Source organism: Nicotiana tabacum, chromosome 4, assembly GCF_000715075.1.
Source record: "Nicotiana tabacum cultivar K326 chromosome 4, ASM71507v2, whole genome shotgun sequence".
NCBI lineage: Eukaryota > Viridiplantae > Streptophyta > Magnoliopsida > Solanales > Solanaceae > Nicotiana > Nicotiana tabacum.
This window is the reverse complement of record NC_134083.1, coordinates 26,415,994-26,488,082: the sequence shown is the minus strand read 5'-3', so window position 1 is coordinate 26,488,082 and position 72,089 is coordinate 26,415,994. Positions and strand designations below refer to the sequence as shown.

At 38.8% G+C, this 72,089-nt stretch overlaps 3 protein-coding genes and 1 long non-coding RNA gene across 4 annotated transcripts in view; 3 read left to right on the top strand and 1 right to left on the bottom strand.

Moving 5' to 3' along the window:
• The window catches only part of LOC107770170 (uncharacterized), a 10,395-nt gene extending 1,965 nt beyond the window's left edge, over window positions 1–8,430 (top strand). Inside the window, exons 2-9 of the mRNA XM_016589443.2 lie at window positions 1,682–2,011; window positions 2,090–4,605; window positions 4,725–4,867; window positions 5,059–6,963; window positions 7,122–7,170; window positions 7,257–7,501; window positions 7,589–7,696; window positions 7,801–8,430. Coding sequence (XP_016444929.2) covers window positions 1,822–2,011; window positions 2,090–4,605; window positions 4,725–4,867; window positions 5,059–6,963; window positions 7,122–7,170; window positions 7,257–7,501; window positions 7,589–7,696; window positions 7,801–8,032 — 5,388 coding nt within the window. The 5' untranslated portion in view covers window positions 1,682–1,821 and the 3' untranslated portion in view covers window positions 8,033–8,430. The remainder of the gene's footprint in view (window positions 1–1,681; window positions 2,012–2,089; window positions 4,606–4,724; window positions 4,868–5,058; window positions 6,964–7,121; window positions 7,171–7,256; window positions 7,502–7,588; window positions 7,697–7,800) is intronic.
• Window positions 8,431–50,122: 41,692 nt separating this feature from the next.
• LOC107770168 (uncharacterized) lies at window positions 50,123–52,435 on the top strand. Its single transcript, XR_001644544.2, has 2 exons — window positions 50,123–50,676; window positions 51,597–52,435. It is a non-coding gene; the product is annotated as an uncharacterized LOC107770168 (long non-coding RNA).
• Window positions 52,436–54,777: 2,342 nt separating this feature from the next.
• LOC107773063 (UDP-glycosyltransferase 83A1) lies at window positions 54,778–57,285 on the top strand. Its single transcript, XM_016592508.2, has 2 exons — window positions 54,778–55,992; window positions 56,363–57,285. Exons 1-2 carry the CDS (start codon window positions 55,503–55,505, stop codon window positions 57,235–57,237), a joined length of 1,365 nt encoding a protein of 454 aa, XP_016447994.2. The 5' UTR covers window positions 54,778–55,502; the 3' UTR covers window positions 57,238–57,285.
• Window positions 57,286–57,725: 440 nt separating this feature from the next.
• Window positions 57,726–58,902, bottom strand: LOC142179837 (expansin-A23-like). Its single transcript, XM_075250722.1, has 3 exons — window positions 58,837–58,902; window positions 58,542–58,602; window positions 57,726–58,435 (listed from the first exon to the last, which is right to left on the bottom strand). The coding sequence occupies exons 1-3, from the start codon at window positions 58,900–58,902 to the stop codon at window positions 57,783–57,785; spliced, it is 780 nt and encodes a 259-aa protein (XP_075106823.1). The 3' UTR covers window positions 57,726–57,782.
• Between the last annotated feature and the right edge of the window lie 13,187 nt (window positions 58,903–72,089).

The window sequence follows — 72,089 nt, the reverse complement described above, 5'->3', positions numbered from 1 at the left end:
GTCGTAGTGCCTTATGATAAATTTACTGGGACTACTTGGCCTTGGTAAATAAGAAAATAGCATCACAAATTACTAACTATGACTATGAGGATCAGTTTTCAACTTGACCAAAGACCTGTGCTATTTTGTAGGTGTCCTGATGTATGCCACAAGTTAGCATTAGGGACATTGTGAGATCATGTGCACACTGTGTTCCTTTCTAAGCCAGTCAAACTAAAAGCTCCTAAAACCAACATGCTAGTCCTGTTCATCGCGTGGAATTATAGATCTGAGTCCAAAGGAAAGTAAGCATTGACATGTATGTTAGATTGTTAGGTCCAATTTTTGATTTTCCACTGCGGGGAGGTTGAGAGGATGTCCGTGAATCCAATACTCTCCTAATGGCCTGCCTTTGACTGTGCCCGGGGGGGGGGGGGATTTTAATTGTGGCAGGCAAAAGCTATCTTGAAGACTCAACAAATAACTACTATTATGCCTCAAACCTAGACTAGTTTGTTTGACTATACTAATCAACATTAGCCATTCACTCCTTTGGGCTCTTTTTGTCTTTTCGGACAAATTATCGTGTCTCTAAAATTAGAGATTCTCTAACTCTCACACTTGACCATGTGATTATGTAGAATCCCTAACCAACTAAACACACTCCAATCAAACACCAGACCAGCGTAAGTGAACCAGTAACGACTAAATCTTAGTCTCAACTAATATGTATCGTATGTATGGGCACTTTGCTTCATTGTGCTCTACTTTCTCTTTATTATTCATATAGCTTTCGAGAGGTTGTAGTTTTTTCAAGACAATTTTGCTCCATATATTTTTAAGGTTACATCGTCCTTTTTAAACATTTTCAATCATCATGATAGCACCAACAGGCGGTGCATTTGAAGGTCTACGTAAGATATGGCCTAATTGTTTCAGGCGACCTTTTCCATTTTTTCCCTCTCTGTGCTACTTGCATTTTTGTCAGATGCGAGCACATTATTTGAATGTTTGGTGCCCCCCAGTTTTTAGAGATATTTCCACTTATTCCCCTTTGTATTGTTCACCTAGGAAGTAGAGCATTTTTCGAATGTAAATTTAGATGGTCTATTGAGCTTGCTGTAGTCTCATGTAGATGCTTTTTAGATATCTAATCTTGGATCTTTTCCAATTCTTACCTTCGTTTTTTGCTGTTGATGTCATGTCCCCTTGGTCCACCATATATGTTGTTTCTTTGATTTGTGCAAAAGGATAGCATTGAGCTTCAATGCCTGCAGTTATTCCTTATGATTTCTACAACAACAACAACCCAGTATAATCCCACTAGCGGGGTCTGGGGAGGGTAGTGTGTACGCAGACCTTACCCCTACCATGAGGTAGAGAGGCTGTTTCCAATAGACCCTCGGCATCCTTCCCTCCAAGAACTCCCCACCTTGCTCTTGGGGTGACTCAAACTCACAACCTATTGGTTGGAAGTGGAGGTTGCTTACCATCAGAGCAACTCCCCACCTTATTCTTTATGATTTCTATCTATGTAGTTTGTATAGATGGTGTATGGATGTAGTTCATTAATGTTGATGTTTAATTCTCACATCCATACCACCTTTTCTCAGTCTCAAATAATATCACGAAGAACCAGCCAAGTGGGACTAGCAGCATGAACATTTCAGCTTTTAAGTAAACTTTAATGATCCTTTTGCAGGAGTTTCAGGACAGACAGCTGGTATAGTTATCCAAAGTGACTATGTATATGTTCTGAAGTGTACATTGATTGTAATGCGAAAATGTTAGAATAGTCAGTTGCAACATTTTACGGTCAAAGGTTCTGGATTTAAATCATCTATGCCTGGCAATGAAGTTGGAGATAGAGTTCACAAATTTTTCGCACAAGACATTTTATCACAAGTACAGCCTCATTCACCGGTAGTGGACGTCAATTGGCCAACTTCAAGTGACAATATGTGGGCTGGAGGCCAGAGACAGACAGGTGTACTGAGTTCCAACACAAAAAATTACAATTTGCAGAACTCTGGTAATTTAACATGTTTTTTGCTCTCTATTTGCTTGCTGAGTAGCTGTTTGTGTGATCTCTTACTTTTCCTGCACGCAGATACTGGGAGAGGACTAAGCAGTTATCCATTCAATGGGCAGCATGGTTTAAATTTTACACAGTCAATTCCGAGGCCTGAGTATGCTAAAGATCAGTCACAAATCCAGCAGCCAAATTTGAATGGTTACATGTATGGTAATCAGTTTTACCAGACAAGGCAGGGTGAAACAAACTTTCCCGCTGTGGATACTAGTTCCGATCAATGTAATATAGCCTCAGGAGGCTCATCTTTTTTTGAGTCACAGCAATGGTTGGGTCCTGAGCAGCACGCAAGAGCACCTGTTAGATCAGAACCTTCTGATAGTCCTGTCAGTGTTGATCTTTTTGGTGGTCAGCAAATCTCTCATCAGCAATCAAACATGCTGCATTCTTTGCAGCGGCAGCAGTCTGGGATTAGTGACATGCAGCAATTTCAACAGCAAGTTATGTTCATGAAGATGCAAGAGCTTCAGAGACAGCAGCAACTTCATCAACTAGAAGCGAGGCAACAAAATACATTAAATCAGGTTTCCTCCTGTTCTAAGGTGGCATCTGGTGTCCATTCCCCAGCATTAGTTAATGGCACTGCAAATTCTGGTACACTAAATCATTCCTGGGGAAATGAGCTTGGCAACACAAATTGGTTGCAGCGTGGTTCTCCAGTACATCAAGGGTCCTCCAGTGGAATCATTCCAACCAATAATGGCCAAGCACAATGTGTAATGGGTTTGATTCCTCAACAGAATGATCAATCTCTATATGGGGTTCCTGTTTCTAGTTCAAGACCGTCTCTAAACCATTTTTCACAAGGGGTGACAGATAAGCAAGCTGTGCAGCCAATGCCGACCTTTAATAGTTCATTTCCAGTTAATCAATATGCTCCATTAGCAGATCAAGTCAGTGGGCAGGATGGGACTTTCATCTCTAGTCAGAGCCTCCTTGAAAATGTATATGGAGATGCTCCAAGCCAAGCTCTGTCTAATGCAGTAGATGTGGGTAACCTTCAGCAAGCCGATATTATGCAAAAAGCTTCAGCTCTCCAGGACTTATGTGGCAGACAGGATATAGCTGTTCCTTCAGAGACCTCACATGAGGAAGCTGCAGTGCGAGCTTCTTCCGCACAGAACGAGGTTGGACTAGATCCTACAGAAGAAAGAATTTTATTTGGTTCAGATGATAATATATGGGCTGCATTTGGCAAGAGTCCTATGAGTGGTGAAGGTGGTAATCCTTTTGATGGTGCTGAATTGCTAGATGGGATTCCGTCTATCCAAGGTGGTACTTGGAGTGCTCTTATGCAGTCTGCTGTTGCAGAAACTTCTAGTAGTGATACTGGACTACAGGAGCAGTGGACTGGCTTAAATTTTCACAGTACTGAAATTCCTTCTGGGAGACAGAATTTGACATATAACAGCGAGAGACATAGAACATCTTCTGCTGAAGACAATTTCCCCCAAGCCTCATCTTTGAAATCTGTTTCTGTTCATCCCTCTGATAATATTGATATGAGAAATAGCTATCACAATGTTCAGGGACACAGGTTTCCATTTGAGCCAGGCAAGAGTCTGCAATCAAATTCTTCTCAGAGACTTGTGCAGTCATCAGACGAAGGAAATAAGTGGTCTAAGTCAGGTCAATCACAGATGTTAGAAGGTCACCAGATGGTTGAGAAGACTTCAAATCCTCTTGACAGAGAAATGATCTCAAAAAACATTTCTAGTCCTTTGACGCCCGAGCTTGGTGGAGTTAGGGAACAATACAACAAATCAGCTGGTTGGAGCGTTCTTGAATCAGCAGTGCCTTCCGGAGATGCAGTAAGTGTCTCAGGAGAGAACTCATTTAAATGTTCCCAAGATTACAATCAGAAGAAATTCATTCAAGGTGAAGTTGTTCATAGGGGTGCCAGGTGGAATTCTAATCCTGGCCATAATACTACAGTTACTATGGAGCGCGCAGAATCATCTGTGGGTAGTCCCCAGGCAAACTTGGAGGTCTTTAGCCTGCATAGTTCTTCCGCTATACCAAACTCAAGTACCATGAGGAGTGGCGAGGAAACCAGTCAATTTTTCCAAAATAATCATCAAGCTAGTTCTTGGAAGAATGCTGATCCACTGGTAAAATCTAGTGTCAGCAAAGGCTTGGAGGTCTTACAGCATCATGTTTCTGAGGACAACCAGCTTTTGCACTCATCTCTGGATATTGGTGACAAAGAGTATAAACTGCATGAGATGGAGAACAGTGATAAACAGGAGAACTCAAATGACAGCCATCGTTCTAACTTATCCCCTCATTCTTCTGCTGGTGGTGTTGGGGAAAATGTCTTGTCAGATGCCAGGGATTCAAGGTTTCTGCCAGCTGGGAAGCAGCAGTTGTCTAATCATGTTGGTCGGAGAAATTCTTGGGCTAACAAGTTTCAGTACCATCCTATGGGTAACTTGGATAAGGATGCAGATCCTTCTTATGGAATGAAACACCCTACTCATTCTCAGCCTATGTTGCGGCAGACTGCCCACCATGGCCAGTCAATGTTTGTTCAGGTTCCTAATATTCTGGCAGAATTTGAAAAGGCGTTATATCTGATTTATGATAATATAATACTGTAAAGTTCTGTAAACCTTTGGTCAGTAGTGAAAGGACAATGTTTCCTGATTTACAGGCACGTTCATTTGATGTTCTGGCCGATGGCAAAGGCTTTGGGCAGGTGCGCTCTGGCGGCAGCTTTCCTGGTGGTGGATCTAATATGTCTTCACCGTTAAATAGATCTGTTGGGCTATCACCAAATACGGCTCCACAATCTAGGTTGTCAATTCACTATTCTATAGCTTACTTAGTTAATCTCTTAGGTACACAACGATAGCTTATATCTCTAAGCTCTTCATAACTTTACATGGTTCTTTGGAACCATGTTGACTGTAAAATCAGCTGTACTACTCTTTTAATCTGTTCATGCTGTATAGAGCTGTTGTTTTTGACTGGTTTTCTCATTGCAGTCCAAACATGCTACAGCTTCTTCAGAAGGTGGATCCATCGAGAGAGCATGGTCCAATTGCTCAATTCAGCAATTCTGAACAGAAAGCATCATCTGAGGTGCCTGAATCCGAAAATGCTGATTGGTCTGCTGGACACCTCAGGCGAAATCAGTCTTCTGCCTCTCAAGGTTTTGGTCTTCAGCTTGGTCCTCCATCGCAGCAGATCTCTGTCAAAACCCATCTCTTGTCATCTCAGGGTCCTACCAGAGCTGTTAGCTCTTCACATTCAAGCCATGCTGCCGTTGAGATTAGAGAAAAAAGTCAGGGGCAGATGCCCCGTCCTCATCAGGCTCAATCTTTGCCTGCCCCTTCAGACCTCATACCACAAGAGTTGAAGCATAATAGCACATCTAGAGTTCCAGGAAGTACAACTAATGAAACTACTATGCACACCATGCCTGGGAACTTCTCTTCAACATTTGAATCAGCTTCTGTTCTTACCCACTCGAGAAATCAACTTCAAAATCCCCACATGGTTAGGGCTAGTGGGCAAGACTCCACAAATCAGTCTATTAGTGTATCTTTTGATGAACATGCTCCCCGTTCAACAGAAAAAGGAGATTCTGGCAGAGGACCCTTGCCGAATGGGGCTGGCAATATACCGTATGGCCCTGCTCTTTCTGGGGGCAAGTCTCAGTTAAGTAATGCCAGTGGTCCCCAAGGAAGCGTCTCTACTAATCGAGTTTCGGCGAAGGAGTCAGTATCAGCCTCTCCATCTTTTTTAACGCCTGGGATCTCTCTGCAGGGTGCATCTTCCAAGAAGTTTGCTAATATGCGGATGAATTTCCCACCACCACAGCACCTTTTTAGTGGTCAGTATAGCAAGGAGCCTTCCCATATTCCCCAGCCAAATCAGATGAATATTATGGAGTCATCATTATCTGCTCCAGAGAGGCAAGGTGATCAAGATGCCAATAGAGGAGGGGCTTTCATGTCTGAGCTTGGTAGTAGTTCAGTGAATTCTTTGTGTTCTGTTGAGGCAGAAGAACTGCGAGAAAAGGAGAGCACTTCTGAGCCAGCAACTTCGGATAATGTGGACTTAGTGCAGAAAATGATTGATTCACAGGGTGGAGAATCTATTATCAAGAATCTCCCCGAAGGATCTCCTTCAAATTCGGCCTCTATGCAGAAAGATATTGAAGCCTTTGGCCGATCACTGAAACCAAATAGCTTTCCCAATCAAAGTTACTCCTTACTAAACCAAATGTGGAGCATGAAAAACGCGGACACCGATCCATGCAATATGGCCCTCAGAAGAATGAGGGTACCAGACAGCAGTGCAGCTGCACAGCAAGTTCCTTCTGCTGATTCTAGAATGCTAAGCTTCTCTGGGCAAGACGATTTGCAAAGAAGTGTATCATTTCAACATGGAGGAAGGATGACTCCTCCGGATGTTGCTTTCCGTCAGGATGAATATCAGACTGGCTCTCATAATAGTAATACTAATTCTGTCATGCCTGAGCAAACTCAGATCAGTCCACATATGGCACCATCTTGGTTCAATCGGTACGGAAGCTTCAAAAATGGGCAGATGTTACAGATGTATAATGCACACAGAGCTGCCGCCATGAAGACAGCTGAACAACCTTTCACTCCTGCGAAGTCTACCAGTGGTTTGCATGCATTTAATTCTATTCAGCAAGTAATCCATGCAACTGCTGATAGAAGTCAAATTGGTAATCTTGGGCCAAGTTCAATTGCCAGCTCTGCTGCAACTGAACATTTTTCTTCTCTACAAACGTTGCCTGTGAACATTGGTCAGCAGCACCCAATCTTGAAACCCAAAAAGCGGAAACGTTCTACATCTGAACTCACTCCTTGGTACAAAGAAATTTTTCTGGATCTATGGAGCGATCAGACAATCAGGTTCTCGTTTCACAGCAACTTTTAATAGATCCCTTTCCTTTTAAGCTATTTGTTTGCTGCCGGATGTTTTCTGTTATTCCATTTGTTGTTTTCATTTTGGTTGTTATGTTATTTCCAGCTTCATGTTTATTGATGCGTGTTAATTTTTTCGTTGGCAGCCTGGTGGATATTGAGTGGGCCAAAGCAGTTAATAGGGTTACCGAAAAGGTATCTTGATTTGCCTACTAAAATCCTATTATTTCTACAATTTGGTTGCATTTCAGTTCTGACAGCCTATATTCTTCTAATAATAGGTTAAAGAAATTGAGTTGGTGGATGATGGGCCACCTAGGCTTAAAGCTAGAAGAAGGCTTATATTGACCACTCAGCTTATGCAGCAACTATTTTATCCTCCGCCTGCAGCAATTCTTTCTGCAGATGCTAAATCAGAGTTTGAGAGTGTGGCTTACTTCATATCCAGATTGGCATTAGGGGATGCATGCAGCATGGTCTCTTGCTCGGATGGTGATACCAATATGCCTCATGATGGAAAAGAACCGTAAGTTCTAGTTATTACTTGAGATTGATTAATTGCATCTAGAAATTTGTTGCTTCAGTCCTAATAATTTGTTTGATGCATTATTAGATTTCCTGACAAGTGCAAGGTATCTGAGAAGAAAAATTGGCACCAGTTTACCAGAGCTATGGAAACGTTAACGGGAAGAGTGAGGAAGTTAGAAAGTGACTTTGTTAGGTAACTGGTTCATATTCGTTTATGGTTCTGTCTTTATTTGATACTAACAAAAGCAGCTTCCATCAATTTCACATGGTTCTGATTTTGCTACCACTATGGTGCAGTTTGGACAAGAGAGCGTCGGTATTAGACGTGATAGTGGAAGGACAAGATTTGGAGAAGTTCTCGGTCTTCTATCGATTTGCAAAGTTTCATGGTCGGGGGCAATTCAATGGTGCTGAGTCATCATCAACAGATGGAGCTGCACATAGCCATAAACCTTTTCTGCAAAGATATGTCACTGCGCTTCCAATGCCTAAAAATCTTCCTGATAGGGTACAATGTCTTTCATTATGATCATTAATTTAGTTAATATTTTTTCCGCGTTCTCGTCATCAATCCACTAGCTCCCTAGGAAGTTTTGTCGCTAATTATGTACTGGCACTAGCAGCAGCATGAATAGAACCACACAAATGCAATTGCAGAAAGAACAGTCTCTAAATTGCCACCTCAAATGCAATATAGGCAGTCCATTTTGCATGTTAGCCAATTAAGACATTGTCAAGAAATGTGGTTCATTCGATGTGTATCTCTCCCAAGCTAGAGAGAGAGATGTCCATATATAGTTAGTTCAGTGTTGTGAATGTAATGGTAATTATTTAAGTCAGGTTTAGTGTACGTTCGCATCTTCTAGGTAAATATATAATGCCTAGGCTTATCTTAGTAGGTAAATATGAATGTCAGCTTTTGCGAAATTGCTGTTTTGGCTGTTTGTACCTTTTTGATATTCTAACAGTCCTCTTCCCCTCCTCCCATCCGGGCCCCAAAAGAAAGAAGGATTTCTTTAGACCCCCATAAAATAGAACATCGTAAAAGCTGTTAAAATGTCAGTGGCCACGTTTTCTCTGGTCAAAGCTGCTTCAGGCAATGAATGGCAGCATGTTGAGCCAGGCTTTGATATTTACATGGTATGAGTTGGAAAGAAATTTTTGACTAGTTTGACCTAACATTTTGTTTTATGCGGTTGCTTACATAAAGTAAGGAAGTGTATAGAATGACTAAGATATCGACCATTATCCAGTCTCCAGCTCCATTTGACCTTAAAATTGCTCTCCGAGAAGGCATTTGCTCATTTTGCATCGAAGCCAAGTGAATACTGTGAAATGTTTCCAACACAATTAACTCTTTAATTAACCAGAAAGCAGGTAGCTGCATCGTTTTAGATTGAGTGTTAGCGCCGCGATAATGTACGGTAAAATGATGGTTAAGAGGAACTGTTTTGTTCTCAGCGATTCCCAAAAAGCAAGTTTGGAATAATAACTTAGCACTTAAGTCGCTGGGATTATCTCCGTTCATCTACTTGAGTTATCTTTTTATGCCGCTGCTATAAAAGATACTTTAAACTGTTCAAAACAAATTCCTTTCACTGAAGCTTTACGTAAATGAATGGTCGCCAATTTTGGAATCCAGTCTAATCTCGTTATCAGCGTGCATATCTCAGTGTAGTAAACGTACCAAGGATGATTTTCTCCCTCTCTGCTAATGAAATGTCGGCTTGTTTCGTGCTCACTTGGCTGACCATCTTCATCTTCAAATCCTCTGAAGTTTTTTGTGAAGCTGACATTGAAGGAAAAAAAGAAAAAGAAAGAAGAAAAGCTTAAATGAAGGAAGTGTAACGTGCATTTTCTCTCTTACTTTGGGTCAGTAAAAGAAAAATATGGTCAGTAAAAGCCTTAGCTCCTACGTTGTACTGAGCAATGTGGTGAAATTTGTTACTTTGTACACTCCAATATCAACATTAGATACGTAAAATGGAGTAATAGATTCAGCCCCTAAATGAGACAAAAGAAAAAATACCAGTCACAAAGACACTTCTGCAAGCCAGAATAAGTTAGCCTGTTTGGCCTAAGCTTCCAAAATTTGTTTATTTGAAACAAAAAAGTATTTTTGTATTAGTTCGTATTTGGCTAATCAATAAAAAGTACTTTTCCAATATCATAGTGCTTGCCAAGATTTCAAAAAAGTGTTTTTGGTGAAAGGTTATTTTTTTAGCTTTTGAAAAATCATTATGCTACTATTCAAAGGGGCTTATTTTTTCTTGAAAGTTTGATCAAACACTTCAACTCTACAAAATAAGCACTTTATTTATTTGAAAAGAAAATACTTTTGACTTCTCAGAAACTTGACCAAACCGATTATAAACCTGCCGGGATAATGAAAGACATCATTTGTAATTTGCAAAATTTCCATCCAATAAAATAATTACGGGTCTCTATAATATCATTATTGCCTTTCAGATTTCCTAGTTTCTTGATAGAATATCCATCTTTATACCTTGAACGTTGGAGTATGTCCTAAAGTAAACGAAGTTTCTTCATTTCTAATTGATTTCAAGTTACAGATGAATATAATCTTCCGGTTTTGCTACCTCAGAACATTTTGCAGAGAAAATCGTGATGCCATGAATTAGTGGCATTTTGCTACCTCACAAAAATGCTTTTTACAGAAAGAAAATGTTATTTTTTCAAGCAAAACCTCCTTGCAACAACCATAAATAAAACGTACTGTTACTAAGTATTTGACAAGGAGGGAGCAGAGCAACCATAGAAGTGGAGAAGGCATCAAAGTTGAAAAATATACGGATCCATTTTCTATGGGCTATGACTAAATGTGCACCGATTTTTGAAAACTTTGACAGCAAATAATGCTATGCGATTATAAAGAGAAAAATTATCCTAAATAGTCGTACAATCAATAACTTAAACTAAAAATAATCGACATATATTTAATTCTATATGCATAATTTATGTACTAGTTTATACCCCTTTTAATTATCTACTACTAAGTACTAGAAGTGCTTTTACGACAAAACCAAAATCAATAAATTGGTAGTTATCCCTAATGTAGGACTCTTTAGGTTATAAGCATTTTTAGTTTGACCAAATATTTTACTATTTTACCTCTAATATATTTGTAATCTTCAAATATCCTTTCCTAAACACAGCCACTAATCCCCTCTCCGTTCCACTTCCACCAATTGTCATTTTTTTATATAAAAGTACTTTCATATTTTTTATAAATAGCTTTATAGATATTTAAGTCATTTTAATAAAAAAAAAATTGCTTATTGATAAGTGCATTTTACTTGATTTTTAAACATATAATTTCTTTGTAAAAACACAAAAAACTATCATATTTCTTCCCTACTTTTGTCTAAATCATGCAGGAAAGGTTAAAGAAGAATTGGTCCGAGAGCGAGAAGATTACAGAGGAAAAAGCAGAAAAATGGACAAGCTAAAGCAGAGTAAAATACGGTGCTAAAGAAAGATATTGTATAAATGTGATCTACCATGACAAAGGACAACCGACTCACAACCGGCTTCAACAAACTATAATCGATCCATAACTAACCTACAACAGAAACACAACAAGGTCATAACCAACCATGACAAGTTCATATCCAGAAGTGTATTGAAAACTTTGTCATAGTTTGCTGATAGTAGGCTATAATTATGTAGTTTAGGTACTATTTGCACTCTAACTTAGCTGTACTTTATTGATATTTGAATGTTAAATGATAACAAATTGCTTTAATTAAGAATTTTATGCTTTGCAGGAGCAATTTCGGGCTATGAGGACGTTAAAAAGTGTTTTGGAGCTAATATGGAGCATTGAAGACCAATTGGAGGTTAGCGTGCTTAAAAAGAAGAAAGAAAAAACACTGCAGAAAATCCTCCAGGTGCGCGGTCTATGCGGGCCGCGCATGTCAGGCAGAAACTGGCCAAAGTGCGCGGTCGATGCGCGGCCGCGCACGTGCTTTTGAGAAAAATCATCTAAGGCAAATTTTGTAATTTGAGAGGTGACTAACCTTGACTTATATGAAGCCCAGCTCGCCCAAAAAGAGGGTATCTCTATTTTTAGAAGAACTTTGGAGGCAAGAACACAAAAAGAGCAAGACGGAGAATTCTCCTACGAGTTTTTTATCTTCTTCTTCTTAATTCCATTGTTAGTTATGACTTTTTATATTGTAATCGTGCATAGTAGTATGAGTAGCTAAACCCGTCATCTAGGGTTGATGGAACTAATTGTTGGATGAAGTCTTGATTATGTTTTGATATAACTGAGCCGTTTTTACTCTATAATTGTTCAACTATGTGTTTCTTGTGATTAATTGAAAGGTCCCTTGATTAATCATGTCTAGTTGTCTAGTGTTGCTTGAGAAAGAACACTTGATTAGATTGTTGTTGAACAACGCCACTTTCGAGTAAGTTAAGAAATTAATTACTTAAATTTAAAAGCGGGATTAGAGATAACGAAGCTTTGGTGTGATATTTATGAGTTGTACAAATTGTCAACTAGAGTAGTTCGAGAGAATGCTTCTAGTAAATTATCGTAATTGATTGAGAGATAAGTACGGTAAGCAAGAACTCATTGTCTTTATAGAGTGTTACAACGAGATTATAGCTAACGTGTCAGGAATTAATCCGACAATTGGAAAAATCAATAACCCTAGATTCTTTTACCCTTGAATTCAACTTCATTCTTGCTTATTGATAGTTTTTATTGTCATTTTTCCTTAGTTAAATAATTTCTGTTAATTATCAAATAAAATCTTGAACTTTGAAAATTGTCTGAGCTTATCATTAGCGATCCTAAAAGTTATAGCAAATAGGTTAGTTCTCTGTGGGATTCGACTCCGGACTCTTGAACCGGATTATTTTTGCAGCGACTGCTTAATCCTTTTTATAAGGCATAGTTAGGCATGATTAAATTTTGGCGCCGTTGCCGGGGAACTAACGGTGTTATTTATTACAACTTGGAAGAATTGCTAGGATTTTTAGTTTAGATCAATTTTTTGTGGTGTTAAAAATATTTCCATTGAAATTCTCACGTTTGAACTCTTCTGTGACTCAGGTGCATGCCTAGAAGCTCCTTGAGAACCGGTGAACTTTTTGAAGGACTCTCAAATCCCGAGAAAGCATTCAGGGCAATGAATCGGGCTAACAAGAAGGGCAAACAACTAAAACAAGACGAACAATTCGAAATTGAAATGGACAACGTCGAGAACGTCAACGAGAACAATAAGAATGACCGAGTTGACCCAAACATCGGAGTGGTAGCACCTCTTATGCCGGAAGCTGCTCTATATGATTGGGCGCAACCAACTACTGATAACCTGGCCACCACAATTGCAGTCCCTCCGATACAAGTGGAGACGTTTCAGATTACCAACAACATGCTGCACTTGCTGCAGAATAAAGGGCTGTTCTCTGGTTCGTACATCGAAGACCCACAACAACATCTGAAGAACTTTCTATCAATATGTGTCACTCAAAGACAGTCGAATGTGACTTCTGAAGCAATCAGATTATTACTGTTCCCATTCTCAGTGACTGGGGAGGCTCAAACTTGGCTGAATTCGCTCCCAATAAACTCCATTGCTACTTGGGAGGAACTAGTCAAGTAGTTCTTAAACAAGTTCTATCCACCCAATAAAACTGCGAGGCAAATTGATGAGATATTGCAATTGAGGCAGAAACCGACCGAAAATTTGCAGGAAACCTGGAAGAGGTTTAAGGGTATGCTAGTGAAGTATCCACACCATGGCATTCCAGATCAGATGCTAGGATAGAGATTCTATATGGGTTTGGCTGACGGTCTAAAGGCCAATGTAGATGCTTCAGCTGGGGGTGCATTCTTGAGCAAAACATTCACAGATTGCAAGGTTCTTCTTGACAAGATGACTCAAAATTTAGACTGGATGACGAGAGATACAACACTCACTCCAATAGTACATTCTGTTGCTCTTGACCCAAACAATACAAATGCAGAAAACATAGCCATTCTCATGACCCAGATGAGCTTATTGACAAAGAAAATTGATGAGATGGGTACGAAACAGGTACACATTGTTGATACGACAAATGGAGGCCTATGCACTCCCTGCATAAATCAGTCATATGTTTGCTCGTGGAGTGGAGAGAATGATAACCATGGCTTCAGAGAATACATGAATTACGTCAATAATTTTGGGGATCAGAGGCAAGGTGGATATCAATGGGGACCTCAAAATCAGCAATACAGACCAATCCAACAACAATACAATACCATTCCAGGGGGAGCACGACCACAAGGCCAAGTCGTGCCTTATCAAAAGCAGCATGGCTACAATCAGCAGCACCAACAACAATTGGCTTACCAACCGCCTCATCAACAGCAGGACAGTAATATGATAGAAATTAAGGGCATGCTGCAACAAATCATTGTGACAAATGGAAAGATGCAAGAAAAGTTAGCCGCACATGATTCGGCTATTAAAGGAATTGAAACTCAATTAGGCCAGTTATCTATAGCCTTGAACAATCACCCACAAGGAACGTTGCCTGCAGACACAAACATCAATCCAAATGAGCAGAACCCAAATCAGCTAATGGCAGTGAGTCTTAGGAATGGAAGGGATTTAGACAGAGAGCAAGAAGTTGCTCAATCTAGGAGAGACGCAGTGCCAATTACTCCAGTGACATTAGAGTCCGACGAGTCAACGGAGCTCACAGAAGTTGTAATTGAACAGGCACAAGTGGACAAAGGCAAGGAGAAGGAATTTGAACAACTCCCAGAACAGGTGGTGGAAAAGGCTCCTAATAAAGAAAAAACACCAAGCAGTGGGCAGAAGCTAACTCCTACACCATTCCCTCAAAGTTTGGCAAATCAAAAGAAAGATGATCAATACAGAAAATTCATGGAAATGCTTAGACAAGTTCAATTGAATGTTCCGCTGATGGATGCTTTGAGGGAAATGCCAGGCTATGCAAAAATGATGAAGGATCTGATGCCTCAAAAATCTGACTTCCAGGACCTATCTACTGTAACTCTAACTCAAACTTGCAGCGCGGTAGTGACAAGAACTATGTCTCAAAAATTGTCTAATCCCGGTAGTTTCACTATCCCATGCACAATTGGAAGTTATGCTTTTGCTAAAGCATTGTGTGACTTAGGAGCCAGTATTAACTTGATGCCTTTGGCAATCTACACAAAATTAGGCATTGGCAGAGCTAGACTGACCTCAATGTGGTTGCAACTGGCTGATCGCACAGTCAAAAGGCCGAGAGGAATTCTGGATGATGTGCTCGTCCAAGTGGGAAAGTTTGTATTTCCTGCCGACTTCGTTATTCTTTACTATCAAGTTGATGAAGAAATACCAATAATTTTGGGGAGGCCGTTCTTAGCCACTGGGAGAGCATTGCTCGACTGTGAGATCGGAGAGTTAAAAATGAGGTTGAATAATGAGGAAATAATATTCAATGTTCAACAATCTATAAGGAGGCCTGGCGAATTTGCAAATTGTTCACTAGCGGAGGCGGTGTATGTAATACTACAAGAGGAGGATGAGACCCTTAATGTCAGAGATCCGTTAGAAGCTTGCTTGATGAATTTGTAAGATGTGGATGGTGAAGAGTTGGCAGAGTGGGTCATGGCTCTCGAAGGTCAAGGGTTCTGGAAAAGGGAACCCCAGTTCGAGCCATTACACTTAGAAGAAAGGACAACACCACCTGCGAAGCCATCAATAGAGGAGCTACCACAGTTGGACCTGAAACCGCTTCCCGCTCACCTCAGGTACGCTTTCTTAGGGCCTAACTCTACTTTACCCGTTATTATCTTATCTGGTTTATTAGTTGTGCAGGTAGAATAACTCCTACAAGTGTTACAGGAATGTAAGACTGCTATTGGTTGGACCATGGCAGATATAAAGGGTATCAGCCCGGCCTTTTGTATGCACAAGATTCTCTTGGAAGAGGGGCACAAACCTTCTAGAAAACATCAAAGAAGGCTAAACCCAAACATGAAAGAAGTGGTGAAGAAAGAAGTGATCAAGTGGTTAGATGCGGGTATCACCTTCCCCATCTCTGACAGTAACTGGGTTAGCCCAGTTCAGTGTGTGCTAAAGAAGGGTGGAATGACGGTCGTGCAAAATGAGAATAACGAGTTGATCTCGACTTGTACAGTCATGGGTTGGCAAATTTGCATGGATTATAAAAAACTGAACACAGCCACCCGGAAAGACCATTTCCCCTTGCTATTCATTGACCAAATGTTGGATAGGTTGGCTGGGCGGTCTCACTTCTGCTTTTTGGATGGATATTCAGGGTACAATCAGATCTCAATAGCCCCTGAAGATAGAGAGAAAACATCCTTTACTTGTCTGTATGGCATCTTTGACTTTCGGAAAATGCCGTTTGGCCTATGCAATGCACCGGCTACATTTCAGAGGTGTATGTTAGCCATTTTCACTGATATGGTTGAAGATATTAAGGAAGTCTTTATGGATGATTTCTCAGTGGTGGGGGATTCATTCGAAGACTGTCTTCACAATTTAAGGAGAGTGCTAAAAAGGTATGTAGAGACAAATTTAGTGCTGAACTGGGAGAAGTACCATTTTATGGTACAAGAAGGTATAGTGTTGGGGAATCGAGTGTACAATAAAGGTATTGAGGTCGACCATGCTAAGGTTGACGTGATTGAGAAATTTCCACCGCCCACTTCGGTCAAGGCAGTGAGAAGTTTCCTTGGGTACGCCGGGTTCTACAGGCGATTTATAAAAGATTTCTTTAAAATTGCTAACCCCTTATGTAAACTCCTTGAAAAGGATCATCCCTTTGTGTTCTCTGATGATTGCAGGTTGGCATTTGAGGAGCTAAAGAAGAGACTGGTGACTGAACCAATCATCATTGCACCCAATTGGGAGCAGCCGTTCGAGCTCATATGTGACGCAAGTGACTATGCTATAGGAGCAATCCTGGGGCAGCAAAAGGACAAGCTGGTGCACCTAATTTACTATGCAAGCAGAACGCTAAGCGGTGCACAACTCAATTATACCGTGACTGAGAAAGAGATGTTGGTTGTGGTGTTTGTATTCGAGAAATTCAGGTCTTATTTTATTGGTTCAAAAGTGATTGTTTGTACTAACCATGTAGCACTTAGGTACTTGATAGCAAAGAAGGAGTCAAAGCCACGCTTGATCCGTTGGGTTCTGTTGCAATAAGAATTCGATTTGGAGATCCGCGATAGGAAAGGGACAGATAACCAAGTGGCAGACCACCTTTCAAGGTTGGAGGGAGCTGAAAAGAAAGTAGAGGTTGAAGATATAACTGAGACATTCCCGGATGAACAATTACTAGCAGTGGCAATTGAGGAGACTCCATGGTATGCTGATATTGCTAATTATTTGGCAAGCGATATTGTACCTTATGAACTCTCTTCGATTCAAAAGAAAAAGTTCTTTTGCGATTATCGGTCTTATTACTGGGATGAACCTATACTTTTTAAAATATGTGTAGATAACATGATCCAGAGGTGTATCCCCGAGAAAGATCAATCTTCTGTTTTGCAGGCTTGCCATGCTTTACTATATGGTGGGCACTTTGGAGGAATTCGGACAACGACGAAGGTGTTGGAGTTGGGTTTGTATTGGCCGAATTTATTCAAGGATGCCCATGCTTGGGTGAAAAGTTGTGATGAGTGCCAAAGGACAGGCAACATATCTCGCCATCACAAGATGCCGATGACTACAATTCAAGAGGTGGAAGTATTTGATATGTGTGGGATTGATTTTATGGGACCATTTGTCAGCTCGTATGGTAACAAGTACATATTGGTAGCAGTTGACTATGTCTCTAAATGGGTTGAAGCTATGGCCCTTCCAACAAATGATGCCAAAGGAGTGACATGCTTTCTAAAGAAAAATATTTTCACACGTTTTGGCACTCCGAGAGCTATAATCAGTGATGGTGGAACCCATTTTTGCAATAGAGCGTTCGCAAGACTGTTAGAAATGTATAGAGTTCGCTATAAGGTTGCCACACCTTACCATCCACAAACGAGTGGGCAAGTGGAAGTGTCCAACAAGGAAATCAAAAGTATCCTGACCAAAACGGTGAATGCGACAAGGACTGATTGGGCAAAGAAGTTAGATGATGCATTATGGGCATACCACACAACATTTAAAACTCCAATTGGTATGTCTCCATACAAGTTGGTGTTTGGAAAAGCATGCCATCTTCCGGTGGAGCTTGAGCATAAAGCCTTATGGGCACTGCGGTAGTTGAACTTGGATATGGAAACCGCATGCACAAGTAGAGTCACAAAGCTACATGAACTTGAGGAATTCCGGTTCCATGCATTCGAGAATGCAAGATTGTACAAAGAAAGGATGAAGATGATGCATGATAAGCACATTCTAGATTGGAACTTCAAACCCGGAGATCTAGTGTTGTTATACAACTCAAAATTAAGATTGTTTCCGGGTAAGCTGAAATCTAGATAGTTAGGACCATTTAGAGTTGGGAAAAGTATTCTCAAGTGGAGCAGTAGAAACTGAGTCCGAAGATGGAACGAATAGGTTTAAAGTGAATGGGCAAAGGTTGAAACACTACCTTGGAATGGTTGAAGAAAAAGGGGATAAAGTTGTGATGTCTTTAGAAGAGCCCCAATATGTGATCGAAGTGCAATCATGAAAGCCTGCGTCGTGCCGCGACGTTAAATCAGGCGCTTCCTGGGAGGCAACCCATGATTTTGTTGTAGTTCGTCGTGCCGCGACGTTAAATCAGGCGCTTCTTGGGAGGCAACCCAATATTTTTTTCTTTGTTCTTATTTTTCGTATTTAATTTTGAACAGTGAAAGTATTGACAGGTCTATTAGTGTGCAGGGATAAAATTGTGCGCGACGGAAGGACTCGGGGTGAAGAAATCCATCCGGAGATAGGTAAAAAGTGGCTAAAAGGGAGAAATTTCGAAGGACAAATGTGCGTGGCCGTGCACTGACCGCGCACATGCCACGCACTTTTGGACCCCTACTGTTGCACATGCGCGGCTGCGCACTGACCGCGTATTTTTTGACCTCTACTGCCCCACGTGCGCGGCCGCGCACTGGGCGACGTTTTTAGGTTATTTCATTAGTTAATTTTTTTTATTTTTTTCCCTTTCTTTTCTTTTCATTTATTTTATTTCTCCCTTACTAATAACCGACCCCCCTTATTCCTCCCCTAAAATCTGAATAAAAACAAAACAAACCCTCCTCTCTCACAACAAACATATGCTCAAACCCTCCCTTCTCCCCAATTTCGAAAGCAAAAACCTACCCCCCTTTCCTCTCTTCCCTACTCAATCACTCACCAATCTCTATTCCTCACAAGCTTCTTCGGGTAAGTGCCATGGCTTCTATTTTCCTTTTCCTTTAGTTTCTATTTTTTTAGTTTTTCCAATTTTTTTCTTTTCTTTTTCTCTTTTAATTGTATGGTAGTAGAAGTCATTGTTGTTCTTTTCTTTGCTTTGTATTACTAAGTATACTTGTCGGTATGTGAGGGTAGTGGAATTTTATCTTGTTGGGTTGGATTAGACATTGTTATAATTGTGGTGGAATTGAGGTATAATTGGGTGTTTGGGGAATTTGGGATGAATTTGCACATCAAGTGTTTGTTTAAATGCCACAGTGAGTTCGTGAATGTAATTTGTGACCAATTGTGTGGGTGAAATCTGAGTAACCGCTATTGGTTCACACATCCTGCCTTGTACTGATAGTGGTATTTGTTTTGTTGGTACTATAACACCCTCAAAGAAAAGACGAACCACATGCGCCTCTTCTAGTGGTCATGTAGGCTCGTCTCGGGCACGGGCCTCAACCAATGCGCCTCAGTTTGATAGCACAAGATTTATATCAAGCTCAGCCTAGGAACATTTTAGTCAGAAGGCTCCTAAGAAGCCCATACCGGAACTGGGTGTTGATAGGGTGTCAAGACCCAAACCGATGGACCGTGGCAAAAGTGGTATCAGAGCAGTTCTGTCCTAGGGAGTCTACAAGCCGTGTCTAGTAGAGTCTTGTTTATGGGTGTATTGTGCACCACACTTATAAGCAGGAGGCTACATGGCATTTAGGACTGTCACTATTTCTTTTTACTCTAGATCGTGTGGTAGAGCTCAGTTGTAAGAACTCAATTTTCTAAACTCTATCTTATTCGTAATACAACGATGCGCACATCCAGAAAGATGGTTGGTAAGAGATATAACTGTGGAAGAGTTGAGTCAGAGGAACTCAATTTTTGCATCATGCTTATGATGGATAAATATGTGGTATTCAGCAGATCATGTGTATACTAAGACGTGTAAGCCTCTTGATAAGGAATCTTAAGGCAAGAATATTTATCCATCCCTATGGTGAAAGGCAATGAGAGATTCATAAGAAAGATACGTTACGTTGGTACTCGGTTGAGTAAGGTACCGGGTGCCCATCGCGGGCCATCGGTTTGGGTCATGACATAGGGGGTCCCTCCAGATTTATTTCCCCAATATGTATCAGGAGTTGGTTCGATGCAGGCTGGATAATTTTTTTTTGAAGAACCCGAGGAGGCCAACTTGATGGTTGTACGAGAGTTCTACGCGAACTGCTCTGAACATGAGGACCATATTTGCACTGTGCGACAAAAGAATGTTGATGCATCGATAGACGCCATTAGGAGGGCGTATCAGCTGCCAGTATTTGGTGGGAAGGAGAACTATTATGATACGTATAGGTGAGAACCAACCTCCTGGAACCTATTTTTCAGAACAATCTGTGTGCCAAACAAAGACATAGTGTGGGTTACGCCGGGGCGGAAGTTTCACTTGGCCTCACTCACCTTTGAAGGGGAGTGCTGGCCTTATATCATCAATAGCCGCCTGCTGCCTTCTCCCAACACCACTGAGGTGAACGGTCCTAGAGCTGCATTGATCTGGTGCTTCATGAATGGCCACGATTTTGATGTGGCTAAGGTTATTCACGACAAGATGTTCATCTGTTGTCCAATGTAGAGGTATGGGTTCTTCTTCCCTTCACTAGTCACTAGATTATGCCGGGAATCACGGGTGCCAGAGAATTCACGACGAGATGTTCATCTGTTGTCCAATGCAAAGGTATGGGTTCTTCTTCCCTTCACTAGTCACTAGATTATGCCGGGAATCACGGGTGCCGGAGAACAAGAACGTGGATGGAAGAGTGAAAAAAGAACCAAAGTTCCGGGCAGATAAAGTGACCATTGGGAAGGATCCTGTGGTATATGGCAAAGCTAATAGTGATGAGTCTGATGCGCCAGAGGAGGGAGATGAAGGGCAGGCTGAGGTTGTGGCTGTTCACCCCCACACGAACATCTGTGGTCAGATGGGATACGCGGATGACAGCCCTAGAACATGAAATGGCAGTGTTACGCACTTCTGTCATGGATTTGGGGACTCGAGTTGATGCACTGGCCACCCAAAATGCAAAATCTGAGAAGAAGATCATGGCTTGGCTGCGTGCGCTGGGGAGGGCGTGCCATCTCGACCCCGGCACTATCTCCGATCAGGATTGATGTACCAGGGAAGTTTCCTTTACCTCGCATTTTTTTATTTGTGTGGCATGGGAACATGCCACCATTTTAAGTGTGGGGTAGGGGATATTTTGTATGTATGTTGTATGTATAGATTTATGTAGAGTAGTGTAGTTTCGTTAGTTAACTGAATATAAAAAAAAACAAATCTTCAAAAGTTTCGATTTGTCCCGACGATGGATATCATTCGACGAGTTTCTCGATGGATTTAAGTCTAAAGAAAAAAAATATTTTCTTTGTAGGTAGTGTAGTAATTCCCCCTTGGTTTTTCTTTGTACCGCAATTCTTTTCCAAGGGTTTTGTTTGAACCGGGTGTATTTAATTTTATTTTTTTTAGGAGTAGGAGCCATTGTGCTATGAATTGAATTGAAGCAATATCTCTTGACCTTGTTATGCCTTGAGAATAGTGAATACTTTGGTTGTGACGCTTAGGCTCAGTTTTTGACTCTTGTATAAGTACCTTAAATTGTATAATCTTAACTTTGCTTAACTGCTTTGACTAGAGTGTCTTGATGAGTCCAATCCTGAGTGAGTTATCTGCCATGTGTGTGTGTTGGGTGTTATTCTGTGCATTGCATTTGATGCCTAGAACTTGCCCCGTGTGTTTGCAAAGCAAAATAGTAGTTTTGTTCAGTCTTGGAAGTGATATAGGTGTTTTCTTGTTGAGCCAGATATATATATTTTACCCACCTAATTGCTTTGTATCCTAGTTAACCCATTTGAGCCTGTAATCCTATTTCTTTGGCAACCACATTACAAACCTTACCCATTTGTTTGAATTAACTATCTATTTGAACCTTCTAACCTCTCATGAGCACTTGAATTATTATAAACTGTGTAAAAGTTAAAGTGTGGGGTGGTTGGTTTGGCTTTTGAGTGGAACTAATGAAATAAAGAGAAAGGTGCACTGTTTTGAAAAAGTAAGAGCCACTTGAATTGAAAAAGAAATAAAAGGAAAAAATAGTGGTATTGCTGTTAAAAAAAATATATTCCTTGATAAGTGGTGACTCTTGATGTAATTGTGCTTAAAGAAGTATGGAGTTAATATATATTGATGTGAAGGTGGAGTTATGGTTTCACATAAGTATGAACTTGAATGTTAAAGTATATGTATTAAATTGCTTAGGGAGGTGTAGTCACTCTTATATCCAAATATATCATACCCGACCCGCAACCTACATTACAACTAAATAAAGTCCTACTTGATCCTAGAATGAATGAGCTCGATTAGTAGAGTAGTACACTACGGGCAAGCCTATGGAGAATCTTTTGTGGCACAAGAATATCGTTTCTGAGGGTGAGTGAATTCTGTCTATTTTGAAGTCCCTCATTATGCGTGAATTTTATTGATTGTGGAATGAGTCCCTTTTGTTGTGAGCAGACACTTGATTCATGAAGGAAAGGTAATTCTTGACCTCTGCGTTAGAGTAAGTGAGTAAGTTAGGAATATTGCGTGGTCAACTCTTGAGGTGAAGATGTTACACTATTGTGCTCAATCTATGTGAAATATTCTTGGTGTGATGAGTTAGGGAAGTCGCTTAGTGAAGTTAGGCACCTGTAGAGTGTGGTTTGATTGCTCGGGGACGAGCAATAGTTTAAGTGTGAGGTATTGATAGTAGGCTATAATTATGTAGTTTAACTACTATTTGCACTCTAACTTAGCTGCACTTTATTGATATTTGAATGTTAAATGATAACAAATTGCTCTAATTAAGAACTTTATGCTTTGCATGAGTAATTCTGGGCTATGATGACGTTAAAGAGTGTTTTGGAGCTAATATGGAGCATTGAAGGCCAATTGGAGGTTAGCGCGCTTAAAAAGAAGAAAGAAAAAATGATGCAGAAAATCCTCCAGGTGCGCGGTCTATGCGCGGCCGCGCACTAGGCCGCACATGTCAGGCAGAATATCACGACCCAAAATCCAACTAGTAGTGATGGCACCTAACCCAACCCGCTAGGTAAGCCAACTTTCAATTATCCAATTCCAATAATAATTATTAAAGCAAGTTAAGTGAATAAAGATCTTAATCTTATACATCCCCCAAGAACTGGTAGTACAAATCATGAGCTTCTAAGAATAGAGTATACAAAGCGGAAATGAAATAGATACATAGTCTGTTTGAATAATACATAAACAGAGCATTTATAAATCTAAGGCTACCCTGAACAAGAGGTAGCTACAATAGGAATGCAGGTACATCTTCAAATCCCGCAACCATCGAGCACAACAACAACAACAGTATACATCTGCATGAAATGTGCAAAAGTGTAGTATCAGTATAACCGACCCCATGTACTGAGTAAGTAACAAACTTAGTCATATGTTGAAAGTAGTGACGAGCTTCTACCAAGGTCGGATCCAAAATCACTAGTCCACAACAGTCCATAACAACATAAAGTAAATAATACCAGAAGAAACACAAAGATAAAATGCTCAGCCAAATCATGGTTTCAAAATTAATAGTTCTTCCTTTCAAATTCATCAGTGAAAATCCAAATCGTTTGCCGAAGTTGCCAAAAATATGAATAATTTGAGAACATTAATTTTTTCCAAAATTCTTTCAATAATAAATAAAATACTCATTTTCTTTCCTAGATAACTAGTGTAAAACAAATGCATCACTATGATCATCTGTCAGCATGTGTGAGATATCATGAATCACATGCTAATAGCACCATTTCTGACCACAGTGACTACTCCAAAACCAACCAAATACTAGTATTAAACCCATATCGAACCAAACCTCATCCCAAAACCTTCGTACACTGTTGATAATAAAAGAAACATGCGAAATTTCATGACCACTTACCAGATCAACAAGTCACGGAGCTCTCTCGCCCCAACCAGAACCATAATCACTTTTTGAGCCGACTCTCAATATTATACTCCCGAATATACCGAAATCAAACCTGATACTACCCATTCTAGGTCCAATGACCTTATATTACTAAACACAACTGTTCCATAGACATGCCGCACCAATATAACTCAGAGCCACATCCCGTGCCATCTGTGCACCAATACGCAACAATTCAAATGTACCCAATCATGGAAAAAGACTCAAATGAGAACTGCCCCGCCAGATTAACAAGTACCGCCACAACAAAACGCTGAAAATTCATCATACACCATAGAACTATCACCCGATTCTAACACAAGGTTCATACCTTAACATAACTCCGCTGCAATGCGTGACCCAATCCAAACGCTGGTCCATAATATGTACCTCGAGCCACCCCACTCAAAATCAATAACCACAGAGAGGCAAATGACGAAACAAATACCACACTAAACCTGAAAGAACATAACCATTACGCAATCGATCATGCAATACCCAAATACTCATCATACTCAAATTCTGCTATAAAGCTCAAATAGAACCGCACCATATGTGCATATAACCAATGAATCACAACTCCTCGTAGCATAAATAAGTAACTCACGGATTATTTCAGAACACGAATAAGTTCAACATCAGCCGAATGACACATCCCTCAACAATAGCAGTATGGAGCCAACTATTCCGGCTCGGTGTAGAATACATATCTTAATTAGGCCGACCAATGGACCCCCAAATCAACTCTGGTCACCCACAAATAGACAAATAACCCTCCAAAAATTCATCGCGACTGATTCATAATGCATCCTATCATCTGACTAGCTTCGTCCACGACTTCACAGTCCACAACCATGAACGATCTGCTCCTGAAACTCCCAAATTTCAAATTTATAGGACACGTGAATCATCATAATTGATCCCAATTCTAGCCTTCGAATGACTAACACATCTTTCATGCACGATCATTCCACAAGAAATACTCCTATAATTCTTCTGTGCCACATAGCAATAATTTAAATATCAGCAGTCTATCAACCATGTGAGTACCGCAATACTAATTATACATCCGTAAGTCAAAATACAATGCACCTTCTAAAATACCACCACTGTAACACTCACTCTGAGAATACCTTATGCGAATTTAAAATTGTTCTTCTTACCTTATACTAAAATGTAAAATTCACAGTCATACAGAACTTCTACAAGTCCAGGCACCACCAAACGCAAATCTCATATTTGACCATACACAAGTCCGGAGAAATTCTCAATTGCTGTATATAAACCTCGAACCTATTAGAACTTTCTTAAGAGTCACCCCCTTTGTTCAAATCCAAATTACACCGCCCAAATGGGCCAACAGACACGTGCCCCAATAGCGCAACAACACTCAAAGAATTAACTATACTTTTTAATACCACCGATCAATTTCATACTCCGTGGGCCCTACATCATTCACAAATAATAACTCACTCATCCCACAATTTTCATATACTCATAAGTGAAATATAACCCGTATCCAGGAATTTCCTTATTCGAGCCATCATCGATCTCAACTTTTGCAAGTCATAACTAACCCACCAGTATGCCTCAGCCCAAAACTAAACCTTTACATATAATCATGAAATTGAATTATCAATAGCAGGTTCCCCCACTTGGCTCAAAACCATAGATTAAAACATTCCATAACTCACAATACCAATACTCTATTACTGTCATAATGCCACAGTCAGTTCAACGAAACATCTTCTCAAACTCATGCAACGCCAACCATAAAAATACCCCAAATCATCCGCTAAGCTCGCAATCATTCTCTGGACACTCAAGTTAACTTTATCAGCCAGATTCAAATTCAAATCTCCACACATATGCCCCACTGGCAGAAAAGAAACCCTCCACTCACATTACAAGGAACACACCTACGTAGATTATTCTCCAGGAGATAACCTACCTCCCTAGCCTCCAATTGACATCTTGTTATATCTTTTCGCAACCACAATTTCTACGCAATCACTAAATCTTTCTGAGTCCAAACTCATTAACCAGACATAAGAGTTTAATTTGTCCCAAAATTTAAACACGTGAAAGATTTTTCAAAACATTCACATTCGAGACTGTACGTCACATCAAAATGAAAATCAAGCACCCAATAGCCTTTCCTTTACATTTCAAAGAAACACTTCTGGTCACATTCAAATCGTCTTAACACATCCCGTAGTTACATCGTACTCATCACAAGGCCATTCCCCCACTCATCGAGCCACAAATTCCACTCGTAGGGACATTACCGGACATACGAGTCCAAATCTACAAGTTCTCAAAACAGAAACTACCGAGCCTAAGCTGCGGTCTTACCCCGGGCTCAAGTCCACCAGACTGGCCCATCACCAAAATACAAAATACTCATCTCGAACTTCGTTCATGGAATCACAAGCCGGCGATGCACAACTGATATCGAGCGCTCATGTGCGCATACGAATACGTGGAAGGAATTCAAAGAGTTTATGTCTCAAGCTGAATCAATCTCGCACGATAAGGAAAGAAAGATGGGAAGTATATATCCTAAATGCCCTGTAGCCTCTCGAAGATAAGTATGGACATCATCATACCGATCCGCAAGACTCTACTAGACACTTGCTCATGACTTGTAGAACCTATGAACCTAGAGCTCTGATACCACTTTGTCACGACCCAAAATTCAACTAGTCGTGATGGCACCTAACCCAACCCGCTAGGTAAGCTAACTTTCAATTATCCAATTCCAATAATAATTATTAAAGCAAGTTAAGTGAATAAGGATCTTAATCTTATACATCCCTCAAGAACTGGTAGTACAAATCATGAGCTTCTAAGAATAGAGTATACAAAGCGGAAATGAAATAAATACATAGTCTGTTTGAATAATACATAAACAGAGCTTTTATAAATCTAAGGCTACCCTGAATAAGAGGCAGCTACAATAGGAACGCAGGTACATCTTCAAATCCCGCAACCATCGAGCACAGCAACAACAACAGTCAACATCTGCACAAAATGTGCAGAAGTGTAGTATTAGTACAACCGACCCCATGTACTGAGTAAGTAACAAACCTAGTCGTAGGTTGAAAGTAGTGACGAGCTTCTACCAAGGTCGGGTCCAAAACCACTAGTCCACAACAGTCCATAACAACATAAAGCAAATAATACTAGAAGAAACACAGAGATAAAATGCTCAGCCAAATCATGATTTCAAAAATAATAGTTCTTCCTTTCAAATTCATCAGTGAAAATCCAAATCGTTTGCCGAAGTTGCCAAAAATATGAATAATTTGAGAACATTAATTTTTTCCAAAATCCTTTCAATAATAAATAAAATATCTCATTTTATTTCCCAGATAACCAGTGTAAAACAAATTCATCACTATGCCCATCTGTCAGCATGTGTGAGATATCATGAATAATGTGATACCGTACAGCATGAGGAAAACACATCTCTACGCATATATGTCATGTGTGCATGTCAATGTAATGTTTCTCAGAGATCGCACTCATGTACTCACACTTTCTCAGAGTATTCAATCTCATTGTCTCGCATTCTCTCGCACTGTGCTCAACACACTCAATCACTCGGTGCTATACAATACCTGCTGCGGCGTGCAGCCTGATCCCTATTTATAGTCGACTGCGCTCACTGGGGGTGTACAGACTCATGAGGGGCTCCTACATCCCAAGCACTATAAGCACGGACAACTCACGTGCTGCACGAACAACTCACATGCCATGATATAAATATTTGGATCCGCACGACCAACTCACGTGTTGCACGACCAACTCACGTGCTATAATAATATCTGGATCCGCACGGCCAACTCACGTGCTATAATAATATCTGGATCCGCACGGCCAACTCACGTGCTATAATAATATCTGGATCCGCACAGCTAACTCACGTGCAATAGTATAATATATATAAAGCCAACATGGCCTACTGCGGCGTGCAGCCCGATCCCAAAAATATTGTCACAACCAGGCCCTCGGCCTCCCTCAGTCATCAATCTCTCCAGTCTCTCTTTCATGGGCACACAATGTCATAAGAATAGCCCAAAATGATAATATGATGTATCAATAAATAACAACAGAGACTGAGATATGATATGTAATGAAATGTATATGATTGAGTATGAATTTTCAATTTAAAATGAATATTTCACAATAATATGACCTCTGTAGGTCCTAATAATACTGGCACATAGCCTCAACATGATTTTTGATATGCTTTTCAGCTCAATTTCTTTAACTCATAAAATTGCATGGAAAATGCCAAGATCACTTAACTACAAAATTCCACAGAAACAATTATGTCACAATTTTTATAGTGCACGCCCACACGCCCGTCACCTAGCATGTGCATCACCTCCCAACAATTCAGGAAATACATATATTCAGGGTTCATACCCTCAACTCCAAGATTAGAAGAGTTACTTACCTCGAACATGCCAAATCCAATGTTGAGCAAGCTAAGCAATGCTCCAGAAATTCCATTTGAGCGTATCAACTTCCAAACGGCTCGAATCTAGTGACAATAATTTGACTCAGTCCATACAATTTATAAGAATTAATTCCATATAAAAATGCTAATATTTTCCATAAAATCCGAAGTAACGCCCCAAAAATCAGCCGTGGGGGCCACATTTCGGAATCCGAAAATAATTACAAAATTCGAACCCCCATTCAACCACGAGTCCAACCATACCAAAATTACTCAAATCCGACCACAACTCGGCCTTCAAATCCTCAATTTAAACTAAGAGGGTTTTCAAACTTTTCCAACTTAATTCACCAATTAAATTGTAAAAACAACCCTAGATTCGGGTAATTTAACCAATATTGAGTTAAGAACACTTACTCCGTTGTTTCCTCAAAAAATCGCCCAAAAATCGCCTCAATCCGAGCTCCAAATCGTTAAAAATGGAAAATGGTCCCATTTTCTGAACTTAAACTTTCTGTCCAGGCCTCTCTTCTTCGCGAACGCGACAGGTCCCTCGCATTCGCGAAGCACAACTCGACTGCCCACAAATTTAACTCTTCACGAATGCGACTGTGGCTTCGCGAACACGAAGCTTTGCAAATCTTACCCTTCGTGAATGCGACCATGGCTTCGCGAACGCGAAGCTTTACCATCTCAGACCTTCGCGAACGCGAAAGCCACCTCGCGAACGCGTAGAACAAGAACCTGGGGTCTCCAATCACCTCACTCCTCTTCGCGAATGCGACACCTCTTACGCGTTCGCGATGCACACACAGACCATACCTTCGCGTTCGCGTCCTCCCCTTCGCGAATGCGAAGAACAAAACCTCACACTCAGAAAACACTCTTCGCGAACGCGAGGGGCCACTTGCGAACGCGAAAGAGAAAATCAGAAAAATGCAGTAACAGATATCAGCAATCTCACCAAGGCCAAAAATGATCCGTTAACCCCCTGGAACTCACCCGAGCCCCTCGGGACCTCAACCAAATATAACGACAAGTCCTAAAACATCATACGGACTTAGTCGAACCCTCAAATCACCTCAAACAATGCTAAAACCATGAATTACACCCCAATTCAAGCCTAATGTACTTTGAAATTTCTAGTTTCTACAAACGGCTCCGTAACCTATCAATTCACGTCCGATTGACCTCAAATTTTGCACACAAGTCATAAATGACATAATGGAGGTATTTCAATTTTCAGAATCGGATTCCGACCCCAATATCAAAAAGTCAACCCCCCGGTCATACTTCCCAAAAATTCAACTTTTGGCATTTCAAGGCTAATTCCACTACGGAGCTCCAAATAATTTTCCGGACACGCTCCTAAGTCAAAAATCACCATACAGAGCTATTGAAATCATCAGAATTAAATTCTGAGATCGTTTATACATAAGTTGACATCCGATCACTATTTTAACTTAAGCTTTAAACCTTGGAACTAAGTGTTCCAATTCATTCCAAAACCTCATCGGACCCGAACCAATTACCCCGACAAGTCACACAACAACTGTAAAGTATAATTTGAGCAAAAAATGGGGAATCGGGGTTGTAATATTCAAAACGATTGGCCGGGTCGTTACATTAAAACTGGCCAAAGTGCGCGCTCGATGCGCGGCCACGCACGTGCTTCCGAGAAAGAGGCATCAATCGTGAAATCAAGGGGGGCGAGAAAGAAAACTTAGAAGTGTACTATCGAAATCAAGTTTTAAGGAGAAAGCTATTTCTTTCCTCTTTCTTCTTTAGTTTCTCTTCTTTTTCATCTTTTAGCCATTATATTGGCTTTGTCTCTAGTTCCGAATAAATTGTAGTGTCGAAAATTACTCTAGTTCTTGTTTTTAATTAAGTAGGGGAAATATTCTTCTTGAATATTTCTTTCTATTTACTTATTTAATGGGCAGGAATATTTCCATTGTCTGTATTAGCTCCAATATGGAGTAACTTTTTTTGTGTTGGGAGAATGACAGATCTTAATATTTCTATATAATAATAGATATTATTCTATAATTTCACATGCTTGAGCTAAATTCTATTTTATGTTTATTTGCTTTATTGATAAATGTTCATATTTATGTAGTGATATCTATTATATTATGTTATAATTAATTCTATATTTATTTGTAATCGAGTGTCACGACCCAATTTTTTCTCCGTTGGGTATCGTGATGGCACCTAGTTTTAGGGACTAGGTAAGCCTAACAATAATTAAAACAATAACATTATTTAAATAGAATCTCTTAAAATTTCCAAAACCGGTAGTACAAGTCATAAGCTCTACAGAGTGTTTGCTAGAAAACTCTAAATACAACAGTCCAGAAATAAGAATAAACAGTGCAAAACAAAAACTGGAAGGTGACTCCGAAGCCTGCGAACGCAGCAGCAGGTTTACCTTGAGTCTCCACAGCAACAGTCCACACAGCTAGCTAACGAAAAAGTACCTGGATCTGCACAAAAATATGCAGAAGAGTAGCATGAGCACACCACAGTGGTGCCCAGTAAGTATCAAGACTAACCTCGGTGGAGTAGTGACGAGGAACAGTCAAGACACCCACTGGTCAAACAAACTGAACAGATATAAGTACATGAATAACAGAAGTATGATGTCTACATAAAGACTATGCAATATGGCTCACAATACAGTAATGGCATTAAAGCAAGAAACAACAAGTATCAGCGGAATATCATGAAAATGACGCAGACAAAGTGAATGGAACACAACCTAAATCCGGAATCACGAATACAACAAGGACAAGTAATAACTCAGTAATTACAACCGCTTTTACATCAGGTTTTAGTCAACAACTCCACGAGGTACCGAACCTCGGACAATTCACAACTCACGAGTCTCAATACCTGAACCCTAACACTTGGCATCCTGTGCCCTCATAACACCTCATAACCACACTGACGACTCACGTGCCAATAGAGCCATTCTCACATAGAAGATAAGTAAATAAGGGTAAGCATCTATGCTCAACAATATCAAGAACACCTCTTATCTGATAAGAGTCCTTAACTACGTGTATGCTTGTGTAAGTGTCCTAACATAGTCCATACCAGCAAATAAGCATAAGGAAGAAAAAGAACGGACAACACATAGAATATTTTCTCACAGCTTTCACAAGATAAAGCTCACACAGGTACGCATACCACTACCCAAATATCAACAACAAGAATTCCCCCACGCCATAAATCATCATAAATCAATCCCTGACACAGCCCACCTTGTCTCGCCACGTGTGCAATAGTAATATAAATACCCGCCTTGTCTTGCCACACGTGCATAATAATGTTCCCACCTTGTCTCGCCACATACGCAACCCACACATATATATATCCCACCTTGTCACGCTGCATGTGCAAATATCAATAATAACAATAGCACGGCAGAAACCTCGTGCAACCCCATAACAACAATCGCACGGCAGAAACCTCGTGCATCACAATAATAACAACGCACGACAGAAACCTCGTGCATCACCACAACAAATACAACAACAATAATGGCAATAACACAAAGTACGACAAGTAAATCAACTCAAGAACTTTTAAATCACAGGAAAATGTGGGACCAAATCACAAGGAATAACCACAGTATGAAATGCTAGGCGTAAAGCGAACAACTCAACAAAGGGAAAGCTAAGGTGTAGCAACGAATACCACAATATACACTTCAACAACAGGGAAGCTAACACGAATCCAATAATGCCAAATAAAACAAGTCGACTAAGATATAGGATATCTACTTCTTTTAAGGTTGAGGAAATTACGAAGGATATTCAACAATTCAATTAAGGATAACAGCGGAAATATAATCATAACCTCAATTAAGACTGAATAATTATAGGATGAAATAATATAAATTCCAAATAAAGATAAGCAATTATGAAAAGATAGCATGGCTATAAAAGAGATAACAGTTTCAATTAAGGCACATATGGATCAAGTAACGATAATAGTGGATCATGAAGTAATTTATTCTAATTAAGCAGGCAGATGTGAATCTAGTAATTAAGGTATATAATCATCACAAGAACAACTGCATATTCAATGAATACAAGGACCTAAGAACCCTAAAAGGCCAACTTTCCACAAATAAGTCCGTGCACGCACTCGTCACCTCGTGCACACGGGCTACAATTAACATAGAAGACTCAAATCCTAAGGGGGAAATCCCCCACACAAGGTTAGGCAAGATACATACCTCGAACCAAGCTCAAACAGTCCGTAAGAATGCCCTTTCCTCAATTATCGGACTCTGAATGGTCCAAATATAACCAAACACAATTGCATATCATGAATACAACAATAATAGACTTATCTAATCAATGAAATTAATATTTTAATAAAAATTCCGAAATTCACCCTAAAAAGTCGACCGGGCCCACGTCTCAGAGTCGGGTAATAATCACAAAATATGAACACCCATTCACTCACGAGTCCAACCATATAAGAATTACTCAAATCTGACCACAAATCCCCTGTCAAAATGCGAAATCTTTATTGAAGAAGTTCTTTCAATTTTTCCCAATTTCAACCCCAAAAATCCGAAACTAAATGGAGAAAACAACTATAGATTAATGGAATACAACCAAAAATGAGTTAGGAATCATTACCCCAAAGCTTCCTCTGAAAATCCCTCAAAAAATCGCCAAATTCCGAGCTGTCAAGTCCAAAAACGAAGAATGAAACCAAACCCTCGGATTTCTCTTTTCTGCCCAGGCGTGACCGCACCTGCGACATAATTAGCCGCATCTGCGCGACCGCATGTGCGCACGTCCAAACCGCACCTGCGCTTCCTCTCGCTTTTGCCGCCAAAATCCGCTTCTGCGGAGCCGCTGATACGCACAAATTCTCCGCACCTACGGAGACTGTCAAGTCCAGCTCTTCTCGCACCTGCGCCTCAACCTTCGCATCTGCGGGCATCACAGATGCTGAATTTTCCTCGCACCTGCGACCCCTGGCACTCCTCCATTTTTCCGCATCTGCGCTTGCCTCTCCGCACGTGCGCTTTCGCACCTGCGGTCTCTTCACCGCAGGTGCGAAAATACCAAAAGCCTAAATACTTAGCAGTAACACAAATCAAATGTTTAGTCCGTTAAGCACCCGAAACTCACCCGAGGCCCCCGGGACCTCAATCAAACATACCAACCAATCCTAAAACACCATACGAACTTAGTCGAGCCCTCAAATCACATCAACTAACATTGAAACTACGCATCGCACCATGAATCGAACTTATAAATATTTAAATCTTTCAACCTCTAAAACTCGTGCCGAAACCTATCAGATCAACCCGGAATTGCGTCAAATTTCGCAAGCAAGTCCCAAATAGCATAATGGAGCTGTTCCAACTCTCGGAATCGCATTCCGACCCCGATATCAAAAAGTCCACTTCCCGTCCAAATTTCCAAAAATTTGACTTTCACCATTTCAAGCCTAAATTAGCTACAGACCTTGGATTTATAGTCCGGACACGCTCCTAAGTCCAAAATCACCCAACAGATCTTATGGAACCGACGGAACTCCATTCCGGAGTCGTCTTCATATAGTTCCGACTACCGTCAAAATCCTAAGACTTAAGCTTCCGTTTTAGGGACTAAGTGTCCCAAATCACTCCGAAATAACCGGTAACCGAATTCAACCACGCATGCAAGTCAATACACATAATATGAAGCTGCTCAGGACCTTATGCCGCCGAACGAGACTTAAATTCTTAAAATGACCGGCCGGGTCGTTACATCAAGAGAGGCAAATACTGTAGTAATCTATTATAACGAGTAGGATAACCGAAAGGGACTTACTAAAAAGAGCATGTTTCAGTTCAAGCCTTTATTTCTGGTTCTTTAGTATTACTATTTTGATGATTTTGTATAACCGAAAGGAGTGCAACTAATTGTTCAACTTAAGTAATAATATATAAGTGTAATCGTGAGAGGCAGTTATATATTTATGAGAAATAAAAATTAAAGAATAAATATATTTACTATATAATAGAAATATTAAGTGAAGTCACGATCCCAACATTTTTTTATATTTGTGAAACAAAAAATATATATTTCTCCATTGCTTTATTTACGCATTTTTAGTTAGTTAATTCACAACTCAACTCTTTCTGATTATCTTAAATAGTAATTAAAACAAGAAACATATGTAGAATTGATTAACCAATCTCTGTGGTTTCGACATCTTTCTATATTATTATTTGATAGAGTACGAGTCAGCATTATATATATGCTAGACACTCGTCAAATTTTTGGCGCCGTTGCCGGGGAATGGCAAAATCTGCTACAGATTAATTATTTTACTACTAATTTGAGATTTTTTTTGTCTAATTATTTTGACTCTTGTGCAAAAATTTCAGGAAATGTATGACACGTTCCTCCTCAAGAGAACTAGTTGAATACAATCCTGAAATTGAAAAATCCTTGTGGTTGATGTGAAAAGAACAGGTTTCACGATCTCAAAGTTCTTCACAAGAAGAAATAGAGAACGAAGAACTTAAGAACAACAACCAACTCCTGCCACATCAAGTAGAAGAATAATTTGATGAAGTGGCACCAAGACGTGATAGAATACTAAGAGATTATGCAAGGCCAAATCATTTTGAAGGAGAATCAAGTGTAAGAAAACCACCAATTGCAGCAAATAACATTGAAATTCGCACATGCTTGATTCAAACTATTCAGCAGTCGTGTCAATTTAGTGGTGATGCGAGTGAAGATCCTCATACCTATCTAATTAATTTTCTTGAATTAGTTAAAACTTGCAGGTATAATGGAGTCACAACAGATGCTAGAGGTGTCAATGGATCTTTAAAAATTGACTAAACCGAACCGTACCGAACCGATTGTGAGGTTTAATTTAATAAAACTGTAGGTTTTTATATAAACTTTTAACCATACCGAATAATATGATAGGTTTTTAATTTTATAAAAATAACCAAAAAAATATCGAACCGTACCGAATAAATTTATATATGAAAAATATATTTTATATACTAAGTTTTAAACTAACAAAAAGGTTTTTTTTTCTTGGGTCTTGGGATTATGGAAATAGTTACAAGTGACTAATAATTAATATGCAAGGTCCCAACTTCCAAACCTATTCATATTGAACCTAAATTAGTTCTAACATCTTGAGTAGCAAGCCATTAGGTATTCCAACGATCTTCAGTAGCAAGCCCAGTGCATTAGATACCTTTCCGCTTATATAATTTAGGTTTCTTTTGTTGGATACTAATCTTTTATTAAGCTCTATTCTTGAGTCCCAACTCAATTTATATATCCACTCGTATGATTTATAATTCTCATGTCCTTGCTTAATTTGTTTTACAGTACCATAGAATAGTGGGATGAATCTCTATTCTAGTTATCTTTCATGTTCCTTTGATCATCACTTTTAAAATAATAAAAATATCTAGCTAGAGAGTTTTACCAAAGTCCTATGCAAGTACACATTATCGTATTCTAACTTTAACTAGCGACTCTTGCATGACATTTTTAAAAAATACCGAAAAATTAACCGAACCGTACCGATACCGAAGAGAAATCGAAATGATTGGGACGGTTTCGAATAGTCTAATTTTGGTTATATAAAATAAAATAACCAAAAATTTGGTATGGTACAAATTTTATAAAATAACCGGCCGAACCGAACCATTGACACCCCTAACAGACGCTATCAGGTTGTGGATTTTTCCTTTTTCTCTAAAAGGTGAAGCCAAAATATGGTTGTGAAGTCTGCCGAGAGGTTCTATTACTACATTGGACCAAATGACTCGGAAATTTCTTAATAAATATTTTGCTCCCGCAAAATTATTTAAAATGAAGAAAGAAATCAATAATTTCGTGGAGACATATTCTGAATCTGTATACCAAGCATGGAAACGATTAAAAGCAATGCTACGAAAATGCCCACACCATGGTATCCAAGATCCTGATATTTTATATGTTTTTTATCATGGTCTTAAACTCTCTGCTAGAAATGTTATTGATGCAACATCAGGAGAGTCTATAATGAGCAAAACCGCTGCAAAAGCCATGCAATTGCTCAATGAAATTTCAGAAAATGTTGTTCAATGGCCCTCTAACAGAATGATTGCTAAGAAAGCAGCATGAGTCAATCAAGTTGAAGCTTGGAATTCATTAACGCAATAAATTACAACTCTGACACAAAAAGTTGAGGCCTTTTAGGTAAATACTCAATCATCATCTCAACATGAGAATTGTGACGTTTGTGGAGGTAATCATCCCAATCATGAGTGCCAAGCTTCAACGCAAAATGAATAACAAATGAATATTATTATTTATAGAACCAGTTTCCCATTCGGTAGTCCCATGGCACAAAAATATCCGGAATTACAATGGAATAACCCAAATGGTGCTGAAAATCCTCAAATATTTTACAATCAAAAGTAGCAGGCGCAGGGACCACCTGGTTTTCAAAATCAAAACAGAAGGCAACAAGATTTCCAGAAATATCAACAACCGCCCCAAAGAGCTCATCGGCAAAGCCTTGAAGATATAATGTACAAATTCATTAAGGCCACTGATGAAAAGGTTGAAAGTCAAAGTTCAGCCATCAAGAATTTAGAAATACAGATGAGCCAATTAGTAACTCTCATGTCTGGACAAATAAAAGGTGCTCTACCAAGCAACACCGAGAAAAATCTAAAGGAACACCTCAAAGCCATCTCTCTACAGTCAGGTAAAACTCTTGATGATCCATATGCAGATAGACAAGGAAAGCCATAAGAAGTGGAACATGTAAATGAAGGTGAGAATAAAAGAGACTCTGAACTTCTAAAAGAACAAAAAGATAAAGGAAGAAAGGTACAAGAAAATGAATTGATAACAAATCCTCACTTTGTACCCCTCCCTTTTCCCCAAAAAATGAAAAGAAAAAAGCTTGATAAATAATTTTCAAAGCTTCTGAATATTTTAAAGCAACTTTACATTGACATACCTTTCAGAGAAGCTTTGACACAAATGCCTTCATATTTTCTTATCAAATAAAAGAAAATTAGAAGAAGTTTTAGTGGTTAAGCTTATAGAGAAATGTTGTGCTATACTTCAAAATAAACTTCCACAGAAACTTGATGATCCAGGAAGTTTTACAATTTCTTATACTATGGGAGGTGCTCACTTTGAAAAAGTATTATGTGATTCGGGTGCTTCAATAAATCTAATGCCTTTTTTAATTTTTAAGAAATTAGAACTTGGTGAAATAAAAAATACCGTTGTGTCTCTTCAATTAGTTGATCAAGTACTAAAAGGCCCAAAGAAATAATTGAAAATGTCCTCGTTAGAATAGATAAATTTGTATTTCCATTAGATTTTATAGTACTTGAAATGGAATAAAATAATGAGGTACCATTAATTTTAGCTAGACCATTTCTCACAACAGGAAGAACGATCATTGATGTTCATCCATGACAATTAATATTGCGAGTTAATGAGGAGAGTGAAATTTTTGACATGCAGAAAATGATAAAATTTTCTGAGAATGAGCCATCATCATCTTATTTTCAAATTGACTTACTAGATGACCTTGTAGATGAATTCAAGGATAATCAATTGATTATTGATTCATTGGAAAGATGCTTAGTCAGGTTAGGTACCACAAGTGATGAAAATCCCACAATCAGAGAAAAAGTTGAAACACTGAAAAAAGAATCAGAAAATGAGAAAGTCTCACCAGAAGAAGTTCAATAAAAAATTGAACTCAAAAAATCTTCCTTCTCATTTGAAATATGTTTTTCTTGAACCTTATTTCTAGTAATCATTTCATCTTCTTTGACTACAGAACAGGAATACAAACTGATAGAAGTCTTGAGGAAATACAAAAGAGCTTTAGGGTGGACTATAGCTGACATCAAATGAATTAATCCAGCTATTTGTATGCATAGGATCCTCATGTAAGATAATTACAAACCAATAGTCCAACCCCAAAGGAGACTGAATCCAGCAATGCAAGAAGTTGTCAAGAAATAAGTGGTGAAACTTTTAGCAACTGGTATTATATATCCAATATCTGACAGCCTTCGGGAAAGTCCTGCACAGGTAGTACCAAAGAAAGGAGGTATGGCCGTAATAAAAAATAAAAATAATGAACTCATACCTATTAGAACAGTCACAAGATGGAGAGTCTGTATTGATTATAGACGACTTAATGATGCCACGAGGAAAGATCATTTTCCTTTGCCTTTTATTGTCCAACTGCTGGAAAAAATTGCAGGCCATGATTTTTATTATTTTCTTGACGGATATTCTGGGTATAATCAGATGCTAATTTCTCTAGAAGATCAGTATAAAACCACATTCACATGCCCCCAAGGTACGTATGCTTACAGAAGAATGCCATTTGGACTATGTAATGCTCCTGCTATATTTCAGCGTTGCATGTCGGAAATTTTCTCAAATATGACTGAAAAGTTTCTTGATATTTTCATGGATGATTTCATACTTTTTGGTAAGACATTTGAGGATTGTTTCTATCATTTAACTTTGGTGCTTAAAATATGTGAATAAACAAATTTAGTTCTTAACTGGAAAAAATGTCACTTTATGGTAATAGAGAGAATTATTTTAGGACATAAAATCACCGCTAAAGGAATAGAAGTTGATAAGGCTAAATTGATCTTATGGCAGGATTACACTCTCCTACCACCGTTAAAGGTATGAGAAGTTTCTTAGGGCATGCGGGTTTTTACAGAAGGTTTATAAAAGACTTTTTAAAATTTTTAAAACCTCTGACTAACCTACTGATGAAAGATGTGAAGTTTGAATTTTTAGATGTTACAGAAAAGCATTTGAGTTTATCAAAGAACAATTGACTAATGCTCCAATTGTTGTCTCTCCTGATTGGAGCCAGGCACTTGAAATAATGTATGATTGGCGAGTGCAAAACACACACTTAAATTGTGCTCGCTAGTCAAAGATAGTATAGTATATTATCGTGTCCATATGGATTGGGTTTAAATAGTGTTCTCATAGTTTCTAGCTTGATTGCTATCCAAGAGGATCAACAATGGAGATTTCTATGATTTCTAACTACAAGTAACTAAGAACCTAAATCTATTGACTAATGACAATCGCAACAAAGGTAAGCAAGGAAGTTATCAATGGGAGAAAATATAGGTTGATAGGATAGGTGCAAGATAATTATTCGGGATCTAAATCTAGATAATTCACTACTAATGTTCAAGTAAGTCTCTCGAATTCACTTAATTATCAGTACAATTGTTTAGTAGAGACTCCTCTCTCGACTAAGTCTCAACCTCACAATATGAACCAATTTACGGTCGGTGAAGATATGCAAGAATTCGGAATGGATTGGTCTTTAGGAGAACCACTTTCGATTATCCTCCTAACTAGGTTTAATCAAGGATTCAACTAGCCTCTTTCAATTACTTAGAAGAATCTATGAACTCAACGAACAATATAGTGCAAATATATCACATGTTATGCTTCTCTCAATTACAAGAACAAGTGAACATAGATGCAACAATTAAATCTTTCAAAAATAATTTAAATACATAAAAATAGAGTTATAATCCATAAACAACCATCAATACACCAAATCTATTAAAACCCAAAAGGTTCTACTCCATAGACATGGAGAAGTTATCCACAAATGAAACAAAAGTATAAGAAAACATAAATACAATCCAAACTCGGATCTTGAGTGAGGAAGGAAGGATAAAATCCTTGTGCTCTTGCTTCTCCCTCCTCTCCTTAGCTTCCTTAGGTCTAAGGTATGTCAAAAGTTGTTCTAAAATGGTGTTTTGGGGTATTTAATCCGCCCCCAAAATAAAAACGGATGAAACTACCCTTTTCTTAGCGAAATAGGACTCTTCCCAGAAAAGACATACGCGGCCGCGCACCTGGAGACCTGCTCGCGCATTTGGTTGCGCATTTTGCACATTGTTCTACCCCAAGTGTGCGCCTAGTGCGCGATCGCGCACCTGGGTGGTATCAGTTGGGAATTTGGGAAAACGTAAAACATGTTGTAGACCTTTTAAATAGCTTTCCAACTATATATTGCGGAGCCCAAACGGATTTCTGAACGAAAAGTTATGTGCATTTTACTGGACAATGTGCAGTATGCCTGCTCGATTTTTTATTTCGTTCTTAAAGTGCACTATCATCCGTTGATCCCCGAACATGATCCCAACTTAATCCTTGGGAATTTACTCAGACTTCAAAGCTCCAAAATAGTATGAATTCATTCCATAACATCTACATAGATCGGAATCACTCCTACAAGTCATAAAACACACAATTAGTGCAAAACACTAGCGATTAAAGCTCCAACTCAATTAAATTGCAGTAAATTAGAGTGCAATAAGAGACTAAAATATAAAATTATAGCCTACCATAAACATCCCACAGTTAAACCATTGCTCGTCCTTGAGCAATCAAACCACACTTTATATAGACACGACCTTTTTAAACAACTCCCCTAACTTATTACACCAAGAATATTTAAAATAGATTAAGCACAATACCGTAACATTCTCCCCTCAAGATTTAACTCAAAAGCACCACGCATTTTTCACAACCTACTCACTTACTCTAACACATAGGTCAATGACATTACCATTCCTTCATGAATCAAGTGCCCTTACACAAGAATAACGAGTAGTTCCACAAACAATAAAGTTTAAGAACAATTAGGAACTCAAGATAGGAAGAATTCGCTCACCCTCAGAACAACATTCATGTGCAACAAAAGATGTACCATAAGTTGGCCGGTAATGTACTACTCTACTAATTGAGCTTATTCAGTCAAGGATCAAGTAGGACTTTAATTAGTTGTAATGTAGGCTGCGGGACGGGTATGATACATTTAGATATAAGAGTAACTACACCTCCCTAAGAACTTTTAATATATATACTTAACCTTTAAATCCCACACTTATGTCAAACCATAACTCCACCTTCACATCTGTATATGTCAACTCCCAACTTCTTTAAGTACAAATACATCAAAAGTTACCACTATCAATGAATATAAACTATTTTTTTCTTCATTTTTTTTTTGATTCAAGTGGCTCATACTTTTTCACAACAATGCACCTTTATCCTTATTTCAATAGTTGCACTCAAAAGCCAAACCAACCACCCCACACTTCAACTTTTACAAAGTTCATATCAATTTCAAGTGCTCACAGGAGGTAAATGGTTCAAATAGATGGTCAATTCAAACTAAAGGGTAAGGCTTGTAATGTGGTTACCAAAGAAACATAATTACAGGCTAAACGGGGTTAACTACGATACATAACAATTTGGTGATTAAAATATATAGCTGGCTCAACAAATAAACGCCTATATTATTTTCAAGACTGAACAAATCTACTATTTTGCTTTGCAAACACACAGGGCAAGTTCTAGACATCAAATGCAGTGCACAAAATACACAAAATCTCTCTCACACACACACATGGCACAAAACTCACTCAGGATCGGACTCATCAAGACACTCTAATCAAAGTAGTTAAGCAAAGTTAAGATCATACATTTTAAAGTACTTATACAAGAGTCAAAAACTGAGCCTAAGTGTCACAACTAAAGCACTTACTATTCTCAAGGCATAATAAATTCAAGAGATATTGCTTTCATTTAAAATCACAGCACAAGGTTTCCTACTCCTAAAAAAATAAAAACTAACTACACCCGGTTCAAATAAAATCCTTGGAAAAGAACTGCGGCACAAAGAAAAACCAAGGGGGAATTAATACATGACCTACAAAAGAAAATCGCTTTTTTTTAAGTCCTGCAACCAACCAAAATAAACTAGAAATACCGATATTCATATATGTACTACATAATATCCAATGAAAGAAAACAAACAGTTATTTACGTATTTACATCCCCACCCCACATTTTAAATTATGGGGTGTCCCCATGACACACAAATAAAAAGTAAGAGGTAAAGTAAACTCCCCTGGACTTTTTTTATTTCCGAGAACTTGTGAACTCCATCCCTAATTCTGAATGCATTTTTCGATTTCGCTCCCCGGGATTCTTTATGGAGCTCATCAGACCAAAGTCCTTTAAGGATATTTGAAAGACTCGCTCTTTTCTTTCTTTCTTGGCCTCATTTTGAGCGGTAGATTGTTCTTGTAGGATTATCCTCAACTTATTTTTACATTCATTCACAAGATCAATCCCTGTATATTCCTGTAAATACCCAAAAATAAAATTCACATGATCAAGGTTAGAATAAGAAAATGAAGAAGAAGGGCCATGTGAGTGTTCCTCTAGCATGTCCAAGACCATTTGTTCCTCATTCTCTTCTAATAAAAATTGTGGTCGTGGATAGGTGGATGGGGATTTGAACTCTTTTTTTTATGCACAATCAACCCAAGCCTCATCTTCAATCATCTCAGTTGAAAAAGAGTCTTTTTGAAGAGTGGAAAACTCTCTTTATAGATGTTCATCATCTCGGATAAGCCCAATTTCGCACAGTATCTTTTCCGTATATTCATCATCACAATGTAATGAGCTTTCTGAAAGTGTACTTATTATTTGACTCACTTGCATTGTTAGGTTGTTAATGTCTTTATCATCTTGTGTAAATCTCTCTTCCACCTTATTCATGAACTTATACATAATCTCTTCTAAACTAACATTCTCCGCTTGAGGTGGTTGTCTCACTTCGCTTGCATTCCAGTCATAATAAGGGTATTCATCCCAACCAGAGTCAGAATTGTTCACATATGAATCCTCATACCTGTACGGACTAGAGACAAAGTGAGAGTGTTCAAAATATGAACCATAGGAAGAATACCTACCTGCTTGACAATCAACCCATAGATGATTTCCACCGCATTTAAAACACATAGCAGACCGCTGATAATGTTCAGCTGCTAACTCTTTAACCGTTCTCTTAGGCTGGTTGTACTCTATCTTTACAACATTTAGAGTTCAGTATCAAGAATATGTTCTTCAAGATTTCTTCAACAAAAGAAATCTTGAAGAGAAGTTAACATAACAAAACTAAAAATAACATAAAGAAAAAGAAAATAGAAAAGCTAATTCCTGAATTAGCACTACAAACTATTTCAAACACTATTGATTGCCAATCCGTGGTAACGACGCCAAAATTTAATGAGCACAAAACACACACTTAAATTGTGCTCGCTAGTCAAAGATAGTATAGTATAATATCGTGTACACATGGATTGGATTTAAACAGTGTTCTCGTAGTTTCTAGCTTGATTGCTATCCAGGAGGATCAACAATGGAGATTTCTATGATTTCTAACTATAATTAACTAAGAACCTAAATCTATTGACTAATGACAATCGCAACAAAGGTAAGCAAGGAAGTTATCAATGGGAGAAAATATAGGTTGATAGGATAGGTGCAAGATAATTATTCGGGATCTAACTCTAGATAATTTACTACTAATGTTCAAGTGAGTCTCTCGAATTCACTTAATTATCAGTACAATTTTTTAGTAGAAACTCCTCTCTCGATTAAGTCTCAACCTCACAATATGAACCAATTTACGCTCGGTAAAGATATGCAAGAATTTGTAATGGATTGGTCTTTAGGAGAATCTCTTTCCATTATCCTCCCAACTAGGTTTAATCAAGGATTCCACTAGCCTCTTTCGATTACTTATAAGAATCTATGAACGCAACCAACAATATAGTGCAAATATATCATAAGTTATGCATCTCTCGATTATAAGAACAAGTGAACATAGATGCAACAATTAAATCTTTCAAAAATGATTCAAATACATAAAAATAGAGTTATAATCCACAAACAACCATCAATACACCAAATCAAAATGACCCAAAAGGTTCTACTCCATACACATGGAGATGTTTTCCACAAATGAAACAAAAGTATAGGAAAACATAAATACAATCCAAACCCAGATCTTGAGTGAGGAAAGAAGGATGAAATCCTTCTGCTCTTGCTTCTCCCTCTTCTCCTTAGCTTCCTTAGGTCTAAGGTATGTCAAAAGTTGTTCTAAAATGGTATTTTGGGGTATTTAATACGCCCCCCCAAAAAACGGACAAAACTACCATTTTCTTAGCGAAATAGGACTCTTCCCGTATAGGAAATGCATGGCTGCGCACCTGGAGACCTGCTCGCGCACTTGGTTCCGCATTTTGCACATTGTTCTGCCCCAAGTGCACGCCCAGTGCGCGATCGCGCACCTGGATGGCATCATTTGGGAATTTGGAAAAACATAAAACATAAAAGTTGTATCCCTTTTACATAGATTTCCAACGATATATTGTGGAGCCCAAATGGATTTCTGAGCGAAAAGTTATGTGCATTTTACTGGACAATGCGCAGTATGCCTGCTCGATTCTTCGTTTCGTTCTTAAAGTGCACTATCATCCGTTGATCCCCGAACACGATCCCAACTTAATCCTTGGGAATTTACTCAGACTTCAAAGCTCCAAAATATCATGAATTCATTCCATAACATCTACATAGATCGGAATCACTCCTATAAGGCATAAAACACACAATTAGTGCAAAACACTAGCGATTAAAGCTCCAACTGTCACGACCCAAAATCTCACCTGTCGTGATGACGTCTATCTCAATACTAGACAAGTCTACAATTTCAATAAACCACCATATCTTTTAAGTTTGAAAACAAAATAATTAAATTCAGCGGAAGAAACTCACAATTTCAATTATAACACTCCCAAAACCCGGTGTCACTGAGTACATGAGCATCTAAATGAATACAAAGTCTGACTGATAAAAATCATTGTCTGAAATATAGAACAGTACAATAACTAAACAGGAAGGGAATCAAGTCTGCGGTCGTCAAGCAGCTACCTTGATAGTCTCCAACAGAAATAACTCCGAATTCTAGCAGTCGTCATATCCGGGAGCACCTGGATCTGCACACGAGGTGCAGAGTGTAGTATGAGTACAACTAACTCAATAAGTAACAAGACTAACCTCTGGGCTGAAAGTAGTGACGAACTCCACAGGTACAACCCAGTATAAATAATGATACAGAAATGTAGGCATGCTTTCAAGTTCAACTGTAAAACTCAGTACAAGCGAAATAGATCAATACTGCATGGTATGAGGAACATGACATCTCAGTAGAAAGACCTCAAGTAAATACTGGTCACCAATTATTCGGTCACTCGGTACTGTTTATGGCCAATCCAGCCCAGGGGTGTTCCAACCCGTATATAAATACACATCGACTGACAGTCAGTCACTCAGTACCGTATAAGGCCAATCCAGCCCTGGGGTAATTTATCCCCAAATGTAAATGATACAGACAAGATCCATGTCCAAGTAAATTCATTACAATATAAATAAGTAAGGCAAGTTCATGCCCTAGGAAACCCATCCCGAATATATATAATCATCTACGCTCACTGGGGATGTGTACAGACTCCGGAGGGGCTCCTTCAGCCCAAGCGTGATATAAAGCCTTTATGGCCTACTGCAGGCGGACAATCCCGATCCGTATAATAATAAAGCCTATAAGGCCTGCTGCAGGCGAGCATCCCCGATCCATAAAATAGTAAAGCCTATAAGGCCTGTTGCAGGCGGGCAGCCCCGATCCAATAATAATAATGTATAAAGCCATTCTGGCCTGCTGCAGGCGGGCAGCCCCGATCCATTTAATGATAACATATATAAAGCCAATATGTCATGCTACAACGCGCAGCTTGATCCCATAAATATCCTCACAATGGACGACTATGACTGAGTATGAAATGTATAATTTTAAAATAATTAATTCAACAGCAACACGACCCTATGGGTCAAAAATATTGGCACATAGCCTAAACACGATATTTAATAAGAGCCTCGGCTCAATTTCTCTCACACGTGGAACACGGTCAAATAATAACATGATTCATTAATTTTACAACTGCACAGGATTTATTCAAGACACAATTTCTATAGTGCACGTCTACATGCTCGTCACCTAGCGTGTGTGTCACCTCCAAACAATTTATATCATAACAAATTTCGAGGATTCGTACCCTCAGAACCAAGTTTAGAAGTGTTACTTACCTCAAACCGTGTAATTCTTTACTCCGCTATGCCTTTGCCTCGTGAATTGGCCTCCAAATACCTCGAATCAAGCCACAATTAATTCGATTCAGTCAATAAAATTTATTGAAATTAATTCCATAAGAAAATATTAATTTTTCAACAAAATCCGAAATTTAGCTCAAAAATCGCCCGCTGGACCCACGTCTCAAAACCCTGCAAAAGTTACAAAATCTGAAAGCTCATTCAACTACGAGTCTAACCATACCAATTTTACCAAAATCCGACATCAACTCGACCTCCAAATCATCAAATCTTATTTCTAAATCCCTAAGTTCAAATCCCCGATTTAGACCTCAAAAACATATAATCTAGTCGGATTATTCGATGATAATTCAATATTATGGAGTAGAAATAATCACAAGTGACTTACCTCAAGTTTTCCTTGAATTCTCTCTGAAAATCGTCCCAAAAATCGTGCTTGAAGGTCCAAAAATGGCAAAACTCGGAACCCCTTCGAAATGTATACTGTCCAGGGGTTCCGCACCTGCGACTCACTTAGCCGCTTCTGCGGTCTCGCAGGTGCGAGAATTCAACCGCTTCTGCGGTTTCGCCAAGCCTCCACTGGAACCGCTTCTGGGAGCTAGGAGCCGCTTCTGCGGGCTCGCATTTGCGAGGCTCGCTCCGCTTCTGCGATGGCTGGTGCGAACATGCGGCTTCGCACCTGCGATTAAACCTCCGCAGGTGCGAAAATACCAGAAGCAAAAATTCCAGCATTGGTTTTAAGTCCGAATTTGATCCGTTAACCATCCGAAACTCACCCGAGGCCCCCGGGACCTCAACCAAACATACCAACAAGTCCAAAAATATCATACAAACTTAGTTGAACCCTCAAATCACCTCAAACAACGCTAAAACCACGAATCATACCCCAATTCAAGCCTAATGAACTTTGAAATTTCAAGTTTCCACAAACGACGCCGGAACCTACCAAATCAAGTCCGATTAACCTCAAATTTTACACACAAGTCATAAATGGTATAACGGACCTACTAAAGTTTTCAGAACGGGATTTCGACCCCGATATCAAAAAGTCAACCCCCCGTTCAAACTTCCCAAAAATTCAACTTTCGCCATTTCAAGCCTAATTCCACTACGGACTTCCAAATAATTTTCCGAACATGCTCCTTAGTCCAAAATCACCATACGGAGTTATTGAAATCATCAAAATTCTATTCCGGGGTCGTTTACATATAAGTCGATATCCGATCACTATTTTAACTTAAGCTTTAAACCTTGGAACTAAGTGTTCCAATTCATTCTAAAACCTCACCGGTCCCGAACCAATTAACCCGATAAGTCATAAAATAATTGTAAAGCATAAATTGAGAAGTAAATGAGAAAACGGGATTATAATACTCAAAACGATCGACCGGGTCGTTACACCAACTCAATTAAAGTACAGTAAATTAGAGTGAAATAAGCGACTAAAATACAAGATTATAGCCTGCCATAAATGATGCAAGTGATATAGCAGTAGGAGCGATATTGGGATAAAAGAAAAATAAGATCTTTAGACCCATATACTATGCTAACAGAACCATCAATGAATCTCAAGTGAATTATGCAACAACCGAGAAGGAGTTATTGGCAGTAGTATTTGCGTTTGACAAATTTTATTCTTATTTTATAGGAATGAAGATTACAGTGTTCACTGATCATGTAACCTTAAAGTATCTATTAGCAAAGAAAGACGCTAGACCTAGATTGCTAAGATGGATACTCCTTTTGCAAGAATTTAATTTTGAAATAAAATATAGAAAAGGTTCAAAAAATTAGGTAGTTGATCATTTATCACGTTTAGAGAATCCTCCTACTGAAATACTAGATATCCAAGAGGAATTTTCTGATGAGCATATCTTTTCAGTCGCAAAGGTTGTCAATAGATCTCCTTGGTTTGTTGATATTGCCAATTATTTAGCGGGAGGGTGGATTCCAAAAGATTTTTTTTATGATCAAAGAAAAAAGCTTAAAAAAGAGGCAAGACATTATTACTGGGAAGATCCTTATTTGTTTAAATTTTGTGCAGATGACATAATCAGGAGATATACCTGAGACATAAATGAATAATATTTTAAGTTATTGCCATGATGGAGCTGTAGGAGGACACTACGGAGGAAGAAGGACGTCAGCTAAAGTACTTGAAGTTGGTTATCTCTGGCATACTTTGTTCAAAGATGCAAGAAATTTTGTTGCCGTTTGTGACAAATGTCAAAGAACCGGCAACATTTCAAAAAGGGATGAGATACCTCTTAACTCTATCGTTGTGTGTGAAATATTTGATGTTTGGTGCATTGACTTCATAAGTCATTTTCCTCCTTCAAGTGATTGCGAATATATTTTAGTAGCTATTGATTATGTCTCAAAATGGGTAGAAGCAATTGCTACTAAAAATAATGATGCTCGAGTTGTTTGTTATATTCTCAAGAAAAATATCTTTTTTAGATTTGAAACTCCACGAGTTATCATAAGTGATCAAGGAACTCATTTTATAAATAGACAATTTGCTAGTTTGTTGTCAAGGTATGTAGTTACTCATAAAACAGGAACTTCATATCATGCTCAAACAAGCGGACAAGTAGAAGTACTCAACAGAGAATTAAAAAGAAATTTAGAAAAAACAGTTGGCTCTTTCCGAAAAAACTTGTCTCTAAAATTAGATGACGCTTTGTGGGCTTACAGAACTGCTTTCAAAATTTCGATAGGCATCTCCTTATAGACTATTTTTTGGAAAATCTTGTCATTTACCTGTAGAGTTAAAACATAAAGTATATTGGGCTATAAAATTATTAAATTTAAACTTGCCAGATGCAGAAAAAAATCGTCTATTGCAGCTTGATGAGTTGGAAGAGTTTAGACTTACAGCATATGAAAATGTTAAATTGTATAAAGAAAAGACAAAAAAATGGCATGACAAGCACATTCGCCATAAAATCTTTAAAGTTGGAGATAGTTTTATGTTATACAATAGTCGGTTGAGATTATTTCCAGGAAAGTTCAAGTCACGCTGGACAGGACCGTACGTTATAACTGAAGTAACCCATTATGGTGCCATTGAAATACAACACATGAATGGGAAAAATAAATTCAAAGTGAACGGCCATCGTTTGAAGCCTTATGTCACCAGAACATTTGACAAACAGGTTTCAACATATATAATAAGTCGAGTTGACGCCATTAAACTCAGAACTATTCTCTTATTGGTCTTCTTAATTTTTGTAATTTATTAACAATATATATACAAGTACTTTTATATCTAAATAAAAAAAATTAATTAAAAATATAATGTATATATACTGTATAATAATTGTAATGTAAGTATTAGTCACAAAGTAAAGATAAAAAAAGATTTTCTTCATGTATGTTGGTTATTATTTTAATTTACTAAGTAAATAAAAGAAGTTTCTATTTTTTTATGTTTATGTAACTTTCAGCAAGTTGTTATTACATAGTTTTTAAAAAAAAGTAAAAAAAAAAAGATAAAAATTTGTTCAAAAATCAAGCTTTAATGAAAAAAAGAAGAAAAGTGAAACTTATCAAAACAACAAACTAATCTTGTTACGGTGGATTGGTAAAAAAATCTAAAAAGTAAGAGATTGTAAATAAATAATAGGTGTACAAAATTATTTTCACCTCACATTTATCTCTCTCAAAACCAAACAGCGTTCCCAACAATGAAAAACCCCCTTCGTTTCTCTTGCTTCAGCCCCAACCACCATTGTACAGTATCCACCACCCTTCTCTGTTATTTCTTAGCCATGACTATCACCTAATAAAATAAAATAAAAAATATTTCTTCTCTTTTTCTTATCTTCAACTACTTTCACTATCTTTGGACCCTTTTGTTTCTTCTCTGTTCAATTTTCCAAATACACCCATCTGGTTAGACACTTGATTTTCACTTGAAAAGAATCTTGCACAATTAACTCTTTCAAATAGTTTCAATAACTCTAGAAGGGAAATCCTTGACCCGGCATCATGGAGACTTAGAGCGGCAAATCGAACAGTGGTTGAAGAATATGAGATGATGCTTTTCCCTTCTAATGGTTTAAAGGCACAATAAATCTTACAAATTGTTGCTGCTTTTGGTTGGAGGTCTTTTGTTCAGTGCCCGGGGGATTACAATCGAAACATAGTTCTGGACTTCTACAGCAATCTTAATCCAGTAAGTCGTACTTCAACAGTGAGAGGTAAAATCATTCACTTTGATGCTGAATTTATAAATGATATTTTTAACTTGAGAAACATTGATGATAGTGAAACCAAGAAATTTATGGATGATCGGGATGTAGATTTTGTAAGACATGTGTTGGGCGAGTTGTGTCCTAATGGCTTTAAAGTTTACTCGGGAACTGCTGAACGCCCTTTGAGTATTAATTGTTCATGTATGATTGAATTAGCAAGAGCTTGGGGTAGATTCGTCAGTTCTGGCGTGATCCCATATTTGAATACCTCGAACTACAATATAGAAAGAGTTCTTTTGATACATGCGATTATGCATGAATTGCCTGTGAATGTGGGGAGATTGGTTAGCGATGCTATGGTTAATTGTCGGATCAAGCCGGATTGTGAATGCTTGTATTTTCCTTCAACTATCACTCGTTTGGTTTCTTTGTTGATGTGGATTTGAGTGGTTTACCAAAGACTGAAAATTCATGCTTTATCGGTAACGACCTTCTCCATAGTTTGAGGCCTCCTACTGGTCCAACCCAAATTGAACAGGAACAAAGGCTTGTTGGCAATGGAGACCAAGCAGAGAATGAGCCAGCACAACCTCTTAATTCAGAAGTTGGAACCACCCCAACTATCCCCGTCCCCGATATTCTGGCTAGTATGCAAGAATTGTTAGGAAGGCAGACTGAATTGATGAACAGTTGGGAGATTTTCAGAAGTGAAAAAGCAGTGTGTGAAGCAGTATTGTCAGCACATGTTGAACATATCATGAAAGAATTAACATAAGCTAGAAATACTCAAAATCTCATATGCCAAACTTTGCAAAATCAATTTGCATATACCTCTCCCATAATCTACACAATAGCAACTGTGATGTGCAATATTGCTAACATTATGAAAAGTTCTGATATTCCTAGTTTTTTGCCTCATTTTACAGCTCCAGGTGGTGGTAGCTTTAATGTTGCAGGTGCAAATTTCTATCAGGGACCATCTGTATTTGTACCAACACCACTTCCCACAACAATGATGGATTTAAACAGGGGAAGTTGATCTACACCAGGTCCGGTGGCATTTAGCAGTCAGCCTCTCTGTTTTTTCTAATCTGGAAGCTAACCATGGAGTAGCTACTACTGACGGTTCGTCGGTTCATATTCAACAAGTAAATGACTTTGATGTCAGTACATAACTTGATCTCTTTCAAGGTAATGGTCATGAAAATTAAGAACTAAGCTTTGTTCATTCAGGAGAATGAACAGTTTAGGTGTGGGAGATGGTAATTTTCTAGTGATTTTTTCTCTATAATAATTTTGGGGTTGTTGACTGGTTCCACTTTACTTGTTTGGAGAAATTGGTTGGTGGATGTTTGTGATTTTGTTCACGGGAAGAAGAAAGTTTTTTTCAACATAACTTTAGAAAGAAAAAAAAACTTTCTTTAATGCTTTTTTGTTGGATGATAGAATGGAGTACTTTGACATGCTGATAGGTGAAGTTTTTTTTGTGTGTAAATAGGCCATGAAATGGCAGATCTAAGGTTGATAGTTTGGTGTTATAGCAATAAGTACTAAAATTTTGTTGTACTAGCCATGAGAGGCAGCTAGAAGTTGACCTGTTGGTTTATGTTTTCATGTTAGTATGAAGAAGAAGGTTGCAACAGGTAACATCATTTTGATAGCTATGGAAATAGCTTGTACATAGTCTAACTTGTTGGTTGTAATGAAACCTTGAATGAAATTTTAATGTAAGTTATTTTGGTACTCTGCACATTTACAACAAAAATGGCTTATTTTCTTGTCTTTGCGTTATTTTAGTACTTTGCCTTAAAAAAGAAAATTATTATTATGTTATTTTAGTACACTTTTGTTTAATTTGAAAAAAAAAAGAGTGAAGCGAGAGAATTTTCAGAATAATTTGCACATGAATAACTTTTGCTCATTTCTTGGCAACATATCTTGAATATTTTAGGTTCATAGAACAATGAAGACTTCTAACTTTATGCCTCCATTTTTGCTAATGTAAGTTTTCTGCTGTGACGCAGCTTTGATTGTTTAAAGAAAATCAAGGCATCTACTTTGACTGTAAGTCTTGAACAAAGTCATCTATGTTTGAAAATCAAGCCACCAAAAAGAAAAGAAAAAGAAAAAGTCACTTTAAAAAAATTTCTTGTATCCTATCAGCCCATAGATTAACATTATAAGCTAATAAAAGTCCTAAAAGATTCTAAATTGGGGAGGGCAGTGTGTACGCAGATCTTACCCCTACCCTAGGGTAGAGAGGCTGTTTCCGATAGACCCTCGGCTTCCTCCCTCCAAGAACTCCCCATCTTGCTCTTGGGGTGACTCGAACTCACAACCTATTGGTTGGAAGTGGAGGGTGCTCACCACTAGAGCAACCCACTCTTGTCGCGATTGACAAGAAAGACAAGCCTATGATTTATTGTAAATAACTGATTTAGTATTCTTGTTTTTTCTAAAACTCAAAGATGTCTAACGGTGATACTTGTAGAGTAAAAGTGAAGATATATATATATATATATATATATATATATATATATATATATATATATATATATATATATATATATATATATATATATATATATATATATATATATATATATATATATATATATATATATATATATATATATATATATATATATATATATATATATATATATATATATATATATATATATATATATATATATATATTCTCGAGAACGAGTAAAAGTTCAAATGTGGGAGAATTCGATAAGTGTATTTTACTTGATTTTAAACATTTAGTTTCTTTGTAAAAACACAAAAAACTATCATATTTCTTCCCTACTTTTGTCTAAATCATGTAGGAAAGGTTAAAAAAGAATTGGCCCGAGAGCAAGAAGATTATAGAGGAAAAAGCAGAAAAACGGACAAGCTAAAGCAGAGTGAAATACAGTGCTAAAGAAAGACATTGTATAAATGTGATTTACCATGACAAAGAACAATCTACTCACAACCGACTACAACATAACTAACCTACAACCGAAGCTCATAACCAAGCATAACAAGGTCATATTTAGAAGTTTATTGAAAATTTTGTCATGGTTTGCCTATAAAAAGAGGCATCAATCGTGAAATCAAGGGGGCAGAGAAAGAAAGCTTAGAAGTTAGAAGTGTACCATCGAAATCAAATTTTAAGCATACCGCTATTTCCTTTCTCTTTCTTCTTTAGTTTCTCTTCTTTTTCATCTTTTAGCCATTATATTGGCTTCGTCTCTAGTTTCGAATAAAATAGTGTCGAAAATTACTCTAATTCCTATTTTTAATTAAATAAGAAAAAATATTCTTCTTGAATATTTCTTTGTATTCTCTTATTTAATGGGCAAGAATATTTCCGTTGTCGGTATTAACTCCAATATGAATTAACTTTTCTTGTGTTGGGAGAATGACACATCTTAATATTTCTATATAATAATAGATATTATTCTATAATTTCATATGCTTGAGCTAAATTCTATTTTATGTTTATCTGCTTTATTGATAGATGTTCATATTTATGTAGTGATATCTATCTATATTATGTTATAATTAATTCTTTCATTTATTTGTTATCGAGAGAGGCAAATACTGTAGTAATCTATTATAATGAGTAGGGTAACCGAAATGGACTTACTAAAAAGAGCATGTTTCAGTTCAAGCCTTTATTTCTGGTTCTTTAATATTACTATTTTGATAATTAATTTGTATAACCGAAAGGAGTGCAACTAATTGTTCAACTTAAGTAATAATATATAAGTGTAATCGTGAGAGACATTTATACATTTGAGAGAAATAAAAATTAAAGAATAAATATATTTACTATATTATAGAAATATTAAGTGAAGTCAGTATCCCAACATCTTTTTATATTTGTGAAACAAAAAAAAATATTTTTCCATTGCTTTATTTACGCATTTTTAGTTAATTAACTCACAACTCAACTCTTTCTGATTATTATAAATAGTAATTAAAACAAAAAATATATATAGAATAAATTAACCAATTTCTATGCGTTGGACATCTTGCTATATTATTATTCGATAGAGTACGGTCACTTATCAGTACATTTTGATAAAAAATGTATTTATCAATTTCGGCTGTAAGTGCTTTTGAGCTATTTTTAACCCGCTAATAATCCAAAAGGGCTCTTAATTAGCTTCGTAGGCAACTTTCCCAAATTTACCTCCCTAAAAATCCTCCGCATCTCATGGAATAAATTCCATTCGACAAATACGGGTAACTCAAAGATCGTCGACCGAGATTTTTACAGCGAAGTTGCTTCTGCCTGGTAAATCGATATGTGCATTGCATATTCTACAACTGTATTTGAAATTCTTGCAATTTTTTACACCAAGCAAAGGAATTGCTCTGTTCCTGATTAAACGTGTTGTACTTTTACTCATTGTAGTGTTAATCTGGGCTATTTACAGTTGAATCGTTTATCTGTTGGTGTAATGTAGTGTTGTTCCTTAAAGCATCAAAATCAATGGGCCCCTAAGAATTTTGTAATGAAAGAGAGAAATATGGGGAAAATTGGGACTTTTAATTGGAGTCTGACGAATGGGTTGGGTTGCTATCAAAAGACCCGTGAAGTAGTTCATTGAAAGAGGCAATCAGCTATAGATTCAGGAAGGATAAGTGTAAGGTAACTGACCAAGGTATATTAAGTGAGTTAAATCAGCTATATACTCGGGAAAGAAATATGTGCGCTCTTTCTGTTATAACAAACCATGGCTGTGTACGAGTCTAAGTCGTCATCTCATACAAAGTGTATAAAATCAAACAAATTTATCGCAGAGGTGGTACTTAGAAGTTAGAAATTGTCAATGGACGCCGATGGCTGTAAAGTTTCTGGCAGTCATGGCCATGTTTTGGTAATGACTTGTCCCTTACAAGGCCACGCAGCGCCCCTCATCAAACTTTCACATCGTATAGCCGAGTATGGGGTGAAGGTCTCATTTGTGAGTACAGAGTTCTCGTCCGCGACTCTGTCCCATGAAATTCCAGATTCTGGGGAAGGAATGATTCGTTTAGTCTCAGTTCCAGATGGACTTGATCCCGAGAATGATAGGAAAGATTTACAAATATTGTCTGAGAGTATTAGGAAAGTTATGCCTGCTCATTTGGAGGACTTGCTCAACAAGGCCAGTGACAAGGTTACTAGTGTTATACTTGATTCACCATTAGGATTTCTGCTGGAAATTCCTAAGAAAATGGGGATCAAGACTGCTGTTTATCTCTGTTCTACACCAGGATGCTTGGCCTTGGGGCTCAATATATCTAAGCTTATTGAAGCAAAAGTCATTGACACTGATGGTAAGCTAATGCCCCTTATATATAATCCTAAACTTTTTATTGTTAGTATTGCTCGTCTGCCCATGGACATAAGCATAACAAAAGAGATTTGAGAAGTAACAATTTAAACTGAAGCAATGTATGATCGACTGAATCAAAACATTTTTTATACGGAACATAAATATATATATATATATATTAAATATACGGAACATAAATATATATATATATATATTAAAATCTGGACTCGTAATTGCAAATTAGTGGTGAGAATATAAAGGTTGAAGTCATCTAAGTTTAAATTTTGGACTCGGCTCTAAACGTAGTGCCATGACAAACGTAGGCTGAGGCACTTATGAATCTAATCTTGGGAAGATTGTAACTCTTGCAGGAACTCCATTAAAGAATGAGAATATTCAAGTTGTGCCAAATTTACCAGCCATGAGCACTGCTGAATTTACGTGGTACCATCCGCAGGGCGCGGATAAACAAAAAATAATGTTTGTATCAATTAAAGAAATTTTTGAATGGATGATAAATTCGGACTGGATTATTTGCAACTGGTTCACTGACCTTGCCCCTTCAGCTTCAATTTTGACTACCAATATTTTTCCTGTTGGTCCTTTACTTGCCAATGGGCAGTCTGCTGGAAGCCTTTATTCAGAAGATTCAAGTTGCTTAACCTGGCTAGACAAACAAGCTCCAAAATCAGTTATTTATGTAGCCTTTGGCAGCACTTCAAGATTCAGCCAACAACAGGTTGAAGAATTGGCATTAGGCCTCGAGCTTATGAATCGACCATTCTTATGGGTGGCTTGGTCAGGCCTGGGAAATGGTTCATTTGCTCTGTACTCGAGTGATTTCTCAGAGAGAGTGGCTAAGCGCGGGAAGATTGTCGAGTGGGCACCTCAAGAAATGGTGTTGGCTCACCCTTCAATTGCCTGTTTTGTGACTCATTGTGGTTGGAATTCCACAATGGAGAGTGTAAGTATGGGAGTACCTTTTCTATGTTGGCCTTATTTTGGAGATCAATTGTATACACAGACTTGTATTTCTGATGGTTGGGAAATAGGCTTATTGTTGAATGCAGATGAGAAAGGGATCATTTCCGGATATGAAATTAAGAGAAAAGTGGAGGATTTGTTATCAGATGACAGCATAAGAGCAAACTCACTTAAGTTGAAGGAAATGGCTAGAAACAGCATAAGTATAGGAGGATCTAGCACCAAAAACTTGGAATTCCTTGTATCACTAATGAAGCAATGAACATATAAGGCTTGATTATTAATTTAATAAAATAATGTTTGTGGATAAGTAAAGCGAAATTGATTATTGGCGTGTTATGGGTAGACTCTCTCTATAAATACAAGTTAATTTATTACTCTCTCTGTTCACTTTTACTTGTCCGATATATTAAAAATATATTTTTACTTTTACTTGTCCATTTTAATAAATCAAGAGAAAGATAAAAAAAAAAAAATTATTTTACCCTTATATTAATTACTCATTTCCAAAATTATTTCCCAAGACTTTGAAATGCTATCATTATTAGAGATTATATGGTAAAATACATAATATATATTTCTTAAGGGACGTAAAAAGTCCAAAATGGATAAGTAAAAATAAACCGAGGGAGTATTTATGTGGATAGATGGGTTAAATCGAGGTATTGTGTTCATTTTGTTTCTTACTCTAGCTCTTGCGGTCATAAATAAATCTATTACACTAAAAGCTATAGAGAATGAGCAGAAATTTAGAAAAATATCGATAAACCCTCTATTGATTCAAAAGGAATCATTTTCCACAATACATCACGAGTTAAAATTATTGGTCGCTTCAAAATTCTGACCAAATTGCCAGTTAGCAGGAACAACATCATCAGATTGAACCCATTGGCCATCACTAGTTTGTACTTGGAAAGACAAGCTCTGTCCTACCAATTGTGCAGAAGTCTGCCAATTTTGGCCCCAATTTCGCGACATAGGAATCCAACCAGTTTTAGATCCTTTGATTTTGATATTGGCAACATCTCCAACACCTCCCACATTGTAAACAAGAACAAGAATCCAATTAGGATTTCCTTTGATCTCAAACTTGATCCCTCCTTTTTTGTGGCACTTGACTCTCCTATAAACTACAGGGACAACCCCTGCTTTATATTTGGCTATTTTTAAGAACATTGGCTCTGACAAATCAAAGTGTTCTTGTGGAGGATTGCACCAAACATCTACAGTTTTTGTGTAATTTGGAGGGCAGAAATTGGTGGCTGTTATTGTAATTTTTACCCCTGCATTGCACCATTGAGGAGCATTTACACACATTATTTCAAAGCAAGCTCCACAGGTTGCCCCATTGTGAAAAAGTGCTGTGCTTAGTGCTGCTGTTTCCAAGCCATATCCTTGCTGGAATAAATTTCCATAGCCACAAGCTCCCTCTGCAATATTATCCAAATATTTGTTAATATCTATGTCGTGAACAAATCAAACTTATAAAGTTGCAAATATTTTTTACACATACATGACAACATTCCTTTAATATAATATCATATTTTTCTATTTCTTTCTTTTAACTTTGACATTCAGACGAGTCGATAGTAATCTTACATACTCGTGTGTAACCAAAACCACTAGCCTATCATTAATAAAGACGTTTTATCAATTGTCAAGCTTCACTCGTGTTTCTCGATTTCTATTTAGATGGAAAATTTATTTCATTTCGAAGAAGAAAAGAAAATTATAATTATGAAATTGGCGTTCATCATGCCATCCATCTCATGGATTGGAAATCATTTGGCTTTTATAACTATACTAACTAATATTTTTAGTGTAATTATTGTAATATAAGTATAGTACAAGTATAACTTACGCATAGTTTCGCCACCCGTTTGGTCTCCATAAAATGTAGCACGGGCATTTCCCCATCCATCGCCATTCAAAGCTCCTTCTACCTGTTTAGTTTCTACTATGCATGCCACACATGGCCAATGTCTATAAATAACAACACTTTACCTCAAAGAGTCGTAAATCATAAATACTGAAAGTCCGAAAATAAGAGCTTATCTGATGACCTACTAGCCTGAATAGAGTTGTGTTGTAGCATCCCATCTCGAGCCATATCTTCAGTTTGAAATAGATGGGGGGTATTTATACTTCATTTCTTCCTCCGCTTCCCATGTCATCTCTTTCACATTATTGCTTCTCCATAAAACCTTCACGGAGGCTACCTCCTTATTTCGTAGCTTGCGAATTTGTCGGTCTAAGATGGCAACTGGAATTTCCTTGTATGACAAGTCCTCCATAATTTGTACATCATCTGTGGATACCACTCTGGTAGGATCTCCAATGCACTTCCGTAGCATAGATACGTGAAAAATCGGATGGACTAACTCCATTTCTGAGGGCAATTCTAACTCATAAGCTACTTGGCCCACTCTCCGAATAATCCTGTAAGGCCCAATATACCGTGGGCTAAGTTTGCCTTTCTTGCCAAACCTCACCACGCCCTTCATAGGGGATACCTTTAAGAATACCCAGTCATTAATCTCAAACTCTAAGTCTCATCACCGCATGTCAGAATATGACTTCTGGCGACTTTGAGCTGTCAATAGTCGCTCCCGGATGAGCTTTACTTTCTCTACGGCCTGCTGAACTAGGTCTGGCCCATATAACCCAGATTCTCCAACATCAAACCACCCTATAGGAGATCTGCACTTACGCCCATACAAAGCCTTGTACGGAGCCATCTGAATACTGGAGTGGTAACTGTTATTATATGCAAACTCGACAAGAGGTAGATGTTCATCCCAACTTCTTTTAAAATCCAACACACTTGCTCGTAACATATCCTCGAGCGTCTGAATTGTGCGCTCGGCTTGTCCATCAGTCTGTGGATGAAAAGCTGTGCTGAGATTCACCTGAGTCCCTAGACCTCTCTGAAATGACCTCCAAAAATGTGTTGTAAATTGAGCCCCACGGTCAGATATAATAGATACTGGTACTCCGTGTAGCCGCACTATCTCCTTAATATATAACTTTGCATAATCTTCTGCTGTATATGTAGATCTGACAGGTAGAAAATGAGTTTATTTAGTGAGCCTATCGACTATCACCCATATAGAATCGAACTTACGATGAGAACGAGGTAAACCCGTAACAAAGTCCATGTTTATCGCCTCCCATTTCCATGTCGGGATCTCTATAGTCTGCATTAGCCCTCCGGGCTTCTGATGCTCTATTTTCACCTGCTGGCAACTAGGACACTGGGCGACAAACTCAGCAATGTTCTTCTTCATATCGTTCCACCAATACACATCCTTAATGTCATGATACATCTTCGTCGACCCAGGATGAATGGTGTACCACGAATAATGTGCCTCTGACATAATCCTGTCTCATAGCCCTGCTACATCTGGAACACACAAACGACCCTTATATCTGAGAACTTCATCTCCCTTGAGCTCTAACAATGGATTCTTCTGCTGCGGAACTCGCTCTCTCAACTCGACCAACTCTGGGTCATCGTACTGCCTTTCCTTGACTTCAGCTATGAGAGATGATTTTGCAGTGTTTTGGAGTACAACTCCACCATCGTCGAAATCTACTAACCAAACCCCCAAACAAGCCAATTGATGAATCTCTCTAGTTAATTGTCTTTTCTCGGCCTTTACATGGCTAAGCTACCCATAGATCGGCGACTTAAGGCGTATGCTACAACATTAGCTTTCCCTGGATGGTAGAGAATATTAACATCATAATCTTTCAATAACTCAAGCCATCGCCTCTGTCGCAAATTCAACTCTTTTTGCTTGAATATATATTGCAGACTTTTATGATCGGTAAATACATCAACATGAACACCATATAAATAATGCCGCCATATCTTAAGTGCATGGACAACCGCAGCTAACTCGAGATCGTGGGTTGGATAATTCTTCTCGTGCTTCCTTAACTGCCTTGAAGCATAAGCAATTACCTTCCCATGTTGCATCGGGACACATCCTAACCCAACACCTAAGGCATCACAATACACGACATAACCCTATGGACCCTCTGGAAGTGCTAGAACTGGCACTGAGGTCAACCTGTTCTTAAGCTCTTGGAAACTCCGCTCACAAGCCTCCGTCCACTGAAACTTAGTTGATTTCTGCGTCAACTTCGTCAATGGTGCCGAAAGGGAAGAAAAACCCTCTACGAATCTCCGGTAGTATCCTGCTAAGCCTAGAAAGCTACGAACCTCTGTCGGAGTGGTAGGTCTAGGCCAAGATTTCACAGCCTCAATCTTTTGAATGTCTACCTTTATACCTTCATCGGATATAATATGCCCCAAGAATGCTACAGACTTCAACCAGAACTCACATTTAGAAAACTTAGCATACAACTTACGATCACGGAGGGTTTGGAGTACCGCTCGCAAGTGGTCCACATGTTCATCCTCTGAACTTGAATAGACCAGAATATCATCAATAAATACTATTACGAACAGATCTAAAAATGGACGGAATAGGCTATTCATCAAGTCCATAAATACGGCGGGAGCATTTGTCAACCCGAAGGACATGACAAGGAACTCGAAGTGGCCATATCGGGTCCTGAAGGCTGTCTTCGGAATATCTTTCTCCCGAACTCTGACCTGGTGGTATCCTGATCTCAAATCTATCTTTGAAAAGAATCTAGCCCCCTGCAACTGATCAAACAAATCGTCAATCCTTGGAAGTGGATACTTATTCTTAATAGTTACCTTGTTCAGCTGTCTATAATCGATACACATCCTCAACGAGCCGTCTTTCTTCCGCACAAAGAGTACCGGTGCACCCCAAGGTGAGGTACTGGGCCTGATGAAACCTTTCTCCAGCAAATCTTTTAACTGCTCCTTCAACTCCTTTAATTCGGCAGGTGCCATTCTATACAGAGGGATGGATATTGGTTGAGTTCCTGGAAGCAAATCGATGCTAAAATCAATCTCTCGCTCTGGAGGAATACCTGAAAGTTCATCTGGAAACACATCTGCATACTCATTGACTACGGGAATAGATTGAAGTGTAGATATCTCAGCATCTGCATCTCTAACTCGCACAATATGATAAATGCACCCTTTTGCAATCATTTTCCTCACCTTCAGATAGGAAATAAACCTACCTCTGGGTGCCGCTGTATTACCTACCCATTCAAGGACTGCCTTACCTGGAAAATGAAATCTAGCTGCCTTTGCTCGGCAATCAACTGTAGCATAGCAAGCTGACAACCAGTCCATGCCCATGATAGCATCAAAATCCATCATCTCTAACTCAACTAGGTCGACTGAGGTCTGACGACTACAAACTGTCACCGTACAACCTCGGTAAACCCGTCTAGCAATAATCGATTCTCCGACCGGTGTAGATACCGCAAAAGGATCACTTAGTATTTCAAGCACTATACCAAATTTCTTCGCGACAAATGGGGTAATATATGATAAAGTAGATCCTGGGTCTATCAAGGCATAAGCATCGTGAGAGCAAATGGTCAATATACCTGTCACAACGTCTGGTGAAGACTCCTGGTCATGTCGACCCGCTAAAGCATAAATACGGTTCTGATTAACACCTGAACTGGAACCTCTACCTCTGCCTCGATCTCTACCAGCCGAAGATTGAGACTCGCGCCCAGAAGGATGCACAGACATAGATGATCCTGTCGCTGAACTTGCTGGTTGTGCCATACCCCCAGAATCTCTATTTGGGCAATCTCGCATCATATGCCCCGGACGCCCACATGTATAACAAGCATCAGAACCTGCTCGGCATTGGCCCAAGTGTCCTCTACCGCAGATGTCACACCGTGGCGGAAATGACCATGTCTGCCTTGAACCTCGTTGTCGTTGCAAAACTGACACCCGTGAGCTCTCACCTGGTCCTGACTGAGTATAGCGGTCATACCTGTAACCCTGCAACTGAGGTGGCGGAGGCCTAGGTGGCCGTCCGAAGTACTGGGGCCTATAACTACCCTGAGACTGCTCCTGAAACCTAGGAAATCACATCCTCTTACGCTGCCCTTGCTCAGTCCTCTCTGTACCCTGCTGTCGACGCCTAACCCTTTCTATATTTTGAGTGAATGCCTGAATCTGGGAGATATCCATATTATCATGCAATGCAGCGGTGGCACATGCCTCGGTCAACTCTGGGGCTAACCCTGCTATAAACCTGTGGATCCTGTCATGCATAGTAGCAACTATGGATGGTGCATATCTGGCTAATGAGTCAAAACAGAGACTATACTCTCGAACACTCATATTGCCCTGTTTAAGGGCTAGAAACTGATCGACCCGAGCCTGTCGGATCTCCTGCGGTAAATACTGGTCAAGAAAAGCATCTGAAAAATTCTCCCAACTAGCTGGAGGTGCATCACGTGCCCTGGACCTCTCCCATCCCTCGTACCAAAGGATGGCTATATCTCGGAGTCGAAAAGTTGCTAACTCAACTGCTTCTTTCTCTGTGGCATGCATAACCCGAAAGATCCTGTGAAGCTTATCTATGAAATCCTGCGGGTCCTCCCTCTGATCTGACCCCGTAAACTCTGGGGGACTCAAAGCAATAAACTCTCGGACCCTTGAACTCCCAGACCCCTCAGAAGATCCTGCACTAGCTGATGCCCTAGCTTGTTGCTGGGTAGCTACCAATTGTGTCAACAAATGCACCGCACTCCTCAAGTCCTGATCTGGTGGAAGTGGAGGGGGAACTGGATGTGCGGTATCCCTAGGAATCTCCTTAGGTGGTGGAGGAGCCGGTAATGGCTGAGTAGGGGTCTCGCCTTGGGCCTCAGACTGGGACCCATCTATTGGGGGTACCCTGCTGGTCCCCTCACCTATTGTTGTATCTCCCCTCTGGATAGCCGTAGTCTTCCTAGTCACCGTCATCTGTGTATGAAAACACAAACACGTAAGTTTAACTCAAATTTCCTATAACTCAGTTCTACAGCACGATTTAGATTTGAAAGAAGGGAAACCAACTCCAAAATGCCATGTAGCTCCCTGCTTATATAATGTGGTGCACAACACATCTATAAACAAGATACTACTAGACACGGCTTGTAGACTCCCTAGGATAGAACTGCTCTGATACCAAGTTTGTCACGCCCCGACCTGGAAGCGAGACTGGCACCCGGTGCCTCAACTAACCTAGTGTACCAAATTGCGACTAAGGGACTCTGAACATATAATGTCATAATTTGGCCAAGGGGCCACCTTGCAAGACAATTTGCGAAGCAAAATATAAAACTGAATGGAAACTAGCGCTGACTAAACATCAATATAAAGTTGGGCTAACAAGGCCGTCATAACTACTACAACTGACAAACCACCAAAATATACATACCAGGCCTACAAGCCCAACATAATGCACTAACTGACAGGATATGTCTACAAGCCTCTTCTGATAGATATATTGTGATCGGAACAGGGCCCCGACCTACCCATAATATATATACATACACACAGAAGATGTACACAAAAACCTAGACCCGATAACTCCGAAGGATGTGGAGCTTACCGATCAGGCTGAACTATGGAAACACCTACTGAGGAGGTATACCCGTCTGTCTATCTGAACCTGCATGCATGAAATGCAGCGTCCCCAGAAAAGGGACGTCAGTACAAAATAATGTACCGAGTATATAAGGCGATAACATAACTGAAAGTTGAAACTGAACTGATAATATAATAACTGAAAGTAATTGGGAGTCAAAGATGATCTGGAGATATACTTACCTGTTGATACTGACTCAACTCCTTCAATATAGTAAGTAAAATAATTGTCCGGCCTTATAAGACTCGGTATATATAACTGCTCTGCCGTAGTAGGCTCGCTCATAGGCGCTCGGCCATACTAGGCTATGTATCTCGACCATGCTGGGCTTGCTCATAGGCGCTCGGCCACAGTAGGCTCGGTATATAACTTTCCATCTGATCAGAGGTTGCCCAATAGGGGCCTGCCCATCGATTATAGCTCGATGGTAATGAAAATACTGTAATACTGTATATATAGGCTTGCTGCTCTCTTGACTGGAAGAAGACAATACTAAATTGAATATAGAGTCTCGATAAGGAATAATATTGTAACTTATGAGACTAGAATAGTGTGAATAAATTCATGAATATGAACTTCTCTTTTGTCTCATTACTAACACATGTAGCTACGAGATCATGCCAAAATGAAGGAAGGCTTAGCCTTAACATACCTTATCACACTCTTTTCAATCACCAAGTTGAACTCGCCTCTTCTCACCTTAATCTACAACAACGATAATAATACTATCATTAAGTTATGAAACGTATAACTATCGCATAACGAACGACATGCTTATTTTGTATTAAAACGGACAGCATTTCCCCTATAATTCTTACTTCCTCCAAATTCAAGATAACACCAACAACACCAAAAACAACAATAACAACATATATACATTATTTTCCAACCTTATGCACACCACACAATACTACAAAACAGCCCAACACACCCCAATCTCTTCATACACAAAACGACCACCGTAGTAGTGTCAACAACCCGAAAATGTTACGACGAATGACCAGCCCAACATCCTGCATTTATGTGGTGTTTCTCCACACCCTTCCTCCTCCAAAACTCCATAAAACAGTAGTAAAACACGCAGCCCAACAGCACCACAAAACAGTCCACAAAACAGTCCGCTACAAGTGAATAACTCGAACTCATGGCTTCCGATCACCGTCCCGTGAGTTCTTACAAATATAGAACGACTTACTATACATCTACAACAGAAAAAAATTGATGAAATAGAGCAGTAAACTTACCTTATTTGTTGGATAACTCGACTCCTATCTTGGTTCTTCAAACTCTAGGCTTTACCTCCGATTAGAACTTGAAAGGGGGAGAAAATCAATTGGGGTTTGGGGGAAATATTTGGGAGGAGTTTTGCAGAGAATGAGTCTGATTATTTTGCCCTATTATCAGACTAATATATGAAGGGGATATGACTTTAAAAAGTCCTCTTTGAACGACCCGAACTGGCCCATTTTTGGACGACCCGAACAGGCCCAGTTTTGGATTCTCGTTTAAGCAAGTAGGTGACAGTCTGCGTAGTCTCGCAAAAATGCCCATATCTCTCTACTCAGATATCGTATTGACAAACGGTTTAATGCGTTGGAAAGTAGACTCGTAGATATTTAATTTGATGGGTGGAACACCCCATAAATCTAAGTATATTGGGAGAAAATCGCAGTTACATTTGACCCAAAGTTTCAGTAAAATTTATGAACGTAACTTGTGATGACTTTCATCGACTTTTGTTCCACCACTCGCTTGACTTCAAAACATAACATACGACTATCATACGAATAACATAACTCGTAACATAACCTCCTTATCATGTAAAACACCCTGGTCTCATCCCAAAAGTACATGCTATAACATTCCCAATTTGTCGGCTTTCGACGAAACATTATTTTCTTCAATTCCTTTAGCTTCTAAACCTTCCAACCCTCTTTGTACTTGTTGTTCATGATATTCAATATTTGTAACTTCCGAGGTAACATGATTAAATTGCTTTATATATTTTCAAAGATGATCTCATTTTTTTTGGGTCCTACATTAGTTTGCTCACGACGCAGTTTTACGTACAAAAATAAATAAATATAGGGTGTAACAATTTTTTTATGTTCAGTTTTTATTTCGAATTTTCAATTCAAACCACCCCAAAACTTCACCAAATCATCCCAAAAATGAGATTCAAGCTCCTTAAGATGTACCCAATCTATTCTAATAACACACACTAAAAAAAAGCAAAAAATTGACATTTTTTTGCTACAAATAAATTTTGGAATGGAGCAAAAATATTTGATAACATTTGTCTTCCATTTTAAAAACTTAGCCTTTTAAAATGAACGAAATGACCCTGATCACGCCCAACTATGCCTTATAAAAAGGACTAAGTGGTCGTTGTAAATATATTTCGGTTAACAAGTCCGGAGTCGAATCCCACAGGGAGTTAACCTATTAAGCACAGCTACTAGACTCGCACAAATTCACGCAATCAATATTCAGAAATATTTAAATAACAAATTGGATGTTTACTAACTAAATATCACGTAATGAAAATGCAGTAATTAATAACTAACTACGAATATGTTGTAGACAAGAATTGGAATGGTCTAAGGTTTTGATTTCCCCTATTGTCGGAATCCTTTCCGCTACGTTTTCTATAAATTTGCCTAAGGTTTCTCTACCGATCATGAGCTCTTTGAGTGTCGTAATTCTCTCCCGAGTAACTACCACAATTTACTAGACATATTCTTCCGAATTATGCTAGCTGGCACTAAGTTACGGCTCAATCGGATCGCACCAATGTTTCGTTATTCCTAATCCCACCTTTAAACCCTCCATATTGATCCCTCATATACGTTAGGAGTGATGTTGTTCAACAACTACTTAAATATGCACTCTCTTCCGAATAATACACACTAAATAGGCACAGTCGATTGAGAGATCTTCAACCAACCACAATATAAATGTAGTTGAACAAATAGAGAAAAAGCTACGACAAATCTATTTTAACGTAACAGAAAAATCATCCTCCAATAGGTTCCATCAAAACCCTAGATTAGAACTTTATCTACTCATACTCATAGTAACAATATCCCAAGTATTTTGCATAAATAAATTACAAAGTAAAGATGAAGGAATATAGAAATCGATGATTCTATCCCCCAACGGATGTTCCACGAGCTATTCTTGCCTCCGGTCAAAAAACTCCTTCAAAAAAGTAGTGTTTAATGTCTATTTATACGTGTAGGAAAAGACCTAAACGACATAGCCCTAGTCCTAGTCAAACAGGGAGACGAAATAAGCCTTCAAAATCTGGATCAGGCTTGCCTCAGACCGTGCCTCGCGAGGTAAAACGCGAGATGAACCTCACCCCAGATCATGCGATGACTGCCTCCATGCAATCTCAACATCGCCTTATCCCTCGCGTCTCCTGCTCCCACGCGAGCTCAAAGGCTTGCCTCTCCAGCTCTAGCGCGAGTTCAATAGATCGCTTCGCCAGCTTCCTCATTTTTCCGTTGCTCACTTCTTTCTTTCTTCTTTTCAACTGTTTTCGAGCACGCTTTAGACTTTAAATATTCCTTTTGCTCTAGTTTCATCTCCAATGTACCTACACATAAAATAGACTCCATTACGCGCAAATAAAGTATAGTTTAACATTAAAGCACATAAAATATAAGGTAAATAATGTACTAAAATATGGAATTATAGCCACACATCAATACCATGCATTATTCACAATTCACTTACTTACTCTAACATGGAGGTCAATGATATTACCTTTCCGTCATGAATCACGTGCCCTCACACAACAAAAGAGATTAGTTCCACACACAATAAATTTTAAGGCCGTAGGAACTCAAGATAGGACGAATTCACTCGTTCTCAGAAATAACATTCATATGCCACAAATGATGCACCATAGGCTTGCCCGTAGTGTAATACTCTACTAATTGAGCTCATTCAGTCTAGGATCAAGTAGGACTTTAATTGGTTGTAATGTAGGCTGCGGGTCGGGTAGGATACATTTGGATATGAGTGACTATACCTCCCTTAAGAACTTTAATACATATACGTTAACACTCAAGCCCATACTTATGTCAAACCAAAACTCCACATTTACTTCAATGTATATTACCCATACTCCTTTAAGTACAATTACATCATTAGCCACCACCATCAAGAATTATTTTTCATACAATACAACTATATGTATATTTTTTTCTTTTTCTTTCAATCTAAGTGGCTTTTATTGATATATTTTTTTTCTTTTCAAAACGGTGCACCTTTTTCCTTATTCCATTTGTTCCACTCAAAAGACAAACCACCACCCCACACTTTAACTTTTATATAATTCATCACAATTCAAGTACTCATGAGAGGTGACAAGGTTCAAATATATGGTCAATTCAAATAAAGGGTAAGGCTTGTAATGTGGTTACCAAAGAAACAGGATTACAAGCTCAAATGGGTTAACTATGTTATATGATATTTAGGCGGGTAAACTATATACATCTGGCTCAACAAAGAAATGCCTCTATCACTTTCCAGACTGAACAAGACTACTATTTCGCTTCGCACACACACGGGGCAAGTTCTTGACATCAACTGCAATGCACAGAATACATGCAAATCTCACACAGACATGGCACATAACTCACTCAGAATTGGTTTTATCATGACACTCGAGTCAAAGCAGTAAAGCAAATTTAAGAATCTATGATTTAAGGTATTTATACTAGAGTCAAACATTGAGCCTAAGTGTTACAACCAGAGTACTCACTATTCTCAAGGCATAACAAAGTTAAGAGATATCGTTGCAATTCAATTCATAGCCCAGTGGTTTCTACTCCTAAAAATTAAAACTAACTACACCCGGTTCAACTAAAACCCTTGGAAAAGAACCACGGCACAAAGAAAAACCAAGGGGGAATTACTACACTACCTACAAGAAAAATCTTTTTGGTTTTTTTTTCTTCTTTAGACTTAATTCCCTCAAGAAACCTGTCTAGGAGATCTGTCATCGAGAAGAGTCCAATTTTTCTACTCCTTTTTTTTTTTAAAAAAATGGCTAAGACGACACTAACTAAAAAAAATTACTAAAACAAGACTAATATTTACAAGTTATCACCCCACACTTATTTTTTATGCAATGTCCTCAGTGCATACACAAACTGACAAAACAAGACATCTTGTGATTCCTCCTCATCATCATCATCATCTGACTGCTCCGGCTCGGCCTTGGACTGCTCAGGTGTGTTGACATCCTCATCCTCTGGGAGTCTGTATCCATCACCAAGCCCAACCAACTGTTGAGCATGAGCATTGAGTGGGAACCGCTCACCCAATATGGCTCTCTCCTCTGTTGTGGCCGGCCATCCCCCGATCCGAAGCTGCAAGTCCATCATCCCATATAAATGGGCCATAAAGCTGTCATCACGAGCATTGCGCTCGACACCTGTTATTGATGGCATATCAGTCTCCTCCTTAACCCAGACACTTGTAATGTCCATTAGTCGTAGGGGCTGATCAATGATATGATCGAAAGCTTTCTCCTCATCCACCTCTTCCTGTCTCAAGTACTGAGTCAACATGTTTGCAAAAGGCATTCGATCAATTCTCCCGCTAGTTCTCAATTGAGTCATCTGGTAGCGGATCAAGTGGCCCACATTCACCCGCTGGCCAGTCATGAGTAAATATAGGACACACGTCTTCTCACGGCTAATAAGAGTGTCATGATTGAAAGGTAGGAGCCATTTATTAATCAATTTCAGCCATACTTGAGCCTCTGCCCTCATCTTCTTCTTGGGAAATTTCCTATGACGATTGGTTTTCTTATTCCGAACCTACGCTGCCACAGAATTGACACCACAAAGAGTGTGTCTCAGTTCTCGATATGTAGGACGGGTGATGAAATTGTCCAAGGGTTCCTGAGGAACATCTAGAGCACCTAAGAAATTGCATATTGCTGAGGCTAAAAAATCTATCAACCTTCCCCGAATAGGCACCAGCTGTTCAGGATCCTTTGGATCCAAACCGACATAAAATTCTCGAACCAGATTGACATTGATATCCTCGGTATTTTTTGAACACATAATGCAGCCCCAACTCATTAATACCTCTCCAGATTGCTTGGTACTTTGCTTGTAGGCGACACTCATGAATAGCAAATTCCGGATGTATATGTCTCGGCCTACAACATTTGTACCAGTCTTTAACATGTAGAGGTATGATCTTGAGTCCAAACCCACTTTGTCCTTGAGATTGTGTGCGAGTGGCTGCTATAGCTGCCACTGCTTGCAGTCCTTCAACTTGACTTAAAGTGGCTTCACCCCCTTTTCTCTTCTTCTGTAGAGGTGCGGAGGGAGCCTTAGCCTTAGACGGAGCAGTGGATGTGGCCTTGCCTTTTCCGGTGTCCTTCCTTGGAGGCATGTTTGTATCTACACAAGTGAGCATTAATCAGTTTATGACGCATTGCAAAATTCAAAAAATGGTCTTGCGACCCCACACTTAAGAGTTCAACACATGATTTTCCATAATTTCCTAGGTTACTTAGACTTCACCTCATCTTTTCTTAGTATGAGAATCAAGCAATGATGCATGAGTGCTTTCTCCAATTTTGAAGCATCGGGCTACCAGTGAGCCACCCACACTTAAAATTTTAAAGTGGTGCACGACTACATAGCACTAGTCTTACAATCTCGGAGACTCAGGCTCCAATGGGGACAAAGAATGCCTTTGAGGCATTATGACAAACACTTAGCATGCACTCGTGCCATGGGAGTGCTTGTAGGGATGATGAATTGTCTCACCCTCCCAAATCGGCTTGGAATTTCTGTGCTACCACTTGTTCACACAATAACAACACCATTCCTATGGGGTTCATGGGGTTGGGGCACACAAACACATTGTTACAATGAAGAACAACCCCAAAATTTGTATCCAATATCATGCATTCACCCAACTCGAAATTGCTAAAGAATGGAGGTAGAAATCATACCTTAGATGTTTAAGAGGAGGGATTGCCCTTGAATTGTTGTTGCAGGTGAAGGAAAGAGCAGAGGAGTGGTTGTCTTCAATGGGGTTGTGAGGGAGGGGGTTTGGCAGTGTTCGTGGCGTGAGTAGTGAGGTTGTTTGTTTTTTGTGAGCAGTGAGGTTTTGGGCGTTTAGGTTAGGTTTTAAGGGAGGGGGTTAAAGTTAAAATAAATAAAGTAAAAAATTAAGATAAACCAAAAATTTCACTTACCTGGCGATGCGAGGTTGCTGCCTCGCTTTACACCTCACGAGGCGAGCTCCAACGCAAGTTCTGGGGCCTGCGGTGCGAGGCTCCACGCTAGATGCACCTTGCTTTTTCCCTCGCTAGGCAGGCTCCCACATGAGCTTTCCATCAAGCGACGCAAGGCTTTCTGCCTGGCCCAGCTCGCTGGGGACCAGGCGACGCAGTGTACGACTTGTCGAAATTACCTACAAACATTTTAGTTCCTAAAAACAAAAAGAAAAAAAATTCTAACTACACTTGAAATCAACTAAGAATTGGTTTGCCTCCCAACGAGCGCCTTAGTTAACGTTA

Excerpts from the sequence above, each read along its gene's own strand:
- LOC142179837 (XM_075250722.1), bottom strand. The coding sequence starts at position 58,902 with ATGGCGATGGATGGGGAAATGCCCGTGCTACATTTTATGGAGACCAAA. Across the intron at positions 58,603-58,836 it reads AACGGGTGGCGAAACTATGC|GCTAGTGGTTTTGGTTACAC; the intron begins GTAAGTTATACT and ends TATTAATGATAG. Across the intron at positions 58,436-58,541 it reads CGACTCGTCTGAATGTCAAA|ATATTAACAAATATTTGGAT; the intron begins GTTAAAAGAAAG and ends TTCACGACATAG.
- LOC107773063 (XM_016592508.2), top strand. The coding sequence starts at position 55,503 with ATGGACGCCGATGGCTGTAAAGTTTCTGGCAGTCATGGCCATGTTTTG. Across the intron at positions 55,993-56,362 it reads AAAAGTCATTGACACTGATG|GAACTCCATTAAAGAATGAG; the intron begins GTAAGCTAATGC and ends TAACTCTTGCAG.